Consider the following 65,000-nt stretch of genomic DNA (forward strand, 5'->3'; position numbering starts at 1 on the left):
AGCAGGAGAGGACTCTTTAAAGTAGAGACACTACATACTGATATACACCTGAACATCAGCAGGAGAGGACTCTTTAAAGTAGAGACAATACATACTGATATACACCTGAATATCAGCAGGAGAGGACTCTTTAAAGTAGAGACACTACATACTGATATACACCTGAAAATCAGCAGGAGAGGACTCTTTAAAGTAGAGACACTACATACTGATATACACCTGAACATCAGCAGGAGAGGACTCTTTAAAGTAGAGACACTACACACTGATATACACCTGAATATCAGCAGGAGAGGACTCTTTAAAGTAGAGACACTACATACTGATATACACCTGAACATCAGCAGGAGAGGACTCTTTAAAGTAGAGACACTACATACTGATATACACCTGAACATCAGCAGGAGAGGACTCTTTAAAGTAGAGACAATACATACTGATATACACCTGAACATCAGCAGGAGAGGACTCTTTAAAGTAGAGACACTACATACTGATATACACCTGAACATCAGCAGGAGAGGACTCTTTAAAGTAGAGACACTACATACTGATATACACCTGAACATCAGCAGGAGAGGACTCTTTAAAGTAGAGAAACTACATACTGATATACACCTGAACATCAGCAGGAGAGGACTCTTTAAAGTAGAGACACTACATACTGATATACACCTGAACATCGGCAGGAGAGAACTCTTTAAAGTAGAGACACTACATACTGATATACACCTGAACATCAGCAGGAGAGGACTCTTTAAAGTAGAGACACTACATACTGATATACACCTGAACATCAGCAGGAGAGGACTCTTTAAAGTAGAGACACTACATACTGATATACACCTGAACATTCAGCAGGGAGCCCCAAACGTTCCTTTCCCTTGCCACACCAACCAGCTCTGACTGGGCGCTCCCAGGCCAGCGAAGAGATATAATCCCTCCACCTGGTCCTTGGTCTCTTCCCTGCTGGACGTGCCTGGAACACCTCCCTAGGGAGGCGCCCACCTCAACCACCTCAACTGGCTCCTTTCAACTCCGAGTCCCTCCCGGATGACTGAACTTCTCACCTTATCCCTAAGGGATGCATAATTAGATCTATAATCTCCATCTAACTCCTTGAACATCTAAAACTACTTCCACGATGGATAAATGCTCAAAAAAGATATCCATTGTTTGTTTATACGCTTCTTGAAATCTACAAAAAATAAACATTGTTTTTCTATAATAGATTACAAGTTACTTGAAAAGTTACAAACATGTGTGATGAATTTAAGCTCGCTCCGTTGAGGAGATATTTCCACGACAGTGACATGACTGCACTTTAACCAGAGGACATGCAACAAATACCTGGCTGGATTCCAACAAGGAAGGTTGTGATTACATTTCAAAGTACAAGTCGTAGGGCGTTAGCTTTTATGAGAGAATTAGGAACCTGGTCTGTGACATTTGAACAAAAATGCTCCGCCCACTGCATGACTCACCTGACACAAACAAGGATTAACACCAGTGTCGTTCGGGGACAAAGACCGAGAGATTTACTTTCGTAGGAAACTTCAATTCACAAGTGGAAAACTGGACGACTGAGAATTCACACTGAATGTAAGTTTATTACTACTAAAGAGAAAACACCACTTGATAGAGAACTGCCATACTGACAGTGCTTGAACTCTTGCTGTCTGTCTGATTCATTTTCAGCATTTTGCAACACACAATGGCGTCCATATCAGAGGAGGATCTCTCCTGTCCGGTCTGCCATGACGTCTTTAATGATCCAGTTGTCCTGACATGTAGCCACAGCTTCTGTAAAGCCTGTCTGAAGAACTGGTGGAAAGGAAAACAAACACACGAGTGTCCAGTTTGTAAGAGAAGGTCATCAAGGAGTGATCCTCCTCATAACCTGGTGTTGAAGAACCTGTGTGAGAGTTTCTTAGTGAAGAGAGATCAGAAAGTTTCAACGGGGTCTGAGACTTTCTGCCGTCTACACTTTGAGAAACTCAAACTCTTCTGTCTGGACCATCAGCAGCCAGTGTGTGTCGTCTGCAGGGATTCAAGATTACACACCAACCACAGATTCAGACCCATTGAGGAAATCACAAAGGATCTCAAGAGGGAGCTCCAGAAGTCTCTGCAGCCCTTTCAGGAGAAACTGAAGCTCTTTGAAGAAGTTAAAGTGAAGTTTGATCAAACAGCAGGACACATGAAGGTCCAGGCTCAACACACAGAGACGCAGATTAAGGAGCAGTTTAAGAAGCTTCACCAGTTTCTAGAAGAGGAAGAGGAGGCCAGGATGGCTGCACTGAGGGAGGAAGAGGAGCAGAAGAGGAGGATGATGGAGGAGAAGATGGAGGCTGTGAGCAGAGAGATAGCAGCTCTTTCACACACAGTCAGAGCCACAGAGGAGGAGCTGAGAGCTGAAGACGTCTCCTTCCTGCACAGCTACAAGGCTGCAGTGGAGAGGCTGCAGCGCCCCCTGCTGGAGGCTCCACAGCTGCCCTCAGGAGCTCTGATAGACCAGGCCAAACACCTGGGCAACCTCAGCTTCAACATCTGGAGCAAGATGAAGGACATGGTGTCCTACTCTCCTCTCATCCTGGACCCAAACACTGCTGATCCATTACTCATCCTGTCTGAAGATCTGACCAGTGTGAGACTAGGAGGAGAGAGACAGGAACTTCCTGATAATCCAGAGAGGTTTCATAAATACTACTACTCAGTCCTGAGCTCTGAGGGCTTTACCTCAGGGACTCACAGCTGGGATGTTGAAGTTGGAGGCAGTGCATGCTGGTTTCTTGGTGTAGCCACAGAGTCCATCAAAAGGAAAGGGATAGCAGAGTCTGGATTATGGAGAATAGGATTGTCTAATGGAAAATACAAAATGTTCTCCCCCTCAACACAGCCAAACGATCTCTCAGTGCCAACGAAGCTCCAGAGGGTCAGAGTGCATCTGGACTGGAACAGAGGAAAGTTGTCATTCTCTGATCTTAATAGCAACGCACACATCCTGACCTTCAAACAAACTTTCACTGAGAAGCTGTTTCCATACTTTAGCAATAAGGATAAAATCCCTATAAAGATTTTACCAGAAGTGGATTAGGACAAGGCTGATGGTTGTTATCACAAATTTGAGAGCCTAAAGATAGATAGATAGATAGATAGATAGATAGAGAGATAGATGGATAGATGGATGTATGGATGATACTTTATTCATCCCAAATTCGGATATTATATAATTTCCCATATTGTATATGACTCCAAATGTCCATCTACATACACATCTAATACTGTATGCAGATGGTAGAACTGACAAAGATTTTTTTAAGTCATTGTCTCGTACTTCTTTGTGACGCATGTGGAAAAACTGGCTCTACAGAACGTGGAATGGAGACTAGCAGCCAGTGGTGTGAAGCAACTAAGTAAATTAACTCAAGTACTGTGCTTATGCTTAAGCACAATGTTGAGGTACTTGTACTTTAGTTGAGTATTTCAATGTTATTTTATTTTGTACTTCTACCTTTAGTTACTTCTCAGATGTGGATGAATGATATGAAATATAATCAAGTGTTAAATCAGACTTTAGTTCCACCTGGAGTAAATCCACCAGCTACCCTGCAGTATACAAAGTCATTCAGACTAGCTGCACCTTTACCAGCTTTGAGAACACTTTCATGATCAATCATTATAAAACATATCATATCTATTATTCTGAAATGGACCAATCTGCACAATGACTACTTTTACTGTCGCTACTTTCACTATATTTTGATGATAATACTTTTCTACTTTCACTTGAGGAACATTTTGAATGCAGGACTTTTACTGAAACAGAGTATTCCTACACTCTGGTACTTCTACTTTTATTCAAGTACAAGATCTGAGTACTTTTTCCACCTCTGCTAAAATAATTTTTTTTCTGCTTGCTCTCTCTCCGTTAAAATCATGCTCATTGGGAGTTCCACAAGGCTCTATTCTGGGGCCTCTGCTGTTCAGTTATATATCAATTATCTCCCATTAGTTTGTGAATATTTAAAAAAATTCACATGTGCTGACAACATGATCATGTACACTGATGGAGGATGTTGAACAAGTTACCAAAAAACAATGTATCCACAGTTTAGAGCTAATGGATAAATCTTTACCCCTATAAAGGGCTATCTGCATTTAAATTACAACCATCAATCATTGGCTTATATTTGCAGCTGATCTTAAATTTGCAGAGACTTTCACTCTTTTTTTATTGAGAAATTATCAATTATTCAAGTGTTTTAAAGGAAATATATTGGGATGTTGTAGTTGTACTTATATGTGTATGTGCAGGTCTTTGTACAATATGTTGATGTGGCTTTGATCAGTGTGTACAATTCTTAATGTCATGAAGACTATTTATCTCTTGTAGCGTGTCTTGATTGTTATGTGTGTACCTGCAGATATAAAATTATCTGTGAAAAATCTTCTCTGCTCTTTTAAAAAACTATTATTTGATTTGAATAATGCTCCTTGTTTAAAGAAGACCAACAATCCTAATAACAGAAGGAGCAGGGATACTCAGACGTTTAAGATTGTAGGCCTATGGTGTAGATTGTATTATCGGGTCACGTATACTTAGATTTCTGATATAATTTCTGGAATGTCAACCTTGGTTTGTTGTTCAATAAATATGTTCTAAGTTGTATTAAACAGCGGCTTTGTTTATGCTTATTTTAAATAAGAGTTGGTCACCTGAACTCAGCTTTTGGAAAACTTGTTTTGAAGCACTTTTTTAAGTTGTGGGGGTGTGTGTTGTGTGTAAGTCTGACCTGTGTTTGAGGTCTGTCCATTGACACAGGATCACAGGGTCAAACATACGAGGGGGTGTCTAGACATGTCTGTGTGTGTGTGTGTGTGTGTGTGTGTGTGTGTGTGTGTGTGTGTGTGTGTGTGTGTGTGTGTGTGTGTGTGTGTGTGTGTGTGTGTGTGTGTGTCTGTGTGTGTCTGTGTGTGTCTGTGTGTGAGTGTGAGTATACGCTGGTGTAAAAGCGGCTATTAGCCATTTTCGCACCAAGTACTTAGCTGGTACTTGTCCCCGGTACTTGTTCCCCCCAAACTCTTTAGTCCCTGGAACTGTACTAGTCTATCAAGTTCACACCGGAATAAGTCCCTGAGGAAGGATTACGCAAATGAAGCCGCTGACGTCACTTCGTCTTCTTCTGCTTTGGGTTTACTGGCAGGCCGCAAACAACTTCATGGCGTATACTTCCACCCGAAGTCCCGGAGTGCCCCGGCGTTGGGGACTGGCTTCAGTAGAAGCTGCTGGGTAGCGCCTTCAGAGTAAATTGCCAGAAGTGCCAACACCTCCTCATCACTCCACCGCTCCCATGTTTTATTTTGTGTTGCCATAAGTTAGGCTCTGTCCGTTGGTGCGCTGGGCTAATGCTAATGCGAGCAAATAAAATGGCGGCTTCACAAAACTTTTCGGAGTTTTACGGGGCGTTGTTTGCAATTCGCCTAGCCAATCAGAAATTGTTAGTGGGGCCGACACACCCACGAACCATTTCCTCCCCAGGAAAGTACCACCTCTCTAGCAGGGACTATCTGGGGGTGAAAATGTTCGTGCAAACTAGGGACTAGTTCCAGATCTTTTTAGTGTGAAACCAAATCTCCCCACCTATCGGCCTAGTTCGGGGCGAAAAGCACTCCGGTGTGAAAGCGCTTGTTTATAGGCAGTGAAAACACATTGAAAAAAACTTAAAGTTTTAAGACAAGACGATCATTTACTTAATTAACGTCATGTTAGTTTGAGGAAGCCTTGACGGTAGAGATTGAGACTATGAACTCGGCAGTGCGGCTGCTGCCCCTGCTCTCCGGGGGGACACAGTTGGTTGCTCACAGCCTGCCGGCGTCCTCTCGATAGACCAGCTGAGGAGGGCCATCCTGGACCGGCAGGGCAGCACGCCGGAGGGTCATCACGAGTTGGCTTTATTTTGTGTTCATGCACAGTAGAAAGACTTTCAAACACTTGAACTTATAAAAACAGAGATTTCTCATTGCCAGGAAAAAAGGGTAATTTTATTCAGATAGTAGAACAGAAACAGAGAAACGACTTGCTCAGCATGCAAAAACAAGGTCTTAATTATCCTCAAGATAGAAAATCTGCTCTGCCGGAGATTGGAAAACCTTCTCGAATAAGATGGAAACAACCAACACCATGTGTGATTTTGATAACAGTATGACTATCTAGGACAAAGTTATAGTGTGGGTGCCAAATCCGGCAGCACCAATAACTGCTTCTGCCACATGTCATCTTTTCTATTCTTTTAGATTTTGGTAATCTTTTTGGATATTGTGTACTTTTGGGACGTTGATAATCTTTTTAGATTCTGGTGATCTTTTTGGATATTGGTTATCTTTTTGGACGTTGGTGATCTTTTTGGACATTGGTGATCTTTTTGGACATTGGTGATCTTTTTGGACGTTGGTGATCTTTTTGGACATTGGTGATCTTTTTAGATGTTGGTATTGTTTTGGATGTATCTGATCCTTTGGGAGGTTGGTGATCTTTTTGGACGTTGGTGAACTTTTTGGATCATAGTGATGTTTTTGGACGTTGGTGATCTTTTCGGATGTGAGTGATGTTTTTGGATGTGTCACATGAGTGTACAAATAGTTGTGAGACCACAAGTACAAAAGAAAAAACAAGATGAAAGTGTTATCACTCAGAAATGTATTCAAATCCTACAGTGAAAAGTATTCTATAAGTCTCGTGATCAGAAAATAGTTATTTCAACTCTTGGTGACCATGGGGAAAACATTTAGTATTTTAAAGCAGCAAAATCGATATATATATATAAAATTTACAAAAAAAGTAATGGCGCTTTATGTCAAGAATGTTAATTGTGCCAGATACAAGCCAGAGGGCGACAGTACACTGTCTACATCTTGAGGAGGGGCATTGGCCTGCATGGTCTGCCTACAAAAAAAGGCAGACCAAAAAAAATAGTATGCAGCCTCAACAACAGCCTCTGATTCCTCTGAGTTCATGCAATGCTTCATGGGATGCATAATTGGATCTATAATCGCCATCTAACTCCTAGAACATCTAAAATGACTTCCAAGATGGATAATTGTTCAAAAAAGACATCCATTGTTTGTTTCAACAAGTCCTCCAACTCATACGACCAAATGTGTCGATTGTTCAAGCGCTTATTACGTCCTATAATTACGTTTGAACGTTTTCTTCCTCTCGAGCTCCCGTTGAATGCTAACGTTACAGATGGTCGTTTATTCACAAATAACCCTCTCTGTAAAATCCTAAATTGTTGGATAGTTTGGCCATTAAAACGCTTTTTGATTAGATTTCTAGCGAGAAGTGTATATTGTACTTTTAGAATCCACGTCCAGTCGATATGTAGGATCTATAGTTTGATAGATATTACGAAGATGATTTGAGGTATGCGGCAGCCTCCATGTAAAGTTACGGGTTGAAAACAGTATTTCCGGTCTCAACGTTTTCATAATAAAACCAATGTTCAAATGATTTAGCAGTGATATCTGCAGTACTCGTCCACTCAAACAAATCAGTTTATTCTTGGTAATTATACGACATTTATTGGTTTAAATTGTGTTCAATGCTTTTGTGTTTCTCCCATAGGTTTTTCTCTTTCGATTCTGAGACACCTTTCTTTTTTCAGAGGTTTTGATCGGCTAAAATCACGCCGCAATGCACGTTGGGATATGGTGTTTATGCAATATGAAATCGGAAAACATTTCAAAAAAATAAAATAATACTTTATTGTCTGTAAGTAAATATGTTAGTTGAAACTATATTAATGTAGAACAGAGTTTATTTCATAATTTGATCGTATTTCATACCTTTATTATGTGACATTAAACTGCATCTGCACCACTAGGCCTAAGCTAACGCCTCATGTTAATGTGTCCGTTAGCGTATTAGCTCGTTGTTAGCTTAGCCTCTTTAGCATACTAGCTTGTCGTTAGCGTATTAACTTGTTGTTAGCTTAGCCTCTTTAGCATACTAGCTCGTTGTTAGCTTAGCATATTCGCTTGTTGTTAGCTTAGCACTGTTAGCATTTAGCTAAACTCTTGTTTTTTCTTCACAATAGATTAGTTTGTTAGCCTTCTAAGCTGTCTAACTAGCATAGCATTACCATAGCATGGTCATTTATGTCGTGTTTCTGTATACCTGTCATGTATACTTATCACATTGCAACTGTAAAACAATGTCTTTTTCTTGTGTGTTACAGTTTTACAATAAAGAATATAAGAATATTCAAGAGCTTCAGTACACAGCTTTTGAAGTTCATGTTTATGCTGACTGAATAGCTAGATTCCAGGAACATCTAGTGAGAACAGTACAAGCAGGATGTGCTTTAAACATTAAAGAATACTTTAAGTTAAGGTCTTCTTTTGAATAAGAAAAAAACGTTGGGGGTATCCACAGATAAATATTAAGTCTGACAAAGTACAATCACCTTCCCTGAATTTGACTCAGGTGTAACTAAAGTCTGATTTAAGGGTTGTTTATATTTCACATCATTAATCAGAATCTGCAAAGTAAATAAAATAAATGTAGTGGAGTAAAAATACCAGGTTAATCTCTGAATTGTAGTGGAGTAGAACAAAGTAGTATGCTGCTGTAACAAAAACATTTCCCAACTTGGGATCAATAAAGTATATCTTATCTTATCTTAAGAGGATCGATGGCTACTGCCATATTTGCAAAATGTGCCTCTGAACCTTGACAAGTGCATGTTTCCGGTTTATCAATGAACAACAGGAGGGGTCACAGACATAAGACCAGCTGTTAAATAAAGCTCTTCTGACCTTAGCTGTCATGTGAATGCTGCCCATTATGAAAACAAGCAATTTTCACCCATTTATTAATTATATGTTTTAAATGTGATAACACCACTGTGTTTCGTACCCCCTAAACCTCCAGGGTGTACACAGTTAATACTGGCAACTTCTAATTGTGGGAAATACGAAAAGTGAGGGAGGCGCTCGTGAACTGTTGTTACGGCTGCTGTGCCGCATCTCACTTTCATTCAGAAATTCATTCAGAATTTCATTCAGAATTTCATTCAGAATTTCATTAAGAATTTCACATCAAAATAAAAAAATTATATTAAACTAATCTTTCAACATAGCCTAGTTTAAAACAAAAATAACTATTAGGACAAAGCCCTACAAATAAAAACAATAAACATAATCATAGAACAATTAAAATGTTGTATTCAGCCCTGATTAAAACAGCTGGCCCAAACCCTGGATGGGCGAGCCCGGCCCCATGGGGCCCGCCCATGACGCCAGGTCTGGTGTCTTCGGAAACTCTGTAGTGTCTAAACTCCGAAAAAACTATTTGTTTCTCCGAATCGAAGGTTAAAAACATAAAAGCATTGTACACAATTCAAACCAATCAATATTGTGTAATTAACAAAGATAAACTGATGTTTTTTAGTGGATGAGGAATGCAGATATCATTGTGTAATCATTTCACAGTGAGGGGAATACATCCGGTTTTATTATGAAAGCTTCGAGACCGGAAAAACTGTTTTCACCCCGTGAGGGTTGACGCTAACTTTACATGGAAGCTGCCGCATATACACGTTATCCTGGCGAGACCTCAAATCATCTTCGTAATATCTATCAAACTATAGATCCTACCCATCGACTGGACGTGGATTCTACGAGTACAATATACACTTCTCGCTAGAAATCGAATCAAAAAGCATTTTAATGGCCAAACTATTCCACAATTTAGGATTTTCCAGAGAGAGTTATTTGTGAATAAAGTCCCTCCGGAGCGTGTGCAATCAAGCATGTTGTTTCTTACACGACCACTAGAGCACAACATACACTTGGGTCGTAATAAGGGCTTGAACAATCGGCCTATGGTCGTTTTTTGTAGGAGGACAGGCTGGTTTGTTTTATACGCTTCTTGAAATCTGAGAAAATATAAATTGTTTTTCTATAATAGATTACAAGTTGCCTGAAAAGTTACAAACATGTGTTATGAATTTAAGCTCGCTCCGTTGCGGAGATATTTCCACGACAGTGACATGACTGCACTTTAACCAGAGGACATGCAACAAATACCTGGCTGGATTCCAACAAGGTAGGTTGTGATTACATTTCAAAGTACAAGTCGTAGGGCGTTAGCTTTTATGAGAGAATGAGGAACCTGGTCTGTGACATTTGAACAAAAATGCTCCGCCCACTGCATGACTCACCTGAGACGAACAAGGATTAACACCAGTGTCGTTCGGAGACAAAGACCGAGAGATTTACTTTCGTAGGAAACTTCAATTCACAAGTGGAAAACTGGACGACTGAGAATTCACACTGAATGTAAGTTTATTACTACTAAACAGAAAACAACACTTGATAGAGAACTGCCATACTGACAGTGCTTGAACTCTTGCTGTCTGTCTGCTTCATTTTCAGCATTTTGCAACACACAATGGCGTCCATATCAGAGGAGGATCTCTCCTGTCCGGTCTGCCATGACGTCTTTAATGATCCAGTTGTCCTGACATGTAGCCACAGCTTCTGTAAAGCCTGTCTGAAGAACTGGTGGAAAGGAAAACAAACACATGAGTGTCCAGTTTGTAAGAGGAGGTCATCAAGGAGTGATCCTCCTCATAACCTGGTGTTGAAGAACCTGTGTGAGAGTTTCTTAGTGAAGAGAGATCAGAAAGTTTCAACGAGGTCTGAGATTTTTTGCCGTCTACACCTTGAGAAACTCAAACTCTTCTGTCTGGACCATCAGCAGCCAGTGTGTGTCGTCTGCAGGGATTCAAAAACCCACTCCAACCACAGATTCAGACCCATGGATGAAGCTGCTCAGGATCTCAGAGAGGAGCTCCAGAAGTCTCTGCAGCCCTTTCAGGAGAAACTGAAGCTCTTTGAAGAAGTTAAAGTGAAGTTTGATCAAACAGCAGGACACATGAAGGTCCAGGCTCAACACACAGAGACGCAGATTAAGGAGCAGTTCAAGAAGCTTCACCAGTTTCTAGAAGAGGAAGAGGAGGCCAGGATGGCTGCACTGAGGGAGGAAGAGGAGCAGAAGAGGAGGATGATGGAGGAGAAGATGGAGGCTGTGAGCAGAGAGATAGCAGCTCTTTCACACACAGTCAGAGCCACAGAGGAGGAGCTGAGAGCTGAAGACGTCTCCTTCCTGCTCAACGACAAGGCTGCAGTGGAGAGGCTGCAGCGCCCCCTGCTGGAGGCTCCACAGCTGCCCTCAGGAGCTCTGATAGACCAGGCCAAACACCTGGGCAACCTCAGCTTCAACATCTGGAGCAAGATGAAGGACATGGTGTCCTACTCTCCTCTCATCCTGGACCCAAACACTGCTGGTTCAGAACTCATCCTGTCTGAAGATCTGACCAGTGTGAGACTAGGAGGAGAGATACAGGAACTTCCTGATAATCCAGAGAGGTTTCATAAATACTACTACTCAGTCCTGGGCTCTGAGGGCTTTACCTCAGGGACTCACAGCTGGGATGTTGAAGTTGGAGGCAGTGCATGCTGGTTTCTAGGTGTAGCCACAGAGTCCATCAAAAGGAAAGGGATAGCAACGTATAGATTTTGGAGAATTGGATTGTCTAATGGAAAATACAAAATATTCTCCCCATCAACAGAACCAAACGATCTCTCAGTGCCAACGAAGCTCCAGAGGGTCAGAGTGCATCTGGACTGGACCAAAGGAGAGTTGTCGTTCTCTGATCTTAATAGCAACGCACACATCCTGACCTTCAAACAAACTTTCACTGAGAAGCTGTTTCCATACTTTAGCAATAAGGATAAAATCCCTATAAAGATTTTACCAGAAGTGGATTAGGAAAAGGCTGATGGTTGTTATCACAAATATGAGGGCCTAAAGATAGATAGATAGAAGATAGATAGATGGATAGATAGATAGATAGATAGATAGATAGATAGATAGATAGATAGATAGATAGATAGATAGATAGATAGATAGATAGAAGATAGATAGATAGATAGATAGATAGATAGAAGATAGATAGATGGATAGATGGATAGATAGATAGATAGATAGATAGATAGATAGATAGATAGATGGATAGATAGATAGATAGATAGATAGATGGATAGAAAGATAGATAGATTGATAGATAGATGGATGGATGATACTTTATTCATCCCAAATTGGGATATTATATAATTTCCCATATTGTATATGACTCCAAATGTCCGTCTACATACACATCTAATACTGTATGCAGATGGTAGAACTGACAAAGATTTTTTTAAGTCATTGTCTCGTACTTCTTTGTGACGCATGTGGAAAAACTGGCTCTGCAGAACGTGGAATGGAGACTAGCAGCCAGTGGTGTGAAGCAACTAAGTAAATTAACTCAATTACTGTGCTTATGCTTAAGCACAATGTTGAGGTACTTGTACTTTAGTTGAGTATTTCAATGTTATTTTATTTTGTACTTCTACCTTTAGTTACTTCACAGATGTGGATGAATGATATGAAATATAATCAAGTGTTGAATCAGACTTTAGTTCCACCTGGAGTAAATCCACCAGCTACCCTGCAGTATACAAAGTCCTTCAAACTAGCTGCACCTTTACCAGCTTTGAGAACACTTTCATGATCAATCATTATAAAACATATCATATCTATTATTCTGAAATGGACCAATCTGCACAATGACTACTTTTACTGTCTTTCACTATATTTTGATGAGAATACTTTTCTACTTTTACTTGAGGAACATTTTGAATGCAGGACTTTTACTGAAACAGAGTATTCCTACACTCTGGTACTTCTACTTTTACTCAAGTACAAGATCTGGGTAATTATACTTTTACTCAAGTACAAGATCTGAGTACTTCTACTTTTACTCAAGTAAAATATCTGAGTACTTTTTCCACCTCTGCTAAAAGTGTTTTTTCTCTGCGTTCTCTCTCCGTTAAAATCATGCTCATTGGGAGTTCCACAAGGCTCTATTCTGGGGCCTCTGCTGTTCAGTTATATATCAATTATCTCCCATTAGTTTGTGAAGATTTAAAAAAATTCACATGTATGCTGACAACACGATCATGGACACTGATGGAGGATGTTGAACAAGTTGCCAAAAAACAATGTATCCACAGTTTAGAGCTAATGGATAAATCTTTACCCCTATAAAGTGCTATCTGCATTTAAATTACAACCATCAATCATTGGCTTATATTTGCAGCTGATCTTAAATTTGCAGAGACTTTCACTCTTTTTTTATTGAGAAATTATCAATTATTCAAGTGTTTTAATTGAAATATATTGGAATGTTGTAGTTGTACTTATATGTGTATGTGCAGGTCTTTATACAATATGTTGATGTGGCTTTGATCAGTGTGTACAATTCTTAAATGTCATGAAGACTATTTACCTCTTGTAGCGTGTCTTGATTGTTATGTGTGTACCTGCAGATATAAAATTATCTGTGAAAAATCTTCTCTGCTCTTTTAAAAAACTATTATTTGATTTGAATAATGCTCCTTGTTTAAAGAAGACCAACTGTCCTAGGAACAGAAGGAGCAGGGATACTCAGACGTTTAAGATTGTAGGCCTATGGTGTAGATTGTATTATCGGGTCACGTATACTTAGATTTCTGATATAATTTCTGGAATGTCAATTTTGGTTTGTTGTTCAATAAATATGTTCTAAGTTGTACTAAACAGCGGCTTTGTTTATGCTTATTTTAAATACGAGTTGGTCACCTGAACTCAGCTTTTGGAAAACTTGTTTTGAAGCACTTTTTTAAGTTGTGGGGGTGTGTGTTGTGTGTAAGTTTGACCTGTGTTTGAGGTCTGTCCATTGACACAGGATCACAGGGTCAAACATACGAGGGGGTGTCTAGACGTGTGTGTGTGTGTGTGTGTGTGTGTGTGTGTGTGTGTGTGTGTGTGTGTGTGTGTGTGTGTGTGTGTGTGTGTGTGTGTGTGTGTGTGTGTGTGTGTGTGTGTGTCTGTGTGTCTGTGTGTGAGTATATGCTGGTGTAAAAGCGGCTATTAGCCATTTTCGCACCAAGTACTTAGCTGGTACTTGTCCCCGGTACTTGTTCCCCCCGAACTCTTTAGTCCCTGGAACTGTACAAGTCTATCAAGTTCACACCGAATAAGTCCCTGAGGGAGGATTACGCAAACTAAGCCGCTGACGTCACTTCTTCTTCTTCTGCTTTCGGTTTACTGGCAGGCCGCAAACAACTTCATGGTGTATACTGCCACCCGAAGTCCCGGAGTGCCCCGGCGTTGGGGACTGCCTTCAGTAGAAGCTGCTGGGTAGCGCCTTCAGAGTAAATTGCCAGAAGTGCCAACACCTCCTCATCACTCCACCGCTCCCATGTTTTATTTTGTGTTGCCATAAGTTAGGCTCTCTCCGTTGGTGCGCTGGGCTAATGCTAATGCGAGCAAATAAAATGGCGGCTTCACAAAACTTTTCAGAGTTTTACGGGGCGTTGTTTGCAATTCGCCCAGCCAATCAGAAATTGTTAGTGGGGCCGACACACCCACGAACCATTTCCTCCCCAGGAAAGTACCACCTCTCTAGCAGGGACTATCTGGGGGTGAAAATGTTCGTGCGAACTAGGGACTAGTTCCAGATCTTTTTAGTGTGAAACAAAATCTCCCCACCTATCGGCTTAGTTCGGGGCGAAAAGTACTCCGGTGTGAAAGCGCTTGTTTATAGGCAGTGAAAACACATTGAAAAAAACTTAAAGTTTTAAGACAAGATGATAATTTACTTAATTAACGTCATGTTAGTTTGAGGAAGCCTTGACGGTAGAGATTGAGACTATGAACTCGGCTGTGCGGTTGCTGCCCCTGCTCTCCGGGGGTCACAGTTGGTTGCTCACAGCCTGCCGGCGTCCTCTCGATAGACCAGCTGAGGAGGGCCATCCTGGACCGGCAGGGCAGCACGCCGGAGGGTCATCACGAGTTGGCTTTATTTTGTGTTCATGCACAGTAGAAAGACTTTCAAACCCTTGAACTTATAAAAACACAGATTTCTCATTGCCAGGAAAAAAGGGTAATTTTATTCAGATAGTAGAACAGAAACAGAGAAACGACTTGCTCAGCATGCAAAACCAAGGTCTTAATTATCCTCAAGATAGAAAATCTGCTCTGCCGGAGATTGGAAAACCTTCTCAAATAAGATGGAAACAACCAACACCATGTGTGATTTTGATAACAGTACGACTATCCAGGACAAAGTTATAGTGTGGGTGCCAAATCCGGCAGCACCAATAACTGCTTCTGCCACATGTCATCTTTTCTGTTCTTTTAGATGTTGGTAGTCTTTTTGGATATTGTGTACTTTTGGGACGTTGATAATCTTTTTAGATTTTGGTGATCTTTTTGGATGTTGGTTATCAATTTGGACGTTGGTGATCTTTTTTGGACACGGGTGAACTTTGGGATTTTGGTGATCTTTTTAGATGTTGGTGATCTTTTTGGATCATAGTGATGTTTTTGGACGTTGGTGATCTTTTCGGATGTGAGTGATGTTTTTGGATGTGTCACATGAGTGTACAAATAGTTGTGAGACCACAAGTACAAAAGAAAAAACAAGATGAAAGTGTTATCACTCAGAAATGTATTCAAATCCTACAGTGAAAAGTATTCTATAACTCTAGTGATCAGAAAATAGTTATTTCAACTCTTGGTGACCATGGGGAAAACATTTAGTATTTTAAAGCAGCAAAATCAATATATATATATATTATTTACAAAAAAAGTAATGGCGCTTTATGTCAAGAATGTTAATTGTGCCAGATACAAGCCAGAGGGCTACAGTACACTGTCTACATCTTGAGGAGGGGCACTGGCCTGCATGGTCTGCCTACAAAAAAAGGCAGACCAAAAAAAAATATTATGCAGCCTCAACAACAGCCTCTGATTCCTCTGAGTTCCTGCAATGCTTCATGGGATGCATAATTGGATCTATAATCGCCATCTAACTCCTAGAACATCTAAAATGACTTCCAAGATGGATAATTGTTCAAATAAGACATCCATTGTTTGTTTCAACAAGTCCTCCAACTCATACGACTAAATGGGCCGATTGTTCAAGCGCTTAATACGACCTGTAATTACGTTTTAAAGTTTTCGCCCTCTAGTGCTCCCGTTGAATGCTAATGTTAGAGATGGTCGTTTATTCACAAATAACCCTCTCTGTCAAATCCTAAATTGTTGGATAGTTTGGCCATTAAAACGCTTTTTGATTAGATTTCTAGCGAGAAGTGTATCTTGTACTTTTATAATCCACGTCCAGTCGATATGTAGGATCTATAGTTTGATAGATATTACGAAGATGATTTGAGGTATGCGGCAGCCTCCATGTAAAGTTACGGGTTGAAAACAGTATTTCCGGTCTCAACGTTTTCATAATAAAACCAATGTTCAAATGATTTAGCAGTGATATCTGCAGTACTCGTCCACTCAAACAAATCAGTTTATTCTTGGTAATTATACGACATTTATTGGTTTAAATTGTGTACAATGGTTTTGTGTTTTTCCCATAGGTTTTTCTCTTTCGATTCTGAGACACCTTTCTTTTTTCAGAGGTTTTGATCGGCTAAAATCACGCCGCAATGCACGTTGGGATATGGTGTTTATGCAATATGAAATCGGAAAACATTTCAAAAAAATAAAATAATACTTTATTGTCTGTAAGTAAATATGTTAGTTGGAACTATATTAATGTAGAACAGTGTTTATTTCATAATTTGATCGTATTTCATACCTTTATTATGTGACGTTAAACTGCATCTGCACAACTAGGTCTAAGCTAACGCCTCATGTTAATGTGTCCGTTAGCGTATTAGCTCGTTGTTAGCTTAGCCTCTTTAGCATACTAGCTTGTCGTTAGCGTATTAACTTGTTGTTAGCTTAGCCTCTTTAGCATACTAGCTTGTCGTTAGCGTATTAACTTGTTGTTAGCTTAGCCTCTTTAGCATACTAGCTCGTCGTTAGCTTAGCATATTCGCTTGTTGTTAGCTTAGCACTGTTAGCATTTAGCTAAACTCTTGTTTTTTCTTCACAATAGATTAGTTTGTTAGCCTTCTAAGCTGTCTAACTAGCATAGCATTACCATAGCATGGTCATTTATGTCGTGTTTCTGTATACCTGTCATGTATACTTATCACATTGCAACTGTAAAACAATGTCTTTTTCTTGTGTGTCACAGTTTTACAATAAAGAATATAAGAATATTCAAGAGCTTCAGTACACAGCTTTTGAAGTTCATGTTTATGCTGACTGAATAGCTAGATTCCAGGAACATCTAGTGAGAACAGTACAAGCAGGATGTGCTTTAAACATTAAAGAATACTTTAAGTTAAGGTCTTCTTTTGAATAAGAAAAAAACGTTGGGGGTATCCACAGATAAATATTAAGTCTGACAAAGTACAATCACCTTCCCTGAATTTGACTCAGGTGTAACTAAAGTCTGATTTAAGGGTCGTTTATATTTCACATCATTAATCAGAATCTGCAAAGTAAATAAAATAAATGTAGTGGAGTAAAAATACCAGGTTAATCTCTGAATTGTAGTGGAGTAGAACAAAGTAGTATGCTGCTGTAACAAAAACATTTCCCAACTTGGGATCAATAAAGTATATCTTATCTTATCTTAAGAGGATCGATGGCTAATGCCATATTTGCAAAATGTGCCTCTGAACCTTGACAAGTGCATGTTTCCGGTTTATCAATGAACAACAGGAGGGGTCACAGACATAAGACCAGCTGTTAAATAAAGCTCTTCTGACCTTAGCTGTCATGTGAATGCTGCCCATTATGAAAACAAGCAATTTTCACCCATTTATTAATTATATGTTTTAAATGTGATAACACCACTGTGTTTCGTACCCCCTAAACCTCCAGGGTGTACACAGTTAATACTGGCAACTTCTAATTGTGGGAAATACGAAAAGTGAGGGAGGCGCTCGTGAACTGTTGTTACGGCTGCTGTGCCGCATCTCACTTTCATTCAGAAATTCATTCAGAATTTCATTCAGAATTTCATTCAGAATTTCATTAAGAATTTCACATCAAAATAAAAAAATTATATTAAACTAATCTTTCAACATAGCCTAGTTTAAAACAAAAATAACTATTAGGACAAAGCCCTACAAATAAAAACAATAAACATAATCATAAAACAATTAAAATGTTGTATTCAGCCCTGATTAAAACAGCGGGCCCAAACCCTGGATGGGCGGGCCCGCCCATGACGCCAGGTCTGGTGTCTTCGGAAACTCTGTAGTGTCTAAACTCCGAAAAAACTATTTGTTTCTCCGAATCGAAGGTTAAAAACATAAAAGCATTGTACACAATTCAAACCAATCAATATTGTGTAATTAACAAAGATAAACTGATGTTTTTTAGTGGATGAGGAATGCAGATATCATTGTGTAATCATTTCACAGTGAGGGGAATACATCCGGTTTTATTATGAAAGCTTCGAGACCGGAAAAACTGTTTTCACCCCGTGAGGGTTGACGCTAACTTTACATGGAAGCTGCCGCATGTACACGTTATCCTGGTGAGACCTCAAATCATCTTCGTAATATCTATCAAACTATAGATCCTACCCATCGACTGGACGTGGATTCTAAGAGTACAATATACACTTCTCGCTAGAAATCGAATCAAAAAGCATTTTAGTGGCCAAACTATTCCACAATTTAGGATTTTCCAGAGAGAGTTATTTGTGAATAAAGTCCCTCCGGAGCGTGTGCAATCAAGCATGTTGTTTCTTACACGACCACTAGAGCACAACATACACTTTAAAACGTGTCTCTGGGTCGTAATAAGGGCTTGAACAATCGGCCTATGGTCGTTTTTTGTAGGAGGACAGGCTGGTTTGTTTTATACGCTTCTTGAAATCTGAGAAAATATAAATTGTTTTTCTATAATAGATTACAAGTTGCCTGAAAAGTTCCAAACATGTGTTATGAATTTAAGCTCGCTCCGTTGCGGAGATATTTCCACAACAGTGACATGACTGCACTTTAACCTGAGGACATGCAACAAATACCTGGCTGGATTCCAACAAGGTAGGTTGTGATTACATTTCAAAGTACAAGTCGTAGGGTGTTGGCTTTTATGAGAGAATGAGGAACCTGGTCTGTGACATTTGAACAAAAATGCTCCGCCCACTGCATGGCTCACCTGAGACAAACAAGGATTAACACCAGTGTCGTTCGGAGACAAAGACCGAGAGATTTACTTTCGTAGGAAACTTCAATTCACAAGTGGAAAACTGGACTACTGAGAATTCAGACTGAATGTAAGTTTATTACTACTAAAGAGAAAACACCACTTGATAGAGAACTGCCATACTGACAGTGCTTGAACTCTTGCTGTCTGTCTGCTTCATTTTCAGCATTTTGCAACACACAATGGCGTCCATATCAGAGGAGGATCTCTCCTGTCCGGTCTGCCATGACGTCTTTAATGATCCAGTTGTCCTGACATGTAGCCACAGCTTCTGTAAAGCCTGTCTGAAGAACTGGTGGAAAGGAAATCAAACACACGAGTGTCCAGTTTGTAAGAGAAGGTCATCAAGGAGTGATCCTCCTCATAACCTGGTGTTGAAGAACCTGTGTGAGAGTTTCTTAGTGAAGAGAGATCAGAAAGTTTCAACGGGGTCTGAGATTTTTTGCCGTCTACACCTTGAGAAACTCAAACTCTTCTGTCTGGACCATCAGCAGCCACTGTGTGTCGTCTGCAGAGATTCAAAAACACACTCCAACCACAGATTCAGACCCATGGATGAAGCTGCTCAGGATCTCAGAGAGGAGCTCCAGAAGTCTCTGCAGCCCTTTCAGGAGAAACTGAAGCTCTTTGAAGAAGTTAAAGTGAAGTGTGATCAAACAGCAGGACACATGAAGGTCCAGGCTCAACACACAGAGACGCAGATTAAGGAGCAGTTCAAGAAGCTTCACCAGTTTCTAGAAGAGGAAGAGGAGGCCAGGATGGCTGCACTGAGGGAGGAAGAGGAGCAGAAGAGGAGGATGATGGAGGAGAAGATGGAGGCTGTGAGCAGAGAGATAGCAGCTCTTTCACACACAGTCAGAGCCACAGAGGAGGAGCTGAGAGCTGAAGACGTCTCCTTCCTGCTCAACTACAAGGCTGCAGTGGAGAAGCTGCAGCGCCCCCTGCTGGAGGATCCAGAGCTGCCCTCAGGAGCTCTGATAGACCAGGCCAAACACCTGGGCAACCTCAGCTTCAACATCTGGAGCAAGATGAAGGACATTGTGTCCTGCTCTCCTCTCATCCTGGACCCAAACACTGCTCATCCACAACTCATCCTGTCTGAAGATCTGACCAGAGTGAGAGCAGGAGGAGAGAGACAGAAACTTCCTGATAATCCAGAGAGGTTTGATTATTACTGGCGTGTCCTGGGCTCTGAGGGCTTTAACTCAGGGACTCACAGCTGGGATGTTGAACTTGGAGGCAGTGCATGCTGGTTTCTAGGTGTAGCCACAGAGTCCATCAAAAGGAAAGGGAAAGCAGAGTCTGGATTATGGAGAATAGGATTGTCTAATGGAAAATACAAAATACTCTCCCCATCAACAGAACCAAGTAATCTCTCAGTGCCAACGAAGCTCCAGAGGGTCAGAGTGAATCTGGACTGGAACAGAGGAAAGTTGTCGTTCTCTGATCCTGACACTAACACACACATACACACCTTCACACACACTTTCCCTGAGAGGATGTTTCCATACATTAGCAATACGGATAAAATCCCAATAAAGATTTTACCAGAAGTTAATCAGGACAGATAGATAGATAGACGTAGGTAGGTAGGTAGGTAGATAGATAGAAGATAGATCCAATCCAACTTTATTTATATAGCACTTTAATACCTTCAGACCAAAGTGCTGTACAGAGAGATAAGCTCACACTAGATAGATAGATAAGTAAATTAACTCAATTACTGTACTCAAGCACAATGTTGAGGTACTTGTACTTTACTTGAGTATTTAAATGTTATTTTATTTTGTACTTCTACCTTTAGTTTCTATACAAATACAAATATGAGGGCCTAAAGATAGATAGATAGATAGATAGATAGATTGATAGATAGATAGACAGATAGATAGATAGATAGATAGATAGATGGATGGATGGATGGATGATACTTTATTCATCCCAAATTCGGATATTATATAATTTCCCATATTGTATATGACTCCAAATGTCCGTCTACATACACATCTAATACTGTATGCAGATGGTAGAACTGACAAAGATTTTTTTAAGTCATTGTCTCGTACTTCTTTGTGACGCATGTGGAAAAACTGGCTCTACAGAACGTGGAATGGAGACTAGCAGCCAGTGGTGTGAAGCAACTAAGTAAATTAACTCAATTACTGAGCTTATGCTTAAGCACAATGTTGAGGTACTTGTACTTTACTTGAGTATTTCAATGTTATTTTATTTTGTACTTCTACCTTTAGTTACTTTACAGATGTGGATGAATGATGGGAAATATAATCAAGTGTTGAATCAGACTTTAGTTCCACCTGGAGTAAATCCACAAGCTACCCTGCAGTATACAAAGTCATTCAAACTAGCTGCTCCTTTACCAGCTTTGAGAACACTTTCATGATCAATCATTATAAAACATATCATATCTATTATTCTGAAATGGACCAATCTGCACAACGACTACTTTTACTGTCTTTCACTAGATTTTGATGAGAATACTTTTCAACTTTCACTTTAGGAACATTTTGTATGCAGGACTTTTACTGAAACAGAGTATTCCTACACTCTGGTACTTCTACTTTTACTCAAGTACAAGATCTGGGTACTTCTACTTTTACTCAAGTACAAGATCTGAGTACTTCTACTTTTACTCAAGTAAAATATCTGAGTACTTTTTCCACCTCTGCTAAAAGTGTTTTTTCTCTGCGTTCTCTCTCCGTTAAAATCATGCTCATTGGGAGTTCCACAAGGCTCTATTCTGGGGCCTCTGCTGTTCAGTTATATATCAATTATCTCCCATTAGTTTGTGAAGATTTAAAAAAATTCACATGTATGCTGACAACACGATCATGGACACTGATGGAGGATGTTGAACAAGTTGCCAAAAAACAATGTATCCACAGTTTAGAGCTAATGGATACATCTTTACCCCTATAAAGTGCTATCTGCATTTAAATTACAACCATCAATCATTGGCTTATATTTGCAGCTGATCTTAAATTTGCAGAGACTTTCACTCTTTTTTTATTGAGAAATTATCAATTATTCAAGTGTTTTAATTGAAATATATTGGAATGTTGTAGTTGTACTTATATGTGTATGTGCAGGTCTTTGTACAATATGTTGATGTGGCTTTGATCAGTGTGTACAATTCTTAAATGTCATGAAGACTATTTATCTCTTGTAGCGTGTCTTGATTGTTATGTGTGTACCTGCAGATATAAAATTATCTGTGATAAATCTTCTCTGCTCTTTTAAAAAACTATTATTTGATTTGAATAATGCTCCTTGTTTAAAGAAGACCAACTGTCCTAGGAACAGAAGGAGCAGGGATACTCAGACGTTTAAGATTGTAGGCCTATGGTGTAGATTGTATTATCGGGTCACGTATACTTAGATTTCTGATATAATTTCTGGAATGTCAATTTTGATTTGTTGTTCAATAAATATGTTCTAAGTTGTATTAAACAGCGGCTTTGTTTATGCTTATTTTAAATACGAGTTGGTCACCTGAACTCAGCTTTTGGAAAACTTGTTTTGAAGCACTTTTTTAAGTTGTGGGGGTGTGTGTTGTGTGTAAGTCTGACCTGTGTTTGAGGTCTGTCCATTGACACAGGATCACAGGGTCAAACATACGAGGGGGTGTCTAGACATGTCTGTGTGTGTGTGTGTGTGTGTGTGTGTGTGTGTGTGTGTGTGTGTGTGTGTGTGTGTGTGTGTGTGTGTGTGTGTGTGTGTGTGTGTGTGTGTGTGTGTGTGTATGTGTGTATGTGTGTGTGTGTCTGTGTGTGAGTGTGAGTATACGCTGGTGTAAAAGCGGCTATTAGCCATTTTCGCACCAAGTACTTAGCTGGTACTTGTCCCCGGTACTTGTTCCCCCCGAACTCTTTAGTCCCTGGAACTGTACTAGTCTATCAAGTTCACACCGGAATAAGTCCCAGAGGAAGGATTACGCAAATGAAGCCGCTGACGTCACTTCGTCTTCTTCTGCTTTGGGTTTACTGGCAGGCCGCAAACAACTTCATGGCGTATACTTCCACCCGAAGTCCCGGAGTGCCCCGGCATTGGGGACTGGCTTCAGTAGAAGTTGCTGGGTAGCGCCTTCAGAGTAAATTGCCAGAAATGCCAACACTTCCTCATCACTCCACCGCTCCCATGTTTTATTTTGTGTTGCCATAAGTTAGGCTCTGTCCGTTGGTGCGCTGGGCTAATGCTAATGCGAGCAAATAAAATGGCGGCTTCACAAAACTTTTCGGAGTTTTTCGGGGCGTTGTTTGCAATTCGCCCAGCCAATCAGAAATTGTTAGTGGGGCCGACACACCCAAGAACCATTTCCTCCCCAGGAAAGTACCACCTCTCTAGCAGGGACTATCTGGGGGTGAAAATGTTCGTGCGAACTAGGGACTAGTTCCAGATCTTTTTAGTGTGAAACCAAATCTCCCCACCTATCGGCCTAGTTCGGGGCGAAAAGTACTCCGGTGTGAAAGCGCTTGTTTATAGGCAGTGAAAACACATTGAAAAAAACTTAAAGTTTTAAGACAAGACGATAATTTACTTAATTAACGTCATGTTAGTTTGAGGAAGCCTTGACGGTAGAGATTGAGACTATGAACTCGGCTGCGCGGCTGCTGCCCCTGCTCTCCGGGGGGACACAGTTGGTTGCTCACAGCCTGCCGGCGTCCTCTCGAAAGACCAGCTGAGGAGGGCCATCCTGGACCGGCAGGGCAGCACGCCGGAGGGTCATCACGAGTTGGCTTTATTTTGTATTCATGCACAGTAGAAAGACTTTCAAACACTTGAACTTATAAAGACAGAGATTTCTCATTGCCAGGAAAAAAGGGTAATTTTATTCAGATAGTAGAACAGAAACCGAGAAACGACTTGGTCAGCATGCAAAAACAAGGTCTTAATTATCCTCAAGATAGAAAATCTGCTCTGCCGGAGATTGGAAAACCTTCTCGAATAAGATGGAAACAACCAACACCATGTGTGATTTTGATAACAGTACGACTATCTAGGACAAAGTTATAGTGTGGGTGCCAAATCCGGCAGCACCAATAACTGCTTCTGCCACATGTAATCTTTTCTATTCTTTTAGATGTTGGTAATCTTTTTGGATATTGGTGATCTTTTTGGATGTTGGTTATCAATTTGGACGTTGGTGATCTTTTTTGGACACAGGTGAACTTTGGGATTTTGGTGATCTTTTTGGACATTGGTGATCTTTTTGGACATTGGTGATCTTTTTGGACGTTGGTGATCTTTTTGGACGTTGGTGATCTTTTTGGACATTGGTGATCTTTTTGGACATTGGTGATCTTTTTGGACGTTGGTGATCTTTTTGGACATTGGTGATCTTTTTAGATGTTGGTATTGTTTTGGATGTATCTGATCCTTTGGGAGGTTGGTGATCTTTTTGGACGTTGGTGAACTTTTTGGATCATAGTGATGTTTTTGGACGTTGGTGATCTTTTCGGATGTGAGTGATGTTTTTGGATGTGTCACATGAGTGTACAAATAGTTGTGAGACCACAAGTACAAAAGAAAAAACAAGATGAAAGTGTTATCACTCAGAAATGTATTCAAATCCTACAGTGAAAAGTATTCTATAAGTCTATTGATCAGAAAATAGTTATTTCAACTCTTGGTGACCATGGGGAAAACATTTAGTATTTTAAAGCAGCAAAATCAATATATATATATAATATTTACAAAAAAAGTAATGGCGCTTTATGTCAAGAATGTTAATTGTGCCAGATACAAGCCAGAGGGCTACAGTACACTGTCTACATCTTGAGGAGGGGCATGGTCTGCCTACAAAAAAAGGCAGACCAAAAAAAAATAGTATGCAGCCTCAACAACAGCCTCTGATTCCTCTGAGTTCCTGCAATGCTTCATGGGATGCATAATTGGATCTATAATCGCCATCTAACTCCTAGAACATCTAAAATGACTTCCAAGATGGATAATTGTTCAAATAAGACATCCATTGTTTGTTTCAACAAGTCCTCCAACTCATACGACTAAATGGGCCGATTGTTCAAGCGCTTAATACGACCTGTAATTACGTTTTAAAGTTTTCGCCCTCTAGTGCTCCCGTTGAATGCTAATGTTAGAGATGGTCGTTTATTCACAAATAACCCTCTCTGTCAAATCCTAAATTGTTGGATAGTTTGGCCATTAAAACGCTTTTTGATTAGATTTCTAGCGAGAAGTGTATCTTGTACTTTTAGAATCCACGTCCAGTCGATATGTAGGATCTATAGTTTGATAGATATTACGAAGATGATTTGAGGTATGCGGCAGCCTCCATGTAAAGTCACGGGTTGAAAACAGTATTTCCGGTCTCAACGTTTTCATAATAAAACCAATGATCAAATGATTTAGCAGTGATATCTGCAGAACTCGTCCACTAAAAAACATCAGTTTATCCTTGTTAATTATACAACATTTATTGGTTTAAATTGTGTACAATGCTTTTGTGTTTTTCCCTTTCGATTCTGAGAGACACCTTTCTTTTTTCAGAGGTTTTGATCGGCTAAAATCACGCCGTAATGCACGTTGGGATATGGTGTTTATGCGATATGAAATCGGAAAACATTTCAAAAAAATTAAATAATACTTTATTGTCTGTAAGTAAATATGTTAGTTGAAACTATATTAATGTAGAACAGTGTTTATTTCATAATTTGATCGTATTTCATACCTTTATTATGTGACGTTAAACTGCATCTGCACCACTAGGCCTAAGCTAACGCCTCATGTTAATGTGTCCGTTAGCGTATTAGCTCGTTGTTAGCTTAGCCTCTTTAGCATACTAGCTTGTCGTTAGCGTATTAACTTGTTGTTAGCTTAGCCTCTTTAGCATACTAGCTTGTCGTTAGCGTATTAACTTGTTGTTAGCTTAGCCTCTTTAGCATACTAGCTCGTCGTTAGCTTAGCATATTCGTTTGTTGTTAGCTTAGCACTGTTAGCATTTAGCTAAACTGTTGTTTTTTCTTCACAATAGATTAGTTTGTTAGCCTTCTAAGCTGTCTAACTAGCATAGCATTACCATAGCATGGTCATTTATGTCGTATTTCTGTATACATGTCATGTATACTTATCTCATTGCAACTGTAAAACAATGTCTTTTTCTTGTGTGTCACAGTTTTACAATAAAGAATATAAGAATATTCAAGAGCTTCAGTACACAGCTTTTGAAGTTCATGTTTATGCTGACTGAATAGCTAGATTCCAGGAACATCTAGTGAGAACAGTACAAGCAGGATGTGCTTTAAACATTAAAGAATACTTTAAGTTAAGGTCTTCTTTTGAATAAGAAAAAAACGTTGGGGGTATCCACAGATAAATATTAAGTCTGACAAAGTACAATCACCTTCCCTGAATTTGACTCAGGTGTAACTAAAGTCTGATTTAACGGTCGTTTATATTTCACATCATTAATCAGAATCTGCAAAGTAAATAAAATAAATGTAGTGGAGTAAAAATACCAGGTTAATCTCTGAGTTGTAGTGGAGTAGAACAAAGTATTATGCTGCTGTAACAAAAACATTTCCCAACTTGGGATCAATAAAGTATATCTTATCTTATCTTAAGATGATCGATGGCTACTGCCATATTTGCAAAATGTGCCTCTGAACCTTGACAAGTGCATGTTTCAGGCTTATCAATGAACAACAGGAGGGGTCACAGACATAAGACCAGCTGTTAAATAAAGCTCTTCTGACCTTAGCTGTCATGTGAATGCTGCCCATTATGAAAACAAGCAATTTTCACCCATTTATTAATTATATGTTTTAAATGTGATAACACCACTGTGTTTCGTACCCCCTAAACCTCCAGGGTGTACACAGTTAATACTGGCAACTTCTAATTGTGGGAAATACGAAAAGTGAGGGAGGCGCTCGTGAACTGTTGTTACGGCTGCTGTGCCGCATCTCACTTTCATTCAGAATTTCATTCAGAATTTCATTCAGAATTTCATTCAGAATTTCACAGCAAAATAAAAAAATGATATTAAACTAATCTTTCAACATAGCCTAGTTTAAAACAAAAATAACTATTAGGACAAAGCCCTACAAATAAAAACAATAAACATAATCATAGAACAATTAAAATGTTGTATTCAGCCCTGATTAAAACAGCTGGCCCAAACCCTGGATGGGCGAGCCCGGCCCCATGGGGCCCGCCCATGACGCCAGGTCTGGTGTCTTCGGAAACTCTGTAGTGTCTAAACTCCGAAAAAACTATTTGTTTCTCCGAATCGAAGGTTAAAAACATAAAAGCATTGTACACAATTCAAACCAATCAATATTGTGTAATTAACAAAGATAAACTGATGTTTTTTAGTGGATGAGGAATGCAGATATCATTGTGTAATCATTTCACAGTGAGGGGAATACATCCGGTTTTATTATGAAAGCTTCGAGACCGGAAAAACTGTTTTCACCCCGTGAGGGTTGACGCTAACTTTACATGGAAGCTGCCGCATGTACACGTTATCCTGGTGAGACCTCAAATCATCTTCGTAATATCTATCAAACTATAGATCCTACCCATCGACTGGACGTGGATTCTAAGAGTACAATATACACTTCTCGCTAGAAATCGAATCAAAAAGCATTTTAGTGGCCAAACTATTCCACAATTTAGGATTTTCCAGAGAGGGTTATTTGTGAATAAAGTCCCTCCGGAGCGTGTGCAATCAAGCATGTTGTTTCTTACACGACCACTAGAGCACAACATACACTTTAAAACGTGTCTCTGGGTCGTAATAAGGGCTTGAACAATCGGCCTATGGTCGTTTTTTGTAGGAGGACAGGCTGGTTTGTTTTATACGCTTCTTGAAATCTGAGAAAATATAAATTGTTTTTCTATAATAGATTACAAGTTGCCTGAAAAGTTCCAAACATGTGTTATGAATTTAAGCTCGCTCCGTTGCGGAGATATTTCCACAACAGTGACATGACTGCACTTTAACCTGAGGACATGCAACAAATACCTGGCTGGATTCCAACAAGGTAGGTTGTGATTACATTTCAAAGTACAAGTCGTAGGGCGTTGGCTTTTATGAGAGAATGAGGAACCTGGTCTGTGACATTTGAACAAAAATGCTCCGCCCACTGCATGGCTCACCTGAGACAAACAAGGATTAACACCAGTGTCGTTCGGAGACAAAGACCGAGAGATTTACTTTCGTAGGAAACTTCAATTCACAAGTGGAAAACTGGACTACTGAGAATTCAGACTGAATGTAAGTTTATTACTACTAAAGAGAAAACACCACTTGATAGAGAACTGCCATACTGACAGTGCTTGAACTCTTGCTGTCTGTCTGATTCATTTTCAGCATTTTGCAACACACAATGGCGTCCATATCAGAGGAGGATCTCTCCTGTCCGGTCTGCCATGACGTCTTTAATGATCCAGTTGTCCTGACATGTAGCCACAGCTTCTGTAAAGCCTGTCTGAAGAACTGGTGGAAAGGAAATCAAACACACGAGTGTCCAGTTTGTAAGAGAAGGTCATCAAGGAGTGATCCTCCTCATAACCTGGTGTTGAAGAACCTGTGTGAGAGTTTCTTAGTGAAGAGAGATTAGAAAGTTTCAACGGGGTCTGAGATTTTTTGCCGTCTACACCTTGAGAAACTCAAACTCTTCTGTCTGGACCATCAGCAGCCACTGTGTGTCGTCTGCAGGGATTCAAAAACACACACCAACCACAGATTCAGACCCATGGATGAAGCTGCTCAGGATCTCAGAGAGGAGCTCCAGAAGTCTCTGCAGCCCTTTCAGGAGAAACTGAAGCTCTTTGAAGAAGTTAAAGTGAAGTGTGATCAAACAGCAGGACACATGAAGGTCCAGGCTCAACACACAGAGACGCAGATTAAGGAGCAGTTCAAGAAGCTTCACCAGTTTCTAGAAGAGGAAGAGGAGGCCAGGATGGCTGCACTGAGGGAGGAAGAGGAGCAGAAGAGGAGGATGATGGAGGAGAAGATGGAGGCTGTGAGCAGAGAGATAGCAGCTCTTTCACACACAGTCAGAGCCACAGAGGAGGAGCTGACAGCTGAAGACGTCTCCTTCCTGCACAACTACAAGGCTGCAGTGGAGAAGCTGCAGCGCCCCCTGCTGGAGGATCCAGAGCTGCCCTCAGGAGCTCTGATAGACCAGGCCAAACACCTGGGCAACCTCAGCTTCAACATCTGGAGCAAGATGAAGGACATGGTGTCCTACTCTCCTCTCATCCTGGACCCAAACACTGCTCATCCACAACTCATCCTGTCTGAAGATCTGACCAGAGTGAGAGCAGGAGGAGAGATACAGAAACTTCCTGATAATCCAGAGAGGTTTCATAAATACTACTACTCAGTCCTGGGCTCTGAGGGCTTTAACTCAGGGACTCACAGCTGGGATGTTGAAGTTGGAGGCAGTGCATGCTGGTTTCTTGGTGTAGCCACAGAGTCCATCAAAAGGAAAGGGATAGCAGAGTCTGGATTATGGAGAATAGGATTGTCTAATGGAAAATACAAAATGTTCTCCCCATCAACAAAACCAAACGATCTCCCAGTGCCAACGAAGCTCCAGAGGGTCAGAGTGAATCTGGACTGGAACAGAGGAGAGTTGTCATTCTCTGATCTTAATAGCAACGCACACATCCTGACCTTCAAACAAACTTTCACTGAGAAGCTGTTTCCATACTTTAGCAATAAGGATAAAATCCCTATAAAGATTTTACCAGAAGTGGATTAGGACAAGGCTGATGGTTGTTATCACAAATTTGAGAGCCTAAAGATAGATAGATAGATAGATAGATAGATAGATAGATAGATAGATATATGGATAGATGGATAGATGGATGTATGGATGATACTTTATTCATCCCAAATTCGGATATTATATAATTTCCCATATTGTATATGACTCCAAATGTCCATCTACATACACATCTAATACTGTATGCAGATGGTAGAACTGACAAAGATTTTTTTAAGTCATTGTCTCGTACTTCTTTGTGACGCATGTGGAAAAACTGGCTCTACAGAACGTGGAATGGAGACTAGCAGCCAGTGGTGTGAAGCAACTAAGTAAATTAACTCAAGTACTGTGCTTATGCTTAAGCACAATGTTGAGGTACTTGTACTTTAGTTGAGTATTTCAATGTTATTTTATTTTGTACTTCTACCTTTAGTTACTTCTCAGATGTGGATGAATGATATGAAATATAATCAAGTGTTAAATCAGACTTTAGTTCCACCTGGAGTAAATCCACCAGCTACCCTGCAGTATACAAAGTCATTCAAACTAGCTGCACCTTTACCAGCTTTGAGAACACTTTCATGATCAATCATTATAAAACATATCATATATATTATTCTGAAATGGACCAATCTGCACAATGACTACTTTTACTGTCGCTACTTTCACTATATTTTGATGATAATACTTTTCTACTTTCACTTGAGGAACATTTTGAATGCAGGACTTTTACTGTAACAGAGTATTCCTACACTCTGGTACTTCTACTTTTACTCAAGTACAAGATCTGAGTACTTCTACTTTAACTCAAATACAAGATCAGAGTACTTTTTCCAGCTCTGCTAAAAGAATTTTTTTTCTGCTTGCTCTCTCTCCGTTAAAATCATGCTCATTGGGAGTTCCACAAGGCTCTATTCTGGGGCCTCTGCTGTTCAGTTATATATCAATTATCTCCCATTAGTTTGTGAAGATTTAAAAAAATTCACATGTATGCTGACAACACGATCATGGACACTGATGGAGGATGTTGAACAAGTTGCCAAAAAACAATGTATCCACAGTTTAGAGCTAATGGATACATCTTTACCCCTATAAAGTGCTATCTGCATTTAAATTACAACCATCAATCATTGGCTTATATTTGCAGCTGATCTTAAATTTGCAGAGACTTTCACTCTTTTTTTATTGAGAAATTATCAATTATTCAAGTGTTTTAATTGAAATATATTGGAATGTTGTAGTTGTACTTATATGTGTATGTGCAGGTCTTTGTACAATATGTTGATGTGGCTTTGATCAGTGTGTACAATTCTTAAATGTCATGAAGACTATTTATCTCTTGTAGCGTGTCTTGATTGTTATGTGTGTACCTGCAGATATAAAATTATCTGTGATAAATCTTCTCTACTCTGTGTCTGTCCATTGACACAGGATCACAGGGTCAAACATACGAGGGGGTGTCTAGACATGTCTGTGTGTGTGTGTGTGTGTGTGTGTGTGTGTGTGTGTGTGTGTGTGTGTGTGTGTGTGTGTGTGTGTGTGTGTGTGTGTGTGTGTGTGTGTGTGTGTGTGTGTGTGTGTGTGTGTGTGTGTGTGTGTGTGTGTGTGTGTGTGTCTGCGTGTCTGTGTGTGAGTGTGAGTATACGCTGGTGTAAAAGCGGCTATTAGCCATTTTCGCACCAAGTACTTAGCTGGTACTTGTTCCCCCCGAACTCTTTAGTCCCTGGAACTGTACAAGTCTATCAAGTTCACACCGGAATAAGTCCCTGAGGAAGGATTACGCAAATTAAGCCGCTGACGTCACTTCGTCTTCTTCTGCTTTGGGTTTACTGGCAGGCCGCAAACAACTTCATGGCGTATACTTCCACCCGAAGTCCCGGAGTGCCCCGGCGTTGGGGACTGGCTTCAGTAGAAGCTGCTGGGTAGCGCCTTCAGAGTAAATTGCCAGAAGTGCCAACACCTCCTCATCACTCCACCGCTCCCATGTTTTATTTTGTGTTGCCATAAGTTAGTCTCTCTCCGTTGGTGCGCTGGGCTAATGCTAATGCGAGCAAATAAAATGGCGGCTTCACAAAACTTTTCGGAGTGCTACGGGGCGTTGTTTCCAATTCGCCCAGCTAATCAGAAATTGTTAGTGGGACCGACACACCCACGAACCATTTCCTCCCCAGGAAAGTACCACCTCTCTAGCAGGGACTATCTGGGGGTGAAAATGTTCGTGCGAACTAGGGACTAGTTCCAGATCTTTTTAGTGTGAAACCAAATCTCCCCACCTATCGGCCTAGTTCGGGGCGAAAAGTACTCCGGTGTGAAAGCGCTTGTTTATAGGCAGTGAAAACACATTGAAAAAAACTTAAAGTTTTAAGACAAGATGATAATTTACTTAATTAACGTCATGTTAGTTTGAGGAAGCCTTGACGGTAGAGATTGAGACTATGAACTCGGCAGTGCGGCTGCTGCCCCTGCTCTCCGGGGGGGCGCAGTTGGTTGTTCACATTCTGCCGGCGTCCTCTCGATAGACCAGCTGAGGAGGGCCATCCTGGACCGGCAGGGCAGCACGCTGGAGGGTCATCACGAGTTGGCTTTATTTTGTGTTCATGCACAGTAGAAAGACTTTCAAACACTTGAACTTATAAAGACAGAGATTTCTCATTGCCAGGAAAAAAGGGTAATTTTATTCAGATAGTAGAACAGAAACAGAGAAACGACTTGCTCAGCATGCAAAACCAAGGTCTTAATTATCCTCAAGATAGAAAATCTGCTCTGCCGGAGATTGGAAAACCTTCTCAAATAAGATGGAAACAACCAACACCATGTGTGATTTTGATAACAGTACGACTATCTAGGACAAAGTTATAGTGTGGGTGCCAAATCCGGCAGCACCAATAACTGCTTCTGCCACATGTCATCTTTTCTGTTCCTTTAGATGTTGGTAATCTTTTTGGATATTGTGTACTTTTGGGACGTTGATAATCTTTTTAGATTTTGGTGATCTTTTTTGGACATTGGTGAACCTTTTGGATCATAGTGATGTTTTTGGACGTTGGTGATGTTTTTGGATGTTTCACATGAGTGTACAAATAGTTGTGAGACTACAAGTACAAAAGAAAAAACAAGATGAAAGTGTTATCACTCAGAAATGTATTCAAATCCTACAGTGAAAAGTATTCTGTAAGTCTCATGATCAGAAAATAGTTATTTCAACTCTTGGTGACCATGGGGAAAACATTTAGTATTTTAAAGCAGCAAAATCAATATATATATATAATATTTACAAAAAAAGTAATGGCGCTTTATGTCAAGAATGTTAATTGTGCCAGATACAAGCCAGAGGGCTACAGTACACTGTCTACATCTTGAGGAGGGGCACTGGCCTGCATGGTCTGCCTCAGTGCTTGAATTGGGCCGGTACTCACCGGTACGCAGTACCGGCACTTCTGATTTTTACCCATGTGGTACCGGCACTTCTTACTGAGTACCGGCAAGGTGCCGGTACTCAGTAAAATGCCGGTACTCAGCCGCCGGCAATATACGTATATATTGTAAACGCAACGCAGCGCAAATGTGGGTCTGACTCTGCCTCACAGAGGGTGACTGGCTGTCTACATGACGTGGCCTGCCGACATTGCCACTTTCATACAGATCATACTAATCCCCTCGATTGGTCTCTGTGTGTCATTCAAGCTCGGGAGGGTGTGTGTTGGTGTATGTGTGGCGCGAGCGAGCGAGAAAGCGCGCGCACCGGTTACGTGTATTGTTGTTAGCATCTGGTGCTAGCTAGCTGCGCTAACGGATATAAGGAGCTTTTTCAACAACAAGGTGGAGGGAAAGTCCTTTGCTGTCAGACTGAGAGGCTGATAACTACAGCTCTGGTGAGGTAAATTACTCTCTGAGTCTTTAGATAGTTAACTTAGTTTAAGTTATCTCAGTGGGTCTCAAACGTTTCGGTCACCATTTATGTAAACACATATTTCCATTTGAGGGGGTAGTGATTAGTAAAATATGCATGAATAATACAAACAAAATGTTAACTAGGTGAAAAAAGGTAAGATAAACTTGTTGAGAGCTAAAACTAGTCTTTGCTGTTGCCTCAAAGAGGAGCAGGGGGGAGAGGAGGGAGACAGGAGAGGCCGATTCAGGAGCCCAGACACACTCACAACTATAAATGAACCAAAAACAAATAAATAAACAAGTTTCAATGTTTTTTCATATTGGATATTGTATGTTATTGGTTATGGCCATGTACTTATGATTGTATGATTATTTAAATGTATACATTTTTGTTTCATATGGGTGTAGTCTCTTTATTTCCCCCTCAAAATGCACCAGATGGATGCATTTAAGTCCAACATTTAAAAAAAAATCTTAGCGGGGGAGCATGCCCCCGGACCCCCCTATAGGATTTGAGGCCCGGCCCCACTGTTCCCAAATAGATTTGCAATTTTGTTTAAATAGTAAACCATCTCCATATGTTTCTTTTTGGGTAGTAGATTTAAACTAGAGGGCTATCACTTTGTGCAGCAACGCTATTGACAAATAAATCCAGCAAAATGGCACAAAAAACTGGTAGAGGCCTCAGGGACGAGGAGTCATTTAACCAGCCAGTAGGAGTCAAGCTTTACTTTCTTTTATATCCATAAAGAAAAAGTAAATCTGTTTACAGTTGTTTCATATGGATGTTGAGAGGTATCCATATATCTCTTCATTTTGCTCTCAAAGTGCACCAGATTGATGCATTTAACTTCAATATTTAAAAAAAATAATGTTCCCGGGGGAGCATGCCCCCGGACCCCCCTAGACTAGAGGGTGTCAGGTCCACTCCCCACTTATAAAAATAGCACTTTACCACTGCACCCCCTCTAATCTCAGATGCACCCTGAGTTCTTTTGTTTAAGTACAGTGAGCCTTTCTAAAATATACAGTAAAGAGACAAACCCACCAGCATTATAGGATATACTATGACTTTGTGCCAAATACTTGTTGCTGATTTAGAGTACTGGCACCTTTTTTATTCCAATTCAAGCACTGGTCTGCCTACAAAAAAAAAGGCAGACCAAAAAAAAATAGTATGCAGCCTCAACAACAGCCTCTGATTCCTCTGAGTTCCTGCAATGCTTCATGGGATGCATAATTGGATCTATAATCGCCATCTAACTCCTAGAACATCTAAAATGACTTCCAAGATGGATAATTGTTCAAATAAGACATCCATTGTTTTTTTCAACAAGTCCTCCAACTCATGCGACTAAATGGGCCGATTGTTCAGGCCCTTATTACTACCTATAATTATGTTTTAAAGTTTTCGCCCCCTAGAGCTCCCGTTGAATGCTAATGTTACAGATGGTCGTTTATTCAGAAATAACCCTCTCTGTCAAATCCTAAATTGTAGGAGAGTTTGGCCATTAAAACGCTTTTTGATTAGATTTCTAGCGAGAAGTGTAGATTCTACTCTTAGAATCCAGGTCCAGTCGATATGTAGGATCTATAGTTTGATAGATATTACGAAGATGATTTGAGGTACGCGGCAGCCTCCATGTAAAGTTACGGGTTGAAAACAGTATTTCCGGTCTCAACGTTTTCATAATAAAACCAATGATCAAATGATTTAGCAGTGATATCTGCAGTAGCCTACTCGTCAACTCAAACAAATCAGTTTATCCTCGTTAATTATACGACATTTATTGATTTAAATTGTGTACAATGCTTTTGTGTTTTTCCCTTTCGATTCTGAGACACCTTTCTTTTTTCAGAGGTTTTGATCGGCTAAAATCACGCCGCAATGCACGTTGGGATATGGTGTTTATGCGATATGAAATCGGAAAACATTTCAAAAAAATAAAATAATACTTTATTGTCTGTAAGTAAATATGTTAGTTGAAACTATATTAATGTAGAACAGAGTTTATTTCATAATTTGATCGTATTTCATACCTTTATTATGTGACGTTAAACTGCATCTGCACCACTAGGCCTAAGCTAACGCCTCATGTTAATGTGTTCGTTAGCGTATCAGCTCGTTGTTAGCTTAGCCTCTTTAGCATACTAGCTTGTCGTTAGCGTATTAACTTGTTGTTAGCTTAGCCTCTTTAGCATACTAGCTCGTCGTTAGCTTAGCATATTCGCTTGTTGTTAGCTTAGCACTGTTAGCATTTAGCTAAACTCTTGTTTTTTCTTCACAATAGATTAGTTTGTTAGCCTTCTAAGCTGTCTAACTAGCATAGCATTACCATAGCATGGTCATTTATGTCGTGTTTCTGTATACCTGTCATGTATACTTATCTCATTGCAACTGTAAAACAATGTCTTTTTCTTGTGTGTTACAGTTTTACAATAAAGAATATAAGAATATTCAAGAGCTTCAGTACACAGCTTTTGAAGTTCATGTTTATGCTGACTGAATAGCTAGATTCCAGGAACATCTAGTGAGAACAGTACAAGCAGGATGTGCTTTAAACATGAAAGAATACTTTAAGTTAAGGTCTTCTTTTGAATAAGAAAAAAACGTTGGGGGTATCCACAGATAAATATTAAGTCTGACAAAGTACAATCACCTTCCCTGAATTTGACTCAGGTGTAACTAAAGTCTGATTTAAGGGTCGTTTATATTTCACATCATTAATCAGAATCTGCAAAGTAAATAAAATAAATGTAGTGGAGTAAAAATACCAGGTTAATCTCTGAATTGTAGTGGAGTAGAACAAAGTAGTATGCTGCTGTAACAAAAACGTTTCCCAACTTGGGATCAATAAAGTATATCTTATCTTATCTTAAGAGGATCGATGGCTAATGCCATATTTGCAAAATGTGCCTCTGAACCTTGACAAGTGCATGTTTCCGGTTTATCAATGAACAACAGGCGGGGTCACAGACATAAGACCAGCTGTTAAATAAAGCTCTTCTGACCTTAGCTGTCATGTGAATGCTGCCCATTATGAAAACAAGCAATTTTCACCCATTTATTAATTATATGTTTTAAATGTGATAACACCACTGTGTTTCGTACCCCCTAAACCTCCAGGGTGTACACAGTTAATACTGGCAACTTCTAATTGTGGGAAATACGAAAAGTGAGGGAGGCGCTCGTGAACTGTTGTTACGGCTGCTGTGCCGCATCTCACTTTCATTCAGAATTTCACAGCAAAATAAAAAAATGATATTAAAATAATCTTTCAACATAGCCTAGTTTAAAACAAAAATAACTATTAGGACAAAGCCCTACAAATAAAAACAATAAACATAATCATAGAACAATTAAAATGTTGTATTCAGCCCTGATTAAAACAGCGGGCCCAAACCCTGGATGGGCGGGCCCGCCCATGACGCCGGGTCTGGTGTCTTCGGAAACTCTGTAGTGTCTAAACTCCGAAAAAACTATTTGTTTCTCCGAATTGAAGGTTAAAAACATAAAAGCATTGCACACAATTCAAACCAATCAATATTGTGTAATTAACAAAGATAAACTGATGTTTTTTAGTGGATGAGGAATGCAGATATCATTGTGTAATCATTTCACAGTGAGGGGAATACATCCGGTTTTATTATGAAAACTTCGAGACCGGAAAAACTGTTTTCACCCCGTGAGGGTTGACGCTAACTTTACATGGAAGCTGCCGCATATACACGTTATCCTGGCGAGACCTCAAATCATCTTCGTAATATCTATCAAACTATAGATCCTACCCATCGACTGGACGTGGATTCTACGAGTACAATATACACTTCTCGCTAGAAATCGAATCAAAAAGCATTTTAATGGCCAAACTATTCCACAATTTAGGATTTTCCAGAGAGGGTTATTTGTGAATAAACGTCCCTCCGGAGCGTGTGCAATCAAGCATGTTGTTTCTTACACGACCACTAGAGCACAACATACACTTTAAAACGTGTCTCTGGGTCGTAATAAGAGCTTGAACAATCGGCCTATGGTCGTTTTTTGTAGGAGGACAGGCTGGTTTGTTTTATACGCTTCTTGAAATCTGAGAAAATATAAATTGTTTTTCTATAATAGATTACAAGTTGCCTGAAAAGTTACAAACATGTGTGATGAATTTAAGCTCGCTCCGTTGCGGAGATATTTCCACGACAGTGACATGACTGCACTTTAACCTGAGGACATGCAACAAATACCTGGCTGGATTCCAACAAGGTAGGTTGTGATTACATTTCAAAGTACAAGTCGTAGGGCGTTGGCTTTTATGAGAGAATGAGGAACCTGGTCTGTGACATTTGAACAAAAATGCTCCGCCCACTGCATGGCTCACCTGAGACAAACAAGGATTAACACCAGTGTCGTTCGGGGACAAAGACCGAGAGATTTACTTTCGGAGCAAACTTCAATTCACAAGTGGAAAACTGGACTACTGAGAATTCACACTGAATGTAAGTTTATTACTACTAAACAGAAAACACCACTTGATAGAGAACTGCCATACTGACAGTGCTTGAGCTCTTGCTGTCTGTCTGCTTCATTTTCAGCATTTTGCAACCCACAATGGCGTCCATATCAGAGGAGGATCTCTCCTGTCCGGTCTGCCATGACGTCTTTAATGATCCAGTTGTCCTGACATGTAGCCACAGCTTCTGTAAAGCCTGTCTGAAGAACTGGTGGAAAGGAAATCAAACACACGAGTGTCCAGTTTGTAAGAGAAGGTCATCAAGGAGTGATCCTCCTCATAACCTGGTGTTGAAGAACCTGTGTGAGAGTTTCTTAGTGAAGAGAGATCAGAAAGTTTCAACGAGGTCTGAGATTTTTTGCCGTCTACACCTTGAGAAACTCAAACTCTTCTGTCTGGACCATCAGCAGCCAGTGTGTGTCGTCTGCAGGGATTCAAAAACACACACCAACCACAGATTCAGACCCATGGATGAAGCTGCTCAGGATCTCAGAGAGGAGCTCCAGAAGTCTCTGCAGCCCTTTCAGGAGAAACTGAAGCTCTTTGAAGAAGTTAAAGTGAAGTGTGATCAAACAGCAGGACACATGAAGGTCCAGGCTCAACACACAGAGACGCAGATTAAGGAGCAGTTCAAGAAGCTTCACCAGTTTCTAGAAGAGGAAGAGGAGGCCAGGATGGCTGCACTGAGGGAGGAAGAGGAGCAGAAGAGGAGGATGATGGAGGAGAAGATGGAGGCTGTGAGCAGAGAGATAGCAGCTCTTTCACACACAGTCAGAGCCACAGAGGAGGAGCTGAGAGCTGAAGACGTCTCCTTCCTGCACAACTACAAGGCTGCAGTGGAGAAGCTGCAGCGCCCCCTGCTGGAGGCTCCACAGCTGCCCTCAGGAGCTCTGATAGACCAGGCCAAACACCTGGGCAACCTCAGCTTCAACATCTGGAGCAAGATGAAGGACATGGTGTCCTACTCTCCTCTCATCCTGGACCCAAACACTGCTCATCCACAACTCATCCTGTCTGAAGATCTGACCAGAGTGAGAGCAGGAGAAGAGAGACAGGAACTTCCTGATAATCCAGAGAGGTTTGATTATTACTGGCGTGTCCTGGGCTCTGAGGGCTTTAACTCAGGGACTCACAGCTGGGATGTTGAAGTTGGAGGCAGTGCATGCTGGTTTCTAGGTGTAGCCACAGAGTCCATCAAAAGGAAAGGGAAAGCAGAGTCTGGATTATGGAGAATAGGATTGTCTAATGGAAAATACAAAATACTCTCCCCATCAACAGAACCAAGTAATCTCTCAGTGCCAACGAAGCTCCAGAGGGTCAGAGTGCATCTGGACTGGAACAGAGGAAAGTTGTCGTTCTCTGATCCTGACACTAACACACACATACACACCTTCACACACACTTTCACTGAGAGGATGTTTCCATACATTAGCAATACGGATAAAATCCCTATAAAGATTTTACCAGAAGTGAATCAGGACAGATAGATAGATAGATAGATGTAGGTAGGTAGGTAGGTAGATAGATAGAAGATAGATCCAATCCAACTTTATTTATATAGCACTTTAATACCTTCAGACCAAAGTGCTGTACAGAGAGATAAGCTCACACTAGATAGATAGATAAGTAAATTAACTCAAGTACTGTACTCAAGCACAATGTTGAGGTACTTGTACTTTACTTGAGTATTTAAATGTTATTTTATTTTGTACTTCTACCTTTAGTTTCTATACAAATACAAATATGAGGGCCTAAAGATAGATAGATAGATTGATAGATAGATAGATGGATAGATAGATAGACAGATAGATAGATAGATAGATAGATAGATAGATTGATAGATAGATGTATGGATGATACTTTATTCATCCCAAATTCGGATATTATATAATTTCCCATATTGTATATGACTCCAAATGTCCGTCTACATACACATCTAATACTGTATGCAGATGGTAGAAATGACAAAGATTTTTTTAAGTCATTGTCTCGTACTTCTTTGTGACGCATGTGGAAAAACTGGCTCTACAGAACGTGGAATGGAGACTAGCAGCCAGTGGTGTGAAGCAACTAAGTAAATTAACTCAAGTACTGTGCTTATGCTTAAGCACAATGTTGAGGTACTTGTACTTTAGTTGAGTATTTCAATGTTATTTTATTTTGTACTTCTACCTTTAGTTACTTTACAGATGTGGATGAATGATATGAAATATAATCAAATGTTAAATCAGACTTTAGTTCCACCTGGAGTAAATCCACCAGCTACCCTGCAGTATACAAAGTCATTCAAACTAGCTGCACCTTTACCAGCTTTGAGAACACTTTCATGATCAATCATTATAAAACATATCATATATATTATTCTGAAATGGACCAATCTGCACAATGACTACTTTTACTGTCGCTACTTTCACTATATTTTGATGACAATACTTTTCTACTTTTACTTGAGGAACATCTTGAATGCAGTACTTTTACTGGAACAGAGTATTCCTACACTCTGGTACTTCTACTTTTACTCAAGTACAAGATCTGAGTACTTCTACTTTAACTCAAATACAAGATCAGAGTACTTCTACTTTGACTCAAGTACAAGATCTGAGTACTTCTACTTTTACTCAAGAACAAGATCTGAGTACTTCTACTTTGACTCAAGTACAAGATCTGAGTACTTCTACTTTTACTCAAGAACAAGATCTGAGTACTTCTACTTTTACTCAAGTACAAGATCTGAGTACTTCTACTTTTACTCAAGCACAGGATCTGAGTACTTCTACTTTTACTCAAGAACAAGATCTGAGTACTTCTACTTTTACTCAACTACAAGACCTGAGTACTTTTCCCACCTCTGCTAAATGTGTTTTTTCTCTGCTTGCTCTCCCTCCGTGAAAATCATGCTCATTGGGAGTTCCACAAGGCTCTAATCTGGGGCCTCTGCTGTTCAGTTTATATATCAATATTCTCCCATTAGTTACTTTATCCCTATAAAGTGCTATCTGCATTTAAATTACAACCATCGATCATTGACTTATATTTGCAGCTGATCTTAAATCTGCACAGACTTTCACTCATTTTTTATTGAGCACCAACGGTTCACTGATCAACGATTTAAGTGTTTTAATTGAAATATATTGGGATGTTGTAGTTGTACTTATATATGTATGTACTGTACGGGTCTTTGTACAGTATGTTGACTATTTACTGTTTTTGGCGTGTCTTTATTATTATGTGTGTATCTGCAGCTCTTTTAAAAAACGATTATTTGATTTGAATAATGCTCCTTGTTTAAAGAAGACCAACAACCCTAATAACAGAAGGAGCAGGGACACCCTGATGTTTAAGATTGTATGCCTATGTTGTAGATTGTATTATCGGATCATGTATATTTATATTTCTGATGTAATTTCTGGAGTGTCAACCTTGGTTTGTTGTTCAATAAATATGTGTTAAGTTGTACTAAACCTTTGTTTATGCTTATTGTAAATATGGGTTACTCGCCTGACCTCAGATTTTGGAAAACTTGTTTTGACGGCAGAAGTTGTTTTGTTTGAATATATACAAGCACCTTTTTAAATTGTGGATATATGTGGTGTGCGTGTTTGTGTGTGTGTGTTTAGTGTACGGCATGCTGTAGTGTTTTACCCTCGCCCTGCATCACTGTGATGTCAGCAGGAAGTTTGTTAGATATGATTGGTCGCCACAAAGCTGAGCGGTTTTATTGGAACACACACACACACACACACACACACACACACACACACACACACACACACACACACACACACACACACACACACACACAAACGGCATGCTGACTGCAGTGGGGTTTGAACCTGTGCTCCCCCTTATCCCAACACCAAGCCTCTAACCACTGAGCCACACGCCTCCCTACACACACGCACGCATGCACGCACACACACACTTAATTAACAAATTATTTTATAATTTAATTTATTTGTTTTATTTATTATATATACGTAATTTATATATTTAAATATTATTTCACATTTCATTTGCAATGTTGAATGTTCAATGAAAAGTTCAGTTTGAAAGGATGTACTTGAATTATTATTATTTATTACATGGCTTAGTTGAATACTCGATTCTGATTGGTCAATTCAGAACACGTGACACGTTGTTAATACCAAACAGACAGACCGCTTTCAAGGACTTATTGACCGTTGTTAAGGACGCTCACATCTGCACAAAGAAGTCCGTTCGATTTAACTGTATACAGTTGGTCTGAAAAGCAAACTGCATGCAGTTTGCTTTTCTAATTGACAAGACAAGAGCGACAAGAAAACAGCGGAGAAGTAACGGGCAGAAACCCTCCTTTTACGCAGCGGTCCAGACATAGACATCAAACGGCGACACATATTCAGTGTGCAGTTACTTTGGCATTAGGGCAGGGATATCTAGATACTCTCCAAGGTTTGACATAATGAATTGTGCTACTTTTAAAGCAAGCAGCGATGTTTTCAAATCTGTAATCAAAAATATTTTCAAATAATTATGAGTAAGGATGACTCATGGTTGAATAAATAAATAAACAGTTGTAATGTTATTGTTTGCAACTCATTTTGTAATAACCACAGCAATATGTAATAATATATTTCAAAATGTGGTGACATGTATTACATATTTGCATTGAACTTGTTTACTACATAATGGGCAAATTATTACAAAAGGAGGTGTTATTACATAATGAAGGGAAAATGTATTATATTTTGTATAGGTATAGTTAATAAATGATGCATTGTTATTTCATACAGGGCCAAAAAGAGCAGTCTGTTATCCTTTAAACATGAGCTTATCACTCATTAAAACAAGGTCCGGAACAGGGCCAAAAAAACAGTCTTGTAATCTATTTAATCGTCCATCTTGTTTTTTTCGCTTCACCTGGTGGTTAACTCACAAATTCTTGTGTTAATGGATTTTCTTATATCTAATGTCTTGGTCCCTGGATGGTGGTTTAATACAGCATCTGTGGAACAGAACAATTACAAATAATTAGAAGTTCACAAAAGACAGCAGGAATTATAACAATATCCATAATATCTATATTAAATAGACCCTCCAGAAAAACGCGATTCTGCGATCGCAGAATTTACCGCATAATCAGCAAAATGGCGCATATTTTTAAAAGGCCGCATATTTATCAAAAGGCTGCATAATCCCCGCATTTTTCCACACAAAGTTGAGAAGAAAAAAAAGTTAACTCGTCTTGACGTGACGTCATCAGCTCGCGCATCACAGAATGTAAACAACACTGTATAGAGCTCATTTACCAACGAACATTTCTACTAAAGACCGGGCAAAAAGTGGGGGGAAACTATTCTGCACCCCGTGCAACTGTGTGTTGGAGCATAAGAGAAAATCGACGGTGACGACCCGCTTTGATTCATTCAAACATTCGAAAATGCTTTCTGCTGCTGCAGACAAGAAAGCCATTCAACTCACGTTCACGAGGCATCAACCTCCAAAACCCTTTCGAGGGCTACAAGAAACGAAGTGAGTAGCCTACAAGATTGAAGCTGGTCAGATAATGAACGAGTAAATGAAAACAGAATGAGGCGGAGAAGTGTGTGTGTGTGTGTGTGTGTGTGAGATTAAAATAGCCCAATTGCTTTTACAATAAATAAACATTGAATGTGTTTCATTGAATAGGAAAGGGGTTTAACGTTAGTGGCAGGTTGTGTGTGAGAGAGAATAAATAAGACAGCCCAATATTTAAAAAAATTGTTATTCTTTTCCCCCGCATATTTAGCAACTTTCCGCATATTTCCTAACTTCCCGCAATTTCACCGCATAAAATCACATAAAACCCCGCATGTCTAATCGCATAATTAAGGATTTTTGCCCGCGTTTTTCTGGAGGGTCTAATTAAAGCATGGGCTGGCTTGGTGAATAATGTGGGAATGCAAATAGTGGAAGAATAGGCTTTGCACATTTTGAGTGTGGCGCTACTGGTTGGTATATTTTATGGAATTTGGACCAAGCATCTGCATCTGTAACAGTTCTGTTTAAAACTTTTTTAAATGTTAATTGCATTTATCTTTAAAAGACTACTTTTATTGAATGAGAGTTTTACCTAGCACAATGAGCCTGGGGTGGTGGGAAGGGAGAACTGGGCCTCGGCATCGGCAGGAGTTGTAGTCGCCTATGAGTATTAGAAGTTAGATGAACAAAGGCATAGAAACACCCTGAAATATGTACTGACACTGTACTGTCTATCTCCCGACAGTATGGGTGGAATCAAGATGGACGGAAACAACTCCTAGTTTGAATGATTTAATCAAATCTAAATAAGTTGTTAACCTTAGAAGAAAAAAGGACAACAACAATACACCAATTAGGATCACACATATCCCATACACATTAAATCACATTCAATATAATAATCACACTTACTAGTGGCCTCTCCTGATTCCTAAATCTCAATGACGTTAATTTATTTATCCCCTCTTTTTATAACACATCAATAAACACCGCGAATCTCCACCCAGATTTAAAGTCACACTCACATAAACTGAACCCCATTAATTGAACCCTCATACACCCAGCACAAACCATGAGTTTACAGCACAGACACAAAGCTACAACCCTCGATTTTGTAAGTAGTAGTAGTAAATACATAGGTATACAATATACAACAATACACATAGTGCAATTAGCAGTACCAGTAATACAATATCTGAATAAATAACTAAACTGAATAAAGTGACATGTGAAAAGTAAAATTACAGTGAAATGAAATCACAGTGCGTTCCTCACCACTGCTATCCGTTTCCTCTGTCCTAGTGTCTTGTGGGTCTGATTCGTCACTACTGACGTCTGCCTCTCTGCATGGGCCCTCTCTCCTTACTTCTTCTGCCTCACCCTGGCTCTTCTGTCCTCTTGACTGGTGGTTCTGCATGCTTAGTTCGACCTAGGTATTTCAACAATGCTCCTGTAAAATATATAGTTATTGTATTATGTGTCAACATTAAAATAACATACATTGGAGAGCAAAATGTGATTTTCCATTGACTGTAGGCTACATATTATACACACAATTGTCAGCAGGGGCAATAACAACTCAAATGTGAACTAACTTGAATGCATTAGTCCACAACACATAGCCTAACTAATGTTAGCCTACATAGTTACTAACATCAGAAGACATAGACTAACTGTGGTTCCATTACTTAACTAGCTAGCTACAGCAACAGAAAATATTTGCATTCATCATCTTGACCTCTTGCCTTTGACCAGTATAGTGTTATCAACAGCTCCCGGAAACGTAAGTTCTAATATTACACTAGATAGTAAACTAGAATGCTTTTCAGCCATAAACCTTGAACAATTAAATTCAATGATTCTCTCTTCAAAACCATCAACGTGTATCTTAGACCCGATTCCAACTAAGCTGTTAAAAGAAGTTTTTCCATTAATTAGCACTTCTTTATTAAATGTTATGAATATGTCTTTATTATCAGGCTATGTTCCACAATCATTCAAAGTAGCAGTGATAAAACCGCTTCTTAAAAAGCAAAAACTCGATCCAGAGGTTTTAGCCAACTATAGACCTATTTCTAATCTTCCGTTCCTCTCAAAAATTCTTGAGAAAGCAGTCGCAAAACAGCTGTGTGATTACTTAAAAAACTATGATTTATTTGAAGATTTTCAGTCTGGCTTTAGAACACAACATAGCACAGCTACAGCTCTGGTTAAAGTCACAAATGACATTCTAATAGCCTCAGACAAGGGACTTGTCTCTATTCTTGTCTTGCTCGATCTTAGTGCTGCATTTGATACTATCGACCATGATATCCTATTGCAAAGACTAGAGCACTTAGTTGGCATACAGGGAACTGCTTTAGGCTGGTTTAGGTCCTATCTATCTGAACGCTCTCAGTTTGTACGTGTCAACGATGAATCTTCCACGCAAACCAAAGTTAGCCATGGAGTGCCACAGGGCTCAGTGCTCGGACCTATTTTGTTCACACTATATATGCTTCCGTTAGGCAATATTATAAGGAATCATTCTGTAAACTTTCATTGTTATGCGGATGATACTCAACTATATTTATCAATCAAGCCTGATGAAATGAATCATCTAAATAAAATTCAAGACTGCCTCAAGGACTTAAAAACGTGGATGACCTTACATTTTTTGATGTTAAACACGACCAAAACTGAAGTTATTGTACTTGGCCCGAAGAATCTACGAAACAAATTATCTAAAGATATATTAACTATGGATGGCATTAATTTGGCCTCCAGTGAGACTGTAAGGAATCTTGGTGTTATATTTGATCAGGATTTATCCTTTAACGCCCACATAAAATCAATTTTAAGGACCGCCTACTTCCATCTAGGTAACATTGCAAAAATCAGGCATATCTTGCCTCAAAACGATGCAGAGAAACTAGTCCATGCATTTGTTATTTCAAGGCTGGATTATTGTAACTCCTTATTATCAGGGTGTACAAAGAAGTCAGTCAAGTCGCTTCAGCTGATTCAAAATGCTGCAGCTCGTGTACTAACCAGAGTTAGGAAAAGGGACCACATTACTCCTGTTCTGGCTGCCTTACAATGGCTCCCTATAGAACACAGGATAGAATTTAAAATTCTTCTTCTCGCCTACAAAGCCCTTAATGGGCAGGCGCCATCTTACCTTAAATAACTCATTATACCCTACTGTCCTACTAGGGCATTGCGTTCCAAGAATGCAGGGTTGTTGGTTGTTCCTAGAGTCTCTAAAAGTACAATGGGAGCCAGAGCCTTTTCTTATCAAGCTCCACTTTTGTGGAATCAGCTTCCAGTTTGTGTTCGGACGGCAGACACCCTATCCGTTTTTAAGAGTGCGCTTAAGACCTTCCTTTTTGATAAAGCTTATAGTTAGGGCTGATTAGATTCAGCCCCTAGTTTTGCTGATATAGGCTTAGTTTGTCAGGGGACATCTTACTTCTTCCTTCTCTCTGTCTATACCTGTGTACTCTCATGTTCCGATTAACCCAGCTTCCCCAAATGTCTTTCTTTTTGGTGTCTATATACGCCGGGATCCGGAGTCATGGATGATCCTGCGGTCCTGTGTCATGGATCGCGAGTCCTGGATCTTGAGTCGTGGCTGTGGTCATAAGTCCTGGATGGATATCCTCGTGGATTCATCTTCCTATTATACACACATGCATTTCCAAACATTTGGTCTACCTATGTTGCAAATGTATTATCTTTTCAATGTACACACGGCATCTATTGGACGTCTGTCCGTCCTGGGAGATGGATCCCTCCTCTGTTGCTCTCCCTGAGGTTTCTCCCATTTCTCCCTTTAAACTGTGGGGTTTCTCTGGAAGTTTTTCCTTGTACGATGTGAGGGTCTGAGGACAGAGGGTGTCGTATTGTCATACTGATATTCTGTACAAACTGTGAAGTCCACTGAGACAAATGTAACATTTGTGATATTGGGCTATATAAATAAACATTGATTGACATTGATTGATTGATCTTCACCAGTCAAAAAATGTCCGATAGCCGCGATGCTAATTTCCGCTATGTTAAACTCCATTGACTCATGCTAAAAAGGTTAGCGATCTAAAAGTCTGCTATTTTTGGCTTTCTTGGGTCGACTTCAGTTGACTGTAACATCGAAAATCTTACCGAATTGAATGTTCACAAAGCTGCGGACCGGTTATACACTGCATAACAAGGGAACTAACATAGCTAATTTAGCTGTTGTAGTGCCGAGAGACGGTACCTGGATTAAACAACTAGACTACTTGTAGTGTAAATGCAGAATTATTTCAATTTAAAATAGTTTTACACACATACCTGACTCTCGTGCTGTATTTTCCTCTCGTTTCTTTTACTTTTTCCGTTTCAAAGCACCTGATGAATGCTTTCTCTTTGAAAGTGCCATCATCAACAGACAGAGGCAACGCACTTGCATTTGAATCTGCCAATCAGATCAATCTATTGCTGGAGAGGGGGGGTGTTAGAAATTAAAATCAATGTTTTAATGGGGAGATGTAGTTTAAACATGCCGTCAGTTTTAATGCAGTTTTACACTGAAAAACCAGAAATTCTTGTGCACAACCAGCTGTTAAGCTTTATTCTGAAACTCTTTCATCTCCGGTTGGCAATTAGCATGTGGTAAATTTACAATTTCCTAAAGAGGTGAATTTAGTAGCGAAATGATATGGAGTGGTGCAAACCGAAGCCTACTGATTTAACACTACAACTATAGATGTCGAGATACTACCATGCTGAATATTAAATGAAGGTACAGTTTATTTGAATACATTATTGTTTACAGACGAGAGTAGCATGTGACAACATCCGGAATGACCGGAAACCAAACCAGCCGAGAAGTATTTTTTAGAGTATTGATTACAGCGTTTAGAATGTGTTAAATGAAAAGTGATGAAAGAGAATATGAGGAGAAAAGGCGTGTTAAGCATATATTGAATGTGAAAAGAACCAATCCTCTGTTTAAATGCAATAACGGACATTGGAGACGAGGCGAGCCGGCTGGCGGGGAGGAGCCAGCAGAGGATATATATAACAGCACCGGACGAGGGATCGGGTCTCTTCTCTTCCCTAACGAGGAGCGGATCACAGCTGTTTGTCTGACTGAACAATATCATGCTTGTGACAAACCCGCGCCTTTTTTAATTAAAGTACCCAATTGAACTTCCACAGAGACTCCATTTAGTCTCCTTTTAAAGCTTCTCTCCTGGACGGGAGAATAACGAACACAGTTTACAGGGGCATCCCCGAAATCTGTGAGATTGATTGGTTTTATGATCACTGGCACGTAATGTGTCCAATGAGAACGTTAACACGTTTTAGAGAGTTATAACACATATTTGTTTCACAAAGACGGAGGTCAGTTTTGGATAGCGGAAAGCTACATGATCCACGCCACTGTCAGCCGGAAGTGGCGCGTTCGATTACTGTTTTGGGCTGTCTGCCGTGGATGGGCTGCATTCCACTCCAAATAGCTGGTCGGCCGTAACCAGAATCCAAACACCAGCCGTTTTATGGATTCTCATTTAATTTCCAAGAATATCTCAGTACTTGGTTGTTTGCAATTTCAAAATAAACATATATTAAACAAATATAAATAGAAGTAAGTATATTATAGTATATTATAGTATATTCAAGAATGAAAAAATATGTGCATTGCATTGGACACACGTATATATATATGCAGATATGAATATATATATATATATATTTAAGCAATAGCTCACGACAGGCCGTGGTATATGCTCATTATATCACAGCTAAGGGGCGTGGTTCAGCCCGACGCGAACCCCCTTAGCTGGGATTTTTTAAACATGACATTTGTTCATAAGGATAGAACTCACAGCAAGATATGAAATATAATAAGATATTTAATATATTGTAGTGCCGAGGACATGGAGTCGGTGGCGGTGCGATGGAGATGTGGAAAGGGTACTTTAATAGAGAGCAGAATAAGACATGTTGTCGGGTCGCAGCCCGGGTCGACAAGAAAAAGAGCCAAGAGGGCAAACACCATATATAGGCAACACATAAAATGTCCGTGCGGGAACAATAGCCGCAACTGTAGTTCCCAGTTTGAATTATGAACCAGTGGTTAAATACGTGGTCACCACAATATGTTATATAACTATAATATATCCAAATGGCTTCTTTAGATGCCCCTACAGATCGGCCTTCTTCAATTCTAATCCACTGCAGTTTGGGGTTATATCCTGCATTTCTTGGCATCGACACAAGCGTAATTTTTGAATATTTTAAAAATGTGTATTTGCATATTTCTACATACTGGGATCAATAAACAGTTTTGGATTCGTAGGAATTGGGTATTTGTGGAAGGCTGAAACTCTTGTGGATTCATTGGCCGACGGTTTTTCATGTGTGAATATGTTAGTCTTCATAGTAACCATTTCATTCGTAAGACATTATTAGAAAAACGAGATTGAGGGCATTTAGAGGATGTATTGGCTGTGTGTTTTATCACAAAGTGTATGTGGATGACTTCAATTCAACAACATCCAAAGTCGAGGAAAATTACTCCACAACAGTTTTTACACGTCACCAATGCACAAAGGTCTCACCTTAAGCAATACATCATGTTTAAATGATGAACCTTTGGTCCATCTCGGTTAATAGTTAACCATGTCATTAAAAGTGCTCTGAATAAGTTGCACCCTTTGCATGGTTCATCTGAAAGATAAACCAAGAAGAGTGTTTCACTTGGCTGGACGGACGATGAGATTTACCTTGGCAGAGAACTCACAACCACTGAGAGAGGACTGGAGGAAAAAAGTCAACACAACGACAATGTAAGTTTTACGCTACGAAAGTCAGAAACAACCGTTTACTTTATAAATGATAAACTAAGAGAATAACTGATTTACAATGTGCCTGCTTCATTTTCAGCATTTTGCAACACACAATGGCGTCCATATCAGAGGAGGATCTCTCCTGTCCGGTCTGTCATGACGTCTTTAAAGATCCAGTTGTCCTGACATGTAGCCACAGCTTCTGTAAAGCCTGTTTGAATAACTGGTGGAAAGGACAACAAACAAACGAGTGTCCAGTTTGTAAGAGAAAGTCATCAAGGAGTGATCCTCCTCATAACCTGGTGTTAAAGAACCTGTGTGAGAGTTTCTTAGTGAAGAGAGATCAGAAAGTTTCAGCTGGGTCTGAGACTTTCTGCCGTCTGCACTTTGAGAAACTCAAACTCTTCTGTCTTGACCATCAGCAGCCAGTGTGTCTCGTCTGCAGAGATTCAAAAATACACACCAACCACAGATTCAGACCCATTGAGGAAATCACAAAGGATCTCAAGAAGGAGCTCCAGAAGTCTCTGCAGCCCTTTCAGGAGAAACTGAAGCTCTTTGAAGAAGTTAAAGTGAAGTTTGATCAAACAGCAGGACACATGAGGGTCCAGGCTCAACACACAGAGACGCAGCTTAAGGAGCAGTTCAAGAAACTTCACCAGTTTCTAGAAGAGGAAGAGGAGGCCAGGATGGCTGCACTGAGGGAGGAAGAGGAGCAGAAGAGGAGGATGATGGAGGACAAGATGGAGGCTGTGAGCAGAGAGATAGCAGCTCTTTCACACACAGTCAGAGCCACAGAGGAGGAGCTGAGAGCTGAAGACGTCTCCTTCCTGCACAGCTACAAGGCTGCAGTGGAGAGGCTGCAGCGCCCCCTGCTGGAGGATCCACAGCTGCCCTCAGGAGCTCTGATAGACCAGGCCAAACACCTGGGCAACCTCAGCTTTATTATCTGGGACAAGCTAATGGATTTGGTCGCCTACACTCCTGTGATTTTGGACCCAAACACTGCTGGTTCAGAACTCATCCTGTCTGAAGATCTGACCAGTGTGAGACTAGGAGGAGAGAGACAGAAACTTCCTGATAATCCAGAGAGGTTTCATAAATACTACTACTCAGTCCTGGGCTCTGAGGGCTTTAACTCAGGGACTCACAGCTGGGATGTTGAAGTTGGAGGCAGTGCATGCTGGTTTCTAGGTGTAGCCACAGAGTCCATCAAAAGGAAAGGGATAGCAACGTATGGATTATGGAGAATTGGATTGTCTAATGGAAAATACAAAATATTCTCCCCATCAACAGAACCAAACGATCTCCCAGTGCCAACGAAGCTCCAGAGGGTCAGAGTGCATCTGGACTGGGACAGAGGAGAGTTGTCGTTCTCTGATCCTGACACTAACACACACATACTCACCTTCAGACACACTTTCACTGAGAGGATGTTTCCATACATTAGCAATAAGGATAAAACCCCTATAAAGATTTTACCAGAAGCGGATCAGGACAAGGCTGATGGTTGGTAGCAAACATATAGGGCCTAAAAGTAAAGAATCTTGTAATTCAATCTACTTTAATAGATAGATAGATAGATACTTTATTCATCCCAAATTGGAAGAACAGAAACTGATTTTTTATAGTCATTCTCTCGTACTTTTTTGTGATGCATGTGGAAAAAAATTCTCTACAGAACGTGGAATGGAGACTAGCTGCCAGTGGTGTAAAGTAACTAAGTACATTTACTCATGTACTGTAACTATTTACTTTACTTGAGTATTTCAGGTTTCTGCTACTCTGTACTTCTACTCCCCTACATGTATGTAATACCTTTAGTTACTTCACAGATGTGGATGAATGATGTGAAATATAATCAAGTGTTTAGTTCCACCTGGAGTAAATCCACAAGCTACCCTGCAGTATACAAAGTCATTCAAACTAGCTGCACCTTTACCAGCTTTGAGAACACTTTCATGATCAATCATTATAAAACATATCATATCTATTATTCTGAAATGGACCAATCTGCACAATGACTACTTTTACTGTCTTTCACTATATTTTGATGAGAATACTTTTCTACTTTCACTTGAGTAACATTTTGAATGCAGGACTTTTACTGTAACAGAGTATTCCTACACTCTGGTACTTCTACTTTTACTCAAGTACAAGACCTGAGTACTTCTACTTTTACTCAAGTACAAGATCTGAGTACTTCTACTTTTACTCAAGTACAAGACCTGAGTACTTCTACTTTTACTCAAGTACAATATCTGAGTACTTTTTCCACCTCTGCTAAAAGTGTTTTTTTTCTGCTTCCTCTCTTTCTCCGTTAAAAACATGCTAATTGGGAGTGCCACAGGGCTCTATACTGGGGCCTCTGCTGTTCAGTTTATATATCAATTATCTCCCATTAGTTTGTGATGAAGTAAAAAAATGCACATGTATGCTGACAACACGATCATGTACACTGATGGAGGATGTTGAACATGTCGCCAAAAAACAATGTATCCACAGTTTGGAGTTAATGGATAAATCTGTACCCCTCTGAACTGCTATCTGCTATTTCCATTACAGCCATAAATCATTGGCTTATTTTCGCAGCTGATTTAAAATGTGCAGAGACTTTCACTCTTTTTAATTATTCAAGTGTTTTAAAGAAAATATAATGGGATGTTGTAGTTGTACTTATATGTGTATGTGCAGGTCTTTGTAAAGTATGTTGATGTGGCTTTGATCAGTCCGTATAATTCTTAAATGTCATGAAGACTATTTACTGTTAGTAGCGTGTCTTGATTGTTATGTGTGTACCTGCAGACATAAAATAATCTGTGATAAATCTTCTCTGCACTTTAAAAAAATGATTGTTTGATTTGATTAATGCTCCTTGATTAATTAAGACCAACAATCCTAATAACAGAAGGAGCCAACCTTGGTTTGTTGTTCAATAAATATTTTCTAAGTTGTACTAAACAGTGCTTATTTTAAATATGTGTTGGTCAGTTTATGGAAAACTTGTTTTGACGGCAGAAGTTGTTTTGTTTGAATACAAGCACTTTTTTAAATTGGGGGTATGTGTGTTGTGTGTGTCTGTGCGTGTGTGTGTGTTTAGTGTAAGTCATCATGTAGTGTTTTAGCCTCGACCTGCATCACTGTGATGTCAGCAGGAGGTTTATTAGATATGATTGATCACCACACAGCTGAGCGGTTGTTTTGAACACACACACACACACACACACACACACACACACACACACACACACACACACACACACACACACACACACACACACACACACACACACACACACACACACACACACACACACACACACACACACACACACACACACACACAGGTAGGAAAAGGATATTGTGCTATTTATGTCCGCTTACCTCAGACTGTTGAATCACTCTTTCACACATCTCTGTGTGTGTTTGTGTGTTTTATCTGATCTGTCTGCACCAACACCTGGTCTGCCTCATGTGAAAGCCCCTCCTTAGTTTCTCACCTGCTGAGCCCAGAGTAAAATGCTTTTGTGTGCACAAGCTAGAGGGAGACAGCAAACACCAGTGTGATTTTGGTGACAGTACGACTATCTTGGACAAAGTTATAGTGGGGGTTCTGCACCACCTGTTCTGCTGAGCATGGGCTGTAGAGAACCGTGCAGATCTTCCATATTGATCAGGATTAGCTTTGTCAAAAAAAAGAAAAGAACATTAACTGTGTGAGAGAGGCACAGATACAATAACAATATTACATTTAATTTGAGGGCACCTTTCAAAACATTCAATGTCACCTTACAATACACAAATACATAAAATATGAGTGGCATTACAATACAAACATGTGTTGCATAGAAAACCACAGAGGAACATTAGATTCTAAGGAGCAATTCAAGTGAGTAAAGCCAGTTTGAACTAATTATTCGTGAGGCTTGATTTGGAATAACACAGTGTCTGACTATATGATATACGTATGTGACATCATTACATGTAATGTTTTACGTATTTCGTGGTTATCAAGTATCAGAAACTTAAACAACAAAGAATGTTTATAAAATTATACTATAATGACAAAACACATCTTATCCTTTCAGCATGTATTCTGTAGGAATAAAACATAAAAACACTGAAGTATATTCCAATACAAAAAATGCTACAGATTTGTAAATGTTCCTTAAGTTGAGCCTCCTCAGAAGTGTATGCACGTTATCTACTCAGCCGTTTGCTGTTAAATCTGACGGGAAATATATCGGTCAATAGAGAGAAAGTAAATCATTTATTTTGTTCTTCCACTTAAAAAAATAGACAAACAGTAGAGTTCAGGAGCTGAAAATATGCCTCATGCAGTCTTTTAAAAATAAACCTCATCTTGTAACTTACATAAACCACAGTGAATGGTCGTTTGCGGTTTTTTTATTGAAGAATAAGGTGATCACTTGATCGGGCATGTTTCTATGAAGGCTGTGGTTCTTTCAGTGGAAGAGGGAAAAGAGCAATGTGGCCTTTTAACAGAATATGTACGAACAAGACTGCACTTCAACCTGAGGGCATGCAACAAATACCTGGCTGGATTCAAACAAGGTGGGTTGTCATTTCAAAGTACAACTCGTAGGGTGTTAGCTTTTATGAGCACCACATCATGTGAGAATATTGAACCTGGACTGTGACGGTTGAAGCAAATGCTCCACCCACTGCATGACTCACCTAAGGCAAACAAGGATTAACAGCAGTTTCGTTCTCAGACAAAGACAGAGAGATTTACCTTCGAAGTAAACTTCAGTTCACAAAGGGAAAACTGGACAACTTTCATTGGATTCACACTGAATGTAAGTTTATTACTACTAAAGAGACACTTAACTTTAGAGAAAACTTCCATACTTACAGTGCTTGAACTCTTGCTGTCCTATTTCCTTTTCAGCATTTTGCAAACACAATGGCGTCCATATCAGAGGAGGATCTCTCCTGTCCGGTCTGCCATGACGTCTTTAATGATCCAGTTGTCCTGACATGTAGCCACAGCTTCTGTAGAGCCTGTTTGATGGAATGGTGGAAAGGAAAACAAACACTTGAGTGTCCAGTTTGTAAGAGAAAATCAAGGAAAAAACCACCTAGTAACCTGGTGTTGAAGAACCTGTGTGAGACGTTCTTAGTGAAGAGAGATCAGAACGTTTCAGCCGGGTCTCACTGCAGTCTGCACTTTGAGAAACTCAGACTCTTCTGTCTGGACCATCAGCAGCCAGTGTGTCTCGTCTGCAGAGATTCAAAAATACATACCAACCACAGATTCAGACCCATTGAGGAAATCACAAAGGATCTCAAGAAGGAGCTCCAGAAAGCTCTGCAGCCCTTTCAGGAGAAACTGAAGCTCTTTGAAGAAGTTAAAGTGAAGTTTGATCAAACAGCAGGACACATGAAGGTCCAGGCTCAACACACAGAGACGCAGATTAAGGAGCAGTTCAAGAAGCTTCACCAGTTTCTAGAAGAGGAAGAGGAGGCCAGGATGGCTGCACTGAGGGAGGAAGAGGAGCAGAAGAGGAGGATGATGGAGGAGAAGATGGAGGCTGTGAGCAGAGAGATAGCAGCTCTTTCACTCACAGTCAGAGCCACAGAGAAGGAGCTGAGAGCTGAAGACGTCTCCTTCCTGCTCAACTACAAGGCTGCAGTGGAGAGGCTGCAGCGCCCCCTGCTGGAGGCTCCACAGCTGCCCTCAGGAGCTCTGATAGACCAGGCCAAACACCTGGGCAACCTCAGCTTCAACATCTGGAGCAAGATGAAGGACATGGTGTCATACTCTCCTCTCATCCTGGACCCAAATACTGCTCATCCACAACTCATCCTGTCTGAAGATCTGACCAGAGTGAGACTGAGAGGAGAGAGACAGAAACTTCCTGATAATCCAGAGAGGTTTGATAATTACATCTCTGTCCTGGGCTCTGAGGGCTTTAACTCAGGGACTCACAGCTGGGATGTCCAGGTTACAGACAGTACATTCTGGTATCTTGGTGTGTCAGCAGAGTCTGTCCAGAGGAAGGGAATCATACGGTCTGCATTATGGAGAATAGGTTTCTTAAAAGGGAAATACTCAGCATGTTCACCACCAGCTCCACCCACTCCTCTCAGCCTGAAGAAGGAGCTCCAGAGGGTCAGAGTGAATCTGGACTGGAACAGAGGAAAGGTGTCGTTCTCTGATCCTGACACAAACACACACATACACACATTCACACACACTTTCACTGAGAGGCTGTTTCCATACATTTGCAACAGAGATAAATTCCCAATACATATTTTACCAGAGGTGGATAAGGTTGACGACGATGAGGAGGACAGCGAAGAGGAAGAGGAAGACGAAGACGAAAATGAAGACGAAGATGAAGACGAAGACGAAGACGATTACGGTGACGATTACGAGGACATTAACTACCATTTTAATTACAAGTAAAAGTCCTTCTTTCTGGGATAAATATTTCACTCCACATTAGTTCTTTCCTGGAAATGAGAGAATGTGTCTGCACTGTGTCACTGTCTTCCAGATGTATTGCTAAGTGTAAGATAAAGTGAATCTTCTTTGGCCTGTATCCAAGTTATGTGAAGTTGTGGAGATGCACTGTATTGTGTCTTTCAGGGTAATTCCAGGTTATTGCAATTTATTTTTGATCAGTAATTTCTAATAGTTATAAACGACATTGACTTCCTCCAAATGATTGAGACCTTGGAAAATGGCATGACAATTCATAGAAGTTTTAAAGTAGGCTACACTTTAACCACATTGTCCAAACTACCTTATATGAATGTAACATCCTAAGTGATAACACCAGTCTCAATAATAACCCCTCAATGCAAAGTTAAACCATGACGTTGTGTAAATGGAGGTTAACAATAAACACTTTGGCTAATTTTGCTATTGTGTCAGCTCAAACAATGGGTAATTTCCAAATACAAATGTGCTGATTTGTTATAGATTGAACCACCATAAACATAATTGTCTGTGTATGATGTGATATTGCAATTTCTAATAGTTTCAGAAGCTATATACTGTCCTAAGAAATGTTGTCATAAATGCTGGGATAAGAGTGGTGAAAAAAAAAGCATTTAGAGCTACAGACGCAGAATCAGCACTTTGGGAACAGGGCTGAAACAGAGGGGATTATGGGTAATGCTGCAATGATCTGTTTGGTTTTTCAGACAAACAGAGACAGGTTCTGTATATATCTGAGACCTGTGATATACTGTTGAAAATAGTTTAATAGGGGACCTTTAAAGTTCCAAAAGTTCATGTAAGCTACATACAGAATTGCCCAAATCAGAATCTTACGATGCACTGATTTATAGTTAGCGATGCATTCATGTATTCAACGCTTTAACGTTGCTTTTAATAAAGGACAAGCCTATTTGTATGACTTTTTGTTTGCTTTATAATAATAATAATAATAAATGGGATTTATAAAGCGCTTTTCTAGACCCAAAGACGCTTTACATTATGAGTCAGGTCGACAAACAAAACAAGAACAAAAACAAAAACACAAACAAAAACAAAAACAAAAAACAAAACAAAAACAGAAAAGCAGTCAGGAGGATGTTGGTTCAGAGGGGGGAGGGGCGGGTTTAAGGATAAGCAGAGTTGAAGAGGTGGGTTTTGAGACGGGACTGGAACAGGGTGAGGGAATCAGACTCACGGAGGTCTTGGGGGAGGGAGTTCCAGAGCTTCGGGGCTGCCACAGAGAAGGCTCTGTCCCCGAAGCTCCGGAGTTTGGCCTTGGGGATTGAGAGCAAACCGGCTGAGGTGGATCTGAGGGACTGGGGTGGTTGGTAGAGGATGAGGAGGTCAGTGAGGTAGGGGGGGGGGGGCAGATGGTGGAGGGCTTTATAGGTGAGGACCAGGAGTTTGTAGTGAGTAGTTATAGGCATGATTATAGTTATACTATATTGCTTTGTTTGGTATCACTGATCTGATTCTGGAAATTAACTAAAGCTGCCAAATCCATGTTGACTTATTGACATGAAGGGTTGTGTTGATAAAGTTATGTAACCGTCTCCGTGTTGAAGATGAGTCATCAAATGTATTTTAATGCTTTATAGGAAGAAAGAAGTCGGACTGATTTGAACACATATTCAGTATCCGAGTCAAATTAACAATTAACAGAGGTTTAAAAATGTCAAATATATATTATTTTCATTACACCGTGTGATTAAGGTTTCTTTGACTGAATTTGTGTGCAATGAATTGAAAGTGCAGTTTGCTGCTGTTAGAGGTTTTGTGTTTATTATGCAGAAATTTAAAGAGGCCCTATACTGCTTTTTGAGGTTTTCCATTTCCTGTAGTGTGTCACAAAGGTTTCAGTGCATGTAAATGGTTCACAAAAGCTAAGATCCCTTCGTTCCCTCCAGAGGGAGTTTCTCTCCCACAAACTCTTTTTTTAAATTCTGTATAACCTTTTGTTTTGAACATTCAAATCAGTGGCACACCAGTGATGTATTTTTACCTTTTAATCTGTGCCCTGCTAATTCCTAACTCCTTTTGAATAGCTTGTAGACCAACACATCATTAATTAAAGATTTAAATAATGTGAAGACTTGACAATCATTTTAACCTGTAAAAAGTTTAAAGACTTCTAATAAAGGCTGTTTAATATCAATCAATCAATCAATCAATCAATCAATCAATCAATGTTTATTCATATAGCCCGATATCACAAATGTTACATTTGTCTCAGTGGAATTCACAGTTTGTACAGAATATCAGTATGACAATACGACACTCTCTGTCCTTAGACCCTCTGTCCTTAGACCCTCTGTCCTTAGACCCTCACATCGTACAAGGAAAAACTTCCAGAGAAACCCACAGTTTAAAGGGAAAAATGGGAGAAACCTCAGGGAGAGCAACAGAGGAGGGATCCCTCTCCCAGGACGGACAGACGTGCAATAGATGCCGTGTGTAAATTGAAAAGATAATACATTTACAACATAGGTAGACCAAATGTTTGGAAATGCATGTGTGTATAATAGGAAGATGAATCCACGAGGATATCCATCCAGGACTTATGATCCAGGACCACAGCCACGACTCAAGATCCATGACACAGGACCGCAGGATCATCCATGACTCCGGATCCCGGCGTATATAGACACCAAAAAGAAAGAAATTTGGGGAAGCTGGGTTAATCGGAACATGAGAGTACACAGGTATAGACAGAGAGAAGGAAGAAGTAAGATGTCCCCCGACAAACTAAGCCTATATCAGCAAAACTAGGGGCTGAATCTAATCAGCCCTAACTATAAGCTTTATCAAAAAAGGAAGGTCTTAAGCGCACTCTTAAAAACGGATAGGGTGTCTGCCGTCCGAACACAAACTGGAAGCTGATTCCAAAAAAAGTGGAGCTTGATAAGAAAAGGCTCTGGCTCCCATTGTACTTTTAGAGACTCTGGGAACAACCAACAACCCTGCATTCTTGGAACGCAATGCCCTAGTAGGACAGTAGGTTATAATGACTTCTTTAAGGTAAGATGGCGCCTGCCCATTAAGGGCTTTGTAGGCGAGAAGAAGAATTTTAAATTCTATCCTGTGTTCTATAGGGAGCCAGTGTAAGGCAGCCAGAACAGGAGTAATGTGGTCCCTTTTCCTAACTCTGGTTAGTACACGAGCTGCAGCATTTTGAATCAACTGAAACGACTTGACTGACTTCTTTGTACACCCTGATAATAAGGATTTACAATAATCCAGCCTTGAAGTAACAAATGCATGGACTAGTTTCTCTGCATCGTTTTGAGGCAAGATATGCCTGATTTGTCCAATGTTACGTAGATGGAAGTAGGCGGTCCTTGAAATTGATTTTATGTGGGTGTTAAAGGATAAATCCTGATCAAATATAACACCAAGATTCCTTACAGTCTCACTGGAGGCCAAATTAATGCCATCCATAGTTAATATATCTTTAGATAATTTGTTTCGTAGATTCTTCGGGCCAAGTACAATAACTTCAGTTTTGGTCGTGTTTAACATAAAAAAATGTAAGGTCATCCACGTTTTTAAGTCCTTGAGGCAGTCTTGAATTTTATTTAGATGATTAATTTCATCAGGCTTGATTGATAAATATAGTTGCGTATCATCCGCATAACAATGAAAGTTTACAGAATGATTCCTTATAATATTGCCTAACGGAAGCATATATAGTGTGAACAAAATAGGTCCGAGCACTGAGCCCTGTGGCACTCCATGGCTAACTTTGGTTTGCATGGAAGATTCATTGTTGACACGTACAAACTGAGAGCGTTCAGATAGATAGGACCTAAACCAGCCTAAAGCAGTTCCCTAATAGCATCACAAACACATGTATTGAGTTAAACTTCCTTACGTATTAAATCGTTGTAAAACATTAATTTACCCTATTTTTCTTGCTATAGTAATATTGACAGATATTGACTATGGTTTTTGCAGGTATTGCCTTTAAAACGAAAAACGATGTCTTATTAACCTTAAAAACCCTTTATTTTCCTCTTTTTAACTATGCTTTTTTAAGGATTAATGACAAACAAGGATAATTACATTAAAACCCTAAAATTAGTCAGCATTTTAAGACTCCCTGTCCCCTGGTCTGGAGGTCAGTGGATGTTGGTTGTTATCCTGAAATAAGTTCTGTAGTTTCAACCCAGTCTCACGGCCTTTCGTGTTATAGTCACAACATTTAATCTATTGATTCGTGTTCGCCAACACGATTTTCCCATTTTTTTCGTGTCACACAGAACGATTTTAAAAGCAATGTATTTCTATTGGTAGTATGTTTCGTGCCTGCAGCACGTCTTTTTGTCCAGTCGGGTCTTGGAAGACCGGAAGCTGTGGGGTTCATAAAAACATGTTTTTACTTAATACCAAGCCACGATTATTGTTTTTATTTTAAATCGTATAATGTCTGACTTTTTTTGTCATCTGTGAGGAAAATAAATGGAGCTCAGAGCCTCAGAATACTGAAATCTGTATTTTTTTGAATCTCTTTTTCCTTCTAATTTGTTAATCTTTTCTAAATAACACGCTGTTATTTACTCACCAATAACATACAATTATCCTTGTTTTTATTTATTTTTTTAATTCCATAATCTTGGGCTTTTTTGGAGTCCGTCAGGAACTGAATTTCAAAATAAAAATAACCGGAAACAGACGTAGGCATTTCGAGCGATTACCCAAGATCCTCAGCTATGGTTTTGGCTCGCTGATTGGATGTTTTAGCCGCAATGCATGTTGGGATTTGGTGTTTATATGATATGAAATCGAAAAAACATACAGAGCCCTGATGAGAAGACCTTTGGAAACACTGGAAGAAATGCCGCCGAAACTGAATACTTGACGTGGATCATAAATATATCAACAATTAAACAACATCTTCAATTTCTCTTCACACAATACGTCTCCTCGCCATATCAATAGTAATTCGGCTGACTTTTATATTTGATCTAATTCATAGATAGGTTATATTTACACCATAACGGTGCACAGCTGATATAAAAGGACTTGTAGTTTTTAAAGATATTACTGATTTTCTTTGAATATAAGAATGTATTATGGCTGTGTGTACCTTGTGTGCACCGCCTAGTGGTTAAAGCACGTTATTGAATTATTGTTTTTATAACTTATATTTGATGAAAAAAATATTAGAGTACATACTTTCATCGGGGGAAAGTAGAAGGTCTGTGATAGAAATATAGAATATAATAAATCAAGAAGATACTGTAAGTGATCTCTACAATAAAACAGTTTAGAGCAGGATGTACAAAGATATTAATATGAAGAGGTGCAAAACAGAAAAACGAATTAACCTTTATTTACACATTAAATAATATTTTAGATTAAGATTGCTTTCCTGCATTGTTAACTATGTTGAAGCACTTATTTTAACTGATATTATACACATTAATGATACTCTTATGTACTAGATAGTATAAGAAATGTGCAGAATGACAGTTTAATGCTGGAGGTATACACATATTGATAGATGTCTTGTAATGCGCTGTTGAGGAACCTGCGACCCAAGTTTTTCATTCATTGCATAACTACACCGTAGTTGTGTATATGATATGTCAATAAACCTTAGAAAATCTTGAAATCTTGAAAGGGATGTGCAAAATAGCCATTAAACAGTCTTTAATTAACTATTAGTAGAGAATAACGAGTAATGAATATACTTTATTACTCGTTTCCATTCATGTCAATTGCAGATAAATGTTTAGTCTTCTCAAGCACCAACTATCACATATCTCTCCTGATTGTTGGCACTTGACAATCACCTTCCCTGAATTTTACTCAGGTGTAACTAAAGTCTGATTTAAGGGTTGTTTATATTTCACATCATTAATCAGAATCTGCAAAGTAACTCAAATAAAGGTAGTGGAGTAAAAATACCAGGTTAACCTCTGAATTGTAGTGGAGTAGGATTACAAAGTAACAATGAGATGTCATGTGGGTATATATTAATGCTGCCCATTATGGATACAAGCGATTTTCACCCATTTATTAATTATATGTTTTACATTTAATAACACCAATGTGTTAATACTGGCAACTTCTAATTGTGGGAAAAACGAAAACGTTCAGTAGAGACGTCCCATAGAACATTTGGCGAAACACAATAGCCAGCATGTGTAGTTCTGGGGGGGCGTTCGATTCCAGTTTTGGATAGTCTGTCATGGTTTCGTTCCATTTCAAACAGCTGTTTGACGCTAGGCTAACCTTGGTACACTGCCACTCCAACATCCAATCCCAGAGCTTGAAGATTAATCACGGGGACAGTAGTCCTAAACGATAGCTGGGGATTATGGGTAGTGTAGTGTCTTCGGCCATCCTAAACTCAGAAATGTTTTTCGGATTTCATATCGCATTAACATCATATACCTATCATGCATTGCGGCTAAAACATCCAATCAGCGAGCTTAAACCATAACTGAGGATCTCGGGTAATCAGTTCAGTCGCTGTGTATCGCAATGATGCTCGAAATGTCCCTTATAGGCCTACGTCTGTTTCCGGTTATTTTTATTTTGAAATTCAGTTCCTGACAGACTCCAAAAAAGCCAGAGATTATGGAATCAAACAAATAAATAAAAACAAGGATAATTGTATGTTATTGGTGAGTAAATAACAGTGTGTTATTTTGAAGAGAATAACAAATTAGAAGGAAAAAAAGATTTAAAAAAATACAGATTTCAGTATTCTGAGGCTCTGAGCCCCATTTATTTTCCTCACAGACGACAAAAAAAGTCAGACATTATACGATTTAAAATAAAAACAATAATCGTGGCTTGATATTGAGTAAGAACATGTTTTTATGAACCCCACAGCTTCCGGTCTTCCAAGACCCGACCGGACAAAAAGACGTGCTGCAGGCACGAAACATACTACCAATAGAAATACATTGCTTTTAAAATCGTTGTGTGACACTAAAAACGGGGAAAATCTTGTTGGTGAACACGAATCAATAGATTAAATGTCGTGACTATAACACGAAAGGCCGTGAGACTGGGTTGGTAGTTTACACAAGCTGAAAAGATTTTTGTTCTCCAACATAAAATATGTCAGTAAATACCCATTGGTGAATTTCAAACTGGCGGTTGCTAACTAGTGTCTAAATGAGACGACTAAACATCCTCACACCCAACATTAGCCTCCTTTAGCTTAGCGGTGGTGACGTGAAGTCATGTGACCGTGCTGTAGTTCCTTTATAGCCCAACATTAGCCGCCTTTAGCTTAGCGGTGGTGACGCAAAGTAATATGACCGTTTTATAGCCAAATCTGCTATTAATATGTGGAGATTATCCTGCGGAACAAAACGAGTATCATAAACGTTTGTTTCACAAAGATATTATTTTCTGTAATTATCCAGAATCAAATGGAAATAAACCCATTGGCCTTTTTCGAGGGAACCCTTGAGATGCTAACTCTCAGGTACAAAAATGTGTCATCACTGCAACACTCTTTACCTTCAAATGTGACAGGGAAGGTGGTGAACTGCAAAATGTTGATGGGTAGAATATGCTAGTGTTAGACATTAAAATCAATGTTTTATGGCATAACTTAATTTAAACATACCGTCAGCTTAAAAGCTGTAGTAATTTCTAATAGTTATAAACGACACAGACTTCACCCAAATCATTGAGACCTTGGAATATGGCATGACAATTCATAGAAGTTTTAAAGAAGGCTACACTTTAACCACATTGTTCAAACTAACATATTTGAATGTAACATCCTAAGTGATCACACCAGTCTCAATAATAACCCCTCAATGAAAAGTTAAACCACGACGTTGTGTAAATGGAGGTTAAAGGGGA

General features: G+C 39.7%; 3 protein-coding genes and 1 pseudogene across 4 annotated transcripts; all 4 read left to right on the forward strand.

Moving 5' to 3' along the window:
- The first annotated feature begins 1,484 nt into the window (after nucleotides 1-1,484).
- LOC307038384 (E3 ubiquitin-protein ligase TRIM35-like) lies at nucleotides 1,485-4,677 on the forward strand. The gene is made up of 2 exons (XM_079679769.1): nucleotides 1,485-1,602; nucleotides 1,699-4,677. Exon 2 carries the CDS (start codon nucleotides 1,715-1,717, stop codon nucleotides 3,095-3,097), a length of 1,383 nt encoding a protein of 460 aa, XP_079535895.1. The 5' UTR covers nucleotides 1,485-1,602; nucleotides 1,699-1,714; the 3' UTR covers nucleotides 3,098-4,677.
- A 5,549-nt stretch (nucleotides 4,678-10,226) lies between these two features.
- On the forward strand, nucleotides 10,227-21,589 carry LOC307038952 (uncharacterized protein). The gene is made up of 4 exons (XM_079680622.1): nucleotides 10,227-10,344; nucleotides 10,441-11,830; nucleotides 14,774-14,937; nucleotides 19,398-21,589. The coding sequence occupies exons 2-4, from the start codon at nucleotides 10,457-10,459 to the stop codon at nucleotides 20,800-20,802; spliced, it is 2,943 nt and encodes a 980-aa protein (XP_079536748.1). The 5' UTR covers nucleotides 10,227-10,344; nucleotides 10,441-10,456; the 3' UTR covers nucleotides 20,803-21,589.
- A 6,772-nt stretch (nucleotides 21,590-28,361) lies between these two features.
- LOC307038953 lies at nucleotides 28,362-41,839 on the forward strand (annotated as a pseudogene). The gene is made up of 4 exons (XR_013810667.1): nucleotides 28,362-28,484; nucleotides 28,581-29,970; nucleotides 32,388-32,467; nucleotides 38,461-41,839. The product of XR_013810667.1 is annotated as an uncharacterized misc_RNA (transcript).
- An 8,756-nt stretch (nucleotides 41,840-50,595) lies between these two features.
- On the forward strand, nucleotides 50,596-58,086 carry LOC307038954 (uncharacterized protein). Its single transcript, XM_079680623.1, has 4 exons — nucleotides 50,596-50,695; nucleotides 50,793-52,204; nucleotides 53,390-53,400; nucleotides 55,608-58,086. Exons 1-4 carry the CDS (start codon nucleotides 50,622-50,624, stop codon nucleotides 57,126-57,128), a joined length of 3,018 nt encoding a protein of 1,005 aa, XP_079536749.1. The 5' UTR covers nucleotides 50,596-50,621; the 3' UTR covers nucleotides 57,129-58,086.
- Nucleotides 58,087-65,000: the final 6,914 nt, after the last annotated feature.

This window comes from Notothenia rossii, assembly GCF_949606895.1.
Source record: "Notothenia rossii genome assembly, chromosome: 5".
Lineage (NCBI taxonomy): Eukaryota > Metazoa > Chordata > Actinopteri > Perciformes > Nototheniidae > Notothenia > Notothenia rossii.

What these genes read in the sequence shown, in the direction of transcription:
- LOC307038954 (XM_079680623.1), top strand. Translation starts at nt 50,622, where the DNA reads ATGAGATTTACCTTGGCAGAGAACTCACAACCACTGAGAGAGGACTGG. An exon ending in AAAGTCAACACAACGACAAT is followed by an intron (nt 50,696 to 50,792) that starts GTAAGTTTTACG and finishes CTTCATTTTCAG; the next exon opens with CATTTTGCAACACACAATGG.
- LOC307038952 (XM_079680622.1), top strand. Translation starts at nt 10,457, where the DNA reads ATGGCGTCCATATCAGAGGAGGATCTCTCCTGTCCGGTCTGCCATGAC. An exon ending in CTATAAAGATTTTACCAGAA is followed by an intron (nt 11,831 to 14,773) that starts GTGGATTAGGAA and finishes ACGTCATGTTAG; the next exon opens with TTTGAGGAAGCCTTGACGGT. An exon ending in GCAGGGCAGCACGCCGGAGG is followed by an intron (nt 14,938 to 19,397) that starts GTCATCACGAGT and finishes CTTCATTTTCAG; the next exon opens with CATTTTGCAACACACAATGG.
- LOC307038384 (XM_079679769.1), top strand. Translation starts at nt 1,715, where the DNA reads ATGGCGTCCATATCAGAGGAGGATCTCTCCTGTCCGGTCTGCCATGAC.